The following is a 72,089-nucleotide window of genomic DNA, read 5'->3' on the forward strand; positions in this document are numbered from 1 at the left end:
CGGTCATGGGGTATTGGTGTTCCCATGAACCCAATTCAGGGACGGTCATGGGGTATTGGTGTCTCCCATTCAGGGACGGTCATGGGGTATTGGTGTTCCCATGAACCCAATTCCGGGACAGTCATGGGGTATTGGTGTTCCCATGAACCTCCCATTCAGTGTCATGCATAAGGTATCTGTGTTCCCATTTCAGGGTCAAGCTTCCGGTATTCATGTCCTACATGTAAGGTTCATTTAGGGGGCAAAGGTGTCCCCTATACCCCAAAAGGAATAGCTCGGGTAATGTTGCCCTACTGTGTACATGGATTCATTGAAAAACAACAAAACACTGATTGGTCAGCAATGGTTTAAGTGAGACTTCCTTCATTTTCATGCATCCAAATACAAAGTAACAGGAACAAACAACTGAGGATTATATATATACATCAATGCAGACAATAGGTGTAAATCTCACAGAAAGAATACAAAACACAGTAGTCTCAGAGACCATTATCAGTAAAACTTATATTCAACCATCTTTAGGGACATTAACCAAGTCATTGTAAATGCTGAAACATAATTCCAATTCTTACCCAAAGTTATAAAAAATGAAACTAGTCAAATACCGTAAAGTATAGAATCAAGTTTTATTAAATAATTTCATGTTCAGTGGAATATAAAGCTTTCAATCACCCAAGTGATGAATGCACAGAGAAACTTGTGAAACTAAGCTAAGCAGAACAGATATATATCTGGAATAAATTAAAAACAATGTACATACACTCTGAATAAAAAAAACAGGGAGTTGACATTGACAAAAATGCTGCAGATATTTCAGTTACATGATACATGTACGCCGACAATAAAGAGGGTTTCCATAATATCACAATGATGTGCAAGGAAAGCAGGAAAGTGAAGTAGGGCCAAGTTGCCACAAAGCAATCTTCACACTACACCTGTCGTGAGACCATGTCAAAGTATAGGAGTTACCATTATCTTAGTGCTAAGATTGCTTGTGGAACAGGGCCCAGGTTTTCAATGTTTACCATTTTAATGTATTGTTTAAATGAGATTACGGAAGTCGAAAATGCCCCAGTATATTTAAGAACCAAGTGAAAGAGTTTGGCCATGTTGCCTGTATGTGAGTGAGTATGGTATATGAGTGTGTAGATAGGGAAGATAATGTTACGTACATTTACAGAAAGAATATGTTTCTCTCAAGCACCTTGACAAACCATGCTAAATGAGTAACAAAGATGAATGGATGAAAGAATGAATGGATGAACGGATGAACGGATGAAAATTTATTTCATCTGTTTGCCAGGAATTTTGTCTCATGGCTGAGACTAATATAATAAAATAGCTACAGTGTGTGTGTGCTAAGTAGCCAAATTATGAAAATTTATGTTTTTAATCATTCCTCTTACACCACATACAAGTCAGTGAAATAAGTTCTACAATGAAGGAAATTAGTTCTGCCCTATTTAAACCATATATCTGTTATTTATTGAGTGACAAAATATATATAAAAAAACATGCAACATCTCAGCAAACTTTCTATTTTGTCAAAAGGGAGATAACTCAAAATAAGAGATAAATTTCAAGTCCCATCAATCGTTCATCAATTTCATCTCAACATGCTCAACAAGTACTTAATACTAACATTTCAACAGTTGCAACCATTCGAAAGATTAAAACTATGAACAGTAAAAAATTGAATCTTTTTGATAAAACTTAAGAAAATAATCCTTTCTAAATACCAAACTGTTTACAAACCTCTTCCACATGCTTTAAATCCACATTCATAATGGATTGGCACAATGTTACCTACTCAAGATTTAAGATACAAAACACTTTTACACTGATCACAATGTGTGTTTCATACAGCTCAGAGGCATTGTTTATCATGTTCATTAGTATTTATAGGGAGACATTGTTGTTATCCTGAGTATTGTGGATCCATGTATGCATTGATGTCTACGTAACAAAGAACAGCAGAGTATTTTTGTTTAAATGCTGCATTCTGCATCTAGTGGTACTATCATATCTCTCAACATGGCATAGACAGGTACTCCTTACCTTCATTATTGTATAGAACTGGTAGCCCAAACCATTTTTGGTTATATCGAGCAGGTGCCCCCTAACCTATCAGTCATTTAAAGTATAATAAAGAGTAGGTGTTCCTAACCTTATCAGTTATGGGGTAAATAGTGCAGAGGCCCCTAACCCTGTCATTTCAAGAGAGAAGGTCTCCCCTAACCTTATCAGTAACATAGAGCAGGCACCCCTAACCTTATCAGTTATTTAGAGCAGGCGTCCCTTTCATTTTGTTCTGGACACGGGTCCTTTCATCCACAATTCCATGTTTGCTAAGTCACAAAGTAATCTTAATTTTATAGCCACATGCTGCATTAAATAGGACATAAAATCGTGTGACAGAATGTTGAAGCAAAGCTATTATTGAACTGAGACATGATATACGAGCAGCATACATGATGAAGCAGGTTATTTACAAACAGAAATAACTCCTTCCTCTGCTTTTCACACCAAAGCATCTTGACATTCGGAACAGATTCAATGGGATACCTTTTTCTGGTGTGTTTCTACCATCTTCAAGAGACATAAGAGCTTGGTAAATGTTTGATAACAGGCTGTGACAATATGTCACTGCTTAGCTGGTTCATCAACTACATCACACAATACTCAGGATAGAATGAGTGATACCTGATTATGTCAACCATGATATGCAGTGTGATATTAATAACTGTTTGTTACCATGGCTACATGTGTCACAGCATTCTTGAATATGTATCCTGATGTGAGTCAGCTATTGTATCATATCCTGACTTTTCAAGTTCCTCATTCATTTAATCGAAATGGGATAACTGAAAAATAATAAATTCATATCCAAACTGCATAATGCTAACACTGGGTGTAACACCATCAAGTAGAAGCAAACAAACAATAAACAAATATAATCCCCAAGTACAAACATTATTTAGCATTATTGTTCACCTAAATGGCAGAATCTGGAAATAACTAACTGAATAAGACAACCCTTGAAATTCTGTATATTTGAATATGTAACACTCATGTCCAGCAAATCCTTGTCAACTGACGACTTCTGGCCACCATAGATTATATACTGAACAGAAAAGCTTAAGGATCACAAATATTTTGGGGGATATTTTTGGAGTGAAGAATGAGCACACAACTTCATAAAAATATCCAAAAAATGTTCATCAGTTCATGACCCCTAACCTTTTTTTGGTTCAGTATATGTGGAGTATTCCATTGTACAAGACCACCAAGTCTTAAAGGGGGACTATGCTCCATGATCGGATGCCCTTGTTTGGTCTAGGTCTAGACCTTGTAATTAGTGACTAGTGTCAAATGTGACATGGCCTCTGTAATTAGGGTAATCAACTGCAAAATTAGAGTATATAGACAAACTGTGTTTTGAATGACTTCAATCCATTTTGATGGGAGTGCCAACTGGGTTAGAGCCTTTCTCCCTTTAAGGATAAGGATTCTATTCAGCCAAAATGTTACATCACCTCAAAACATACATAGACACAACAGTCACGAATGGTACATAAACACCTGATAGCTTGACGTGTGTGATGTGTGCTTCACTGCATCTTCTTGTGTGGATGTCCTATCTGTAGTGTATCTGTAGCAGCAGTGACATGGATGTCCTATCTTCACTGTATCTCCTGGATTTCCTGCACCTCTTGAATCTCCTGTATCTCCTGAATGGATGTCTCATCATCTCCAGGGTTGACGATCTGTAAGATCACAACTGTCTGCTGACCGTCTGGCCCCTCTATAGAGTGGGGAATGGTCAGTGTCCCTCCCTCCCCTTCTGAAGCAATGATGGTGTTAGACAGATTCTGTAACGCCTCTGCTGCCACCTGCGGCAGATACCCGTCCCCGTCAGTCTGAATCTCAGCCACTGTGTACTGTTGTTCCCCGTCCGCCCCCTCGGTTGTCACGACTGTTGTCTCCACATGGTCGATTGCCTGGACAATACTGGCTATGTTTGGTTTGATGTCAACTTGCCCTTCATTGTCTGCGTGTTCTTGCTGGAGCTGGGTCAGAAAATCGGGTTGATGGTCAAACACACTACTGATTTCAGGATGCTTACGTTTATAGTGACGGACAATAGTGTGCTTGTGACTACAACGCTCGTTACAAATATCACAAACATACACAACACCACTGTGGAATGTCTGTATATGCTTCTTGAGCTGGTATGGACGACAGAATTTCTTGTCACAAAATTCACAATTAAGTTTGTTCGTCATTGTGTGTTCAAGACGATGACGATTCAGCTGATCTGGATACTTGAACATCTTGTGACAGTAGTCACACATGAATGTTTTCTCCTTTGTATGCGAGTACATGTGAGTCTTGAGGTTTCCCTTCTGTCTGAATGTCTTCTGGCACGTCCCACACTGGTACAGCTGGATCTGTCTGCTATGGAACTGTTTCAGATGAGCTGCCAGGCCAGTCTTCGAGTGGAGGATCTTGCCACAGTCAGCGCACTGGAACTGGTAGGCACGCTGATGGACTGTTTTTATGTGTTCTCGGAGATACGCTGGGTAATGAAATTTCTTTTTACAGTGAGGACACTCGTTCTGCTTCTCGCCATGAATTTTCATGTGTTTGTTCAGATTACTTGAGCTGACAAAAGTTCGCCCACAGAGATGGCATACCAGGTTCTCTTTGATGAATATCCTATCCCTTTTCCTGACGATTCTCACAGTGGTGCCATCTGGCAGCTTACAGACATGGTTATTCAGGTAATCCTTGCGGTAGAAGACCTTATTGCAATACTCGCACTCAAACTGAGGCTTTTCATGGATGGTTTGATGCCTCTGGAGATATTTCTCAGTACGGAAGGTTTTCATGCACAGGTCACAAGAGAATGGATTATCTTCATCAACCACAGTTTCCTGACAAGTGTGTGTCGTCAAGGTGCCGATTTTGATGAATCTTTTCCCACATTTTTCACACTTAAAAGGATGAGAGTGTTCATGGTGATGATCTCGATAGGCTTTTGCTTCTGTGAAAACTGTGTGACAAATGCTACACTCCACTTCTGTATTTGTCTCAAGATGATGTTGAGCGAAGCATAAGTGTTCGTGTAGCCTCTGCTCTTCTTTCCGACTGAAAGATTTATCACATCTTGAACAGGAGAAGGCACCTTTATGACTTTCTTCATGGCGACGGAGATAGTTGATGCTTGCAAAGGTCTTCCCACATTCCTGACAGGGGAACTGCACGCTAGCGCCATCATGAACAACAGTGCCTTCACAAACATGTTTTTCCAAGTGTTCGATTTTAAAGTAGGCCACTCTACATTTCTCACAGCTATAGTTGGCACAGTTGAGATAGTGGTTTTCCAGGCCAAGCTTGGTTGCGAATGTTTTCTTACAGTTTTTGCAGTCATAGATTTTATATTGATCAGCAAGGTCAGGTCGACATCGAAGAACATGTCGCTGTAGTGAGTCCTTTCTGGAAAAGGTCTTGTCACATCCCTGGCATTTGAAGATATCTGTATGCATGGCCATGTGACGATACAAATACTTCAAACTACGGAAACACTGTTTGCAGATTTCACATTCATGATTGTCAACGATTTCGTCTCCGTTCTCTGCCTGACACACATGATCAAGCAGTAGATGTCGACGTGAGAACTTTTTAGTACACTTTTCACAAGCCCAAGATGAAGAATGAACAGAATAATGGCGTTTAACATATTCCGGTTTGGAGAAGACTTTGCCACATTCTCCACAGGAGTAGCATCCATTCTTGTCTGTTGTGATGATATCATCACTTACAGGATGATGCACACAGGTGTGGTTTTGGTAGGATTCGTATCTGGCAAACTGTTTTTCACAACCATCACACTTGAATTTCGTTGTATGTTTGGGCAGATGTAACATAACATACTTCTTCTGGGAGAACTTCTTCTCACAAACACCACACTGGAACGCATTACCAACTTGGCGGATTTGTTTTTCCAGCTCTTTCATCTCTTCAGTGTTACGGACTCTGCCATGTTTAGGAGGTCGACCTCTTCTCTTCGGTATTGGCTTCACTATCTCTTCTTCAGCCTCGTCAATTTCCTCCTCCTGATTCTCCTCTGTCTTGTCCTCAGCATCATCCGGAGTGTTAGCCTTGTTCTCCTCAACCATCTCATCCTCCCCAGTTGGGGCAGCTGTTTCTACTTCTTCTGTCACTGCTTCAGATTCTGCTGGTGCTGCAGATTCCACTGGTGCTTCAGGTTCCGCTGCTGGTGCTTCAGGTTCTGCAGTCGGTGCTTCAGGTTCTGCAGTCGGTGCTTCAGGTTCTGCTGTTGGTGCTTCAGGTTCTGCTGTTGGTGCTTCAGATTCTGCTGCTGGTGCTTCACTCTTTACCACAGATGTTTCTGCTGTAATTGCTGAGTTCGCTTCATTGGGCACATTTTCATTTTTGTCCTCATCACCAGCAACCTCTTCCCTCTTCTCTTCCTCTACACCAGATTCAGTAGCATCATTAACCATGATTTCTCCAGGCTCTGCATTTTCTTCCTCTTCCTCCTCCATAGCTTCGCCTCCCCCTTGATTAACCTCTTCTGTGTCCTTCCTCGGTCTGCCTCTTCTCCGTATGGGAGATACAGTTTCAACAACTGGTTCTACCACTGGATGTTTCCTTGGCCTCCCCCTCTTCTTCTTCACTTCAGGTATGAGAGTCTTCACCGGACTTTTAGCTGGACTCTCTTCATCTTCAGACTCAGAATCATTCTTTCTTTTCTTAAACAGTGAAGTTGGATTGATTCCCTTTAGGTTTCCAGTTGTTCTGATGCCTTTGAGAGAACGTCTTGGCTGAACTCTGGTAGGGGAGAACCCTGTAGAATCATATACACTTACTGCACGAGGACTCACTGCCATGGGTGACTTCACCGGGCTTTCCACAACATCTTCCTCCATATCCTCATCTGGTTCACCAACCTCTTCTATCTCCTCTTCCTCCTCCTCTATCTCTTCCTCACTTTCAACCTTCCTCTTCTTTCCTCTCCTCCTTCTCCGACGACCTTTCCTACCCGATGAGTTTCGAGAACCTTCACCATCTCCATTGGCTGGCAGTTCACTTGACGCTGCTAGAGTCTTTGCATTCTCCAGGGTGACTCCATGTTGGCCCATGAGATGAGTCTGAAGGATGTCTGGCCTGTATGTGTAGTAGTTGCACTGGGGGCACTTAACCTTGTAGCCAACATGTCGCTTCATGTGTCGATTGTAGTTACTCACGGTTTGAAAGCCAACCTTGCAAATCTTACAGGTATACACACCCTTGAATGTTTTCTTTTCGACTGTGGGCATGATATGTTCTCGGATGTGATAGGCCAGCTGGCTTTGATCTTCAAATGACTTTGAACAGCGTTGACACTTAAATCCATATAGACCCATATAGTCCGTACCAGGAGCTTCTCCATCATCTTCTTCCTCTCGCTCATCCAGTGACTGCTTCACTTCAGAAAAGAAATTTTCGATGGCATCATTTTGACCTATATCCCCTTTCTCATTCGCGTGTGACTTGGATCGTGCTGGCAAGACCCGCGTCCTGACACTTCTGCGGGAGGTAGATGTGGGTGTGGCCAAAACTGTTTCTTCTTGCACTATCAGCTTCTGTCCTAGCATTGCTGCAAATAAATGAAGACAATCACAGATATGGTACAGTAAAAGCATTTACGGTGACTTGCTGTGATTACCAAGGTTACTTTATCCCCATATCATAACATCTTGTCCTCCAAAACCTACATGTATATTTTCCTTTTCAAATCAGGATTCATTATTCAAACTTTGATGACACAAAGTATACATATATGGAAGTGATTAATGTACATGATGTAGGGATAGGTATATAGTTTCTAAAAATAGTTAATGATTGAGAGATGTAGATGTGCTTTTTGCATGGATCATCGACGCTGTCATGTGACCTTGATGACAAGTAACATTCCTCACATCACTGCCTGTCGCCCAAGCTTAATAAAAAACTTTTTGAGGTTTCTGAAGCCAAAGTGGAAAGGCAAGTCTGCAGGGTCTGTGGGTCCTTAAATGTAGTAATGCAGGATAAGTCCACAAATGTAAAAAATATTTAGATTTTACTAAACTGCGTACTTATCCTGCATTACTCCTTAATGCATCTGTATCGGACAGTATGGAGTTAACCTTCAGAAGTCCAAAACCTCCATGATTCACACCCAAAACAACAACACGTTTGTCAATAATCGGTGAGGCGGAAAAAGCTCCGAAAAACGCCATAATGGTAGGGTTAGTTCAATCTCCTTTACAGACAGAACATAAGAATTTAAGGGTAATACCCTGTACACACTTGGTAATAAAGACAGCTAAAATCTTTACCTACTTTGTCACCAAACCAAAGTCTGGTAAAAAAGCTTGTCATGATTTCTTCCACTGGCCATGTCTCAAACGACTTGTGTGGTATGTAAGACTGGCTCTGTATAGGGTTAGTTTATTATTTGCATCTAGGTTTTGTTACCTGCTGTGCTACTACCAGAGGGCCAAAACTGTGCACGCTTTTGACATCTTCATGAGCCACATCGCGAAGATAATGACTAGCGAAAACTGTGTCGGACCTCCAAAAACATCCTTCCATGATCGTTTAAGTAGAACAGTTACTATGGAACGCCATGGTAGAGGCTAACGCCCTGACTCAGTCGGATTATTAGTTCTCGGTGGATCAAGTTGGGCGATCTCATAAGCCTGAAGGATGACTGCGTGTAACCATAGACATATGGTGTTGCTACAAACTTTGGTCGTGGACGTAGGAGATACGGGTATGAATAACCGTTTCCTCGAACCACGCCTGTTTTGGAACGGCGGATGAAAACTCGAAGTGCGTGTACCGGGCACAAGAGTGATTCACCCCCATCTTCAACTTCCACAATTGTAGAAATTGATGGGATAGTGAAGTAACAATCAGGTTGGCATGGTAGTTGATTTTTTGCTATAAAATCCCAGCACAACCCGAGATGTACTGCTCCGTGCATACCATGCTCAAAATGGACCCAGGTGGTGCCGCCATGGCTAATGCCAAGGGAAATATTGTTTTCTTGGTAGGGTCATAATAAGAGGATGTGTAGTGGGGCTCGAAGGGGGGCCCGCGCAATCCTCGAAGTACCACGTTTAAGTCCCAAGCAGGGGGACTGAATTTGGCCTTCTGATCCTCAAGCCTAAATGAGCGTAGTAGAGCCTGTAGTTCAGGGACCTTGGTCATTTTGCGATTCTCCGGAATGGCCAACACTAAGTTAAGTGCTACCAGATACATAGTAATGGTGCTACCTTCAAGTCTTTTACCAATTGGATTATCTAAGAATTGTGGTGACTCTGTCGTGGGGTCTTGGTTTTTTACTTTGCAAAAAGTTTCAAACGATCCCCACTTGTCATTGTATAATCCTCTGGTAGAGAGCCTGTGCTGAAAAACCCTTTGAACTTAACGCCTATTTAAGATGAACCAAGCGTGCAGACGAAACCTGTCTGGCATAGGGTGAGGCAATTTGCTGTGAGGGTGGATTAGTAAGTTTGACCACTGTAGGAGGGGTAGTGGATTGTCTTCTGCTAGATTTCTGAGCTTGTGAGTTGTAGCTGCTCCTGTCAATGTTTCTCTCTTGAGATGGTCAGAATGAGCGCTTCCAAAAGTGCCAAATCTATTGTGCACACGGCCACAACCCTGAGGCTGTCTGGCCCTGTAAGGGAGCACCCCTGTTTGGAACTGATTACAAACAGGTGTAAATTCGGGGCTAGCACGAATAAAGAGACATTCGACTATCAACCACCAGTTGAGAATGTCCTCAATTAAGACGGTAGATTGATAGCTGCATACAGGTCATGGCGACTAATGGGCGCAAACCCTGCAACACTTGCCACTGACAAGAGTGTATGTGGCTGTTGAAAACCGGGGTAGCAAATTGATGTCTACAAGTTTAGTAAAAAATCAACTATGAGAACTTCTAGTCTGGACAGACTTGTGAATAGTGTTCGTAAATGAATCACTGCCTGCTCCCATGTAGACTAAAAAAAAGCACTTGTCAACCGATAGCCAAGATACCAGGCCGTACAAATACTCCCATTCTTATATTGAGGTGACAACAAAGGGAAGAGCCTCGTACTCTGTGTGTGCCTCGATATTGTGCATGCTGACACTAGTCTGCTGAAGATCGTGACTCGGTCACATCACATACAGCGACAGGTATCTGACCGAAGGCTGCAGCATTACATACCAGTAAGCATGCCAACCATTCTGGAACAATGACCCTGCACCGCATCCATTAGGTTAGCTGACCTCATTCGAGTGTTCATAGTCAGAAATCTTGACCGATGATATTTAAATCAAGATGCACATTGAATCCGCAAAAAGATACGAACTCCACACAATGGACTGTCCACAGAGAACTGTGTGGCAAACCGCCAAGAAGTGTTTCTGAGTTCTGTGTTGGACATTTGACTTGGCCGGTGTAGGCGCAAAATTTGATCTCCCTGAAATTTGGGACGCCCGGTGCTGCCTGCACAAAGATCCTAACAGATTGATACCTGGCAGCATATGACGATTCTGTCCAATGTTCAACCTTGAAAGTGTGAAGTTTTTCAAGTTTGGTACAATTGTCTAATGCCTCTGCGCGAAAATTAGCCAAAGTTGAGCATACATTGCTAAACGGGAGAATGGGCAGGAAAATTTATAGATCCCTCAGCATGAGACCAGTCGCTGACGAGCGTTGAGGAAAAAAACCTCTGTTGTAAGCAGGACATTTTTACCACAGTTATAAGTGGTCAAGACAATTGTCTTTGGTTTCAATCAGATCTTGTTGCCCGCTGGGAGAAAACTCTGAGAAATGTGCTCCATGCTTTAAGCGTGGTCTCGTCCGTATCGTTATTAGATACTTTAGCTTGTGTGTCCGCAACTTGCCCGTTGATCAAGGTTGCCATAGTCTGCGCTTTAACTCGAGATCCCAGTTTGAAAGCCCTAAATACCAAAGCCTGTGTGTCACAGTAATCTCCGCTACTACGGCTCTGAGATGGTTCCCTATGTGGTCAATCTGACGTTGTTGGAAATAAACTATAGTTTGGAGATGATCTAAATGGTTAGGGTTATTTTCCGATAGATCTTGATCCACAGCTTACGACAATAGTGCTGACAAAGGTTTTAGTACACGCCTGATTTCCGTTTCAATGAACGCAAATCTTTTATTTTGGACTTAAAGTGTGGTTGGCCTTGACGAGCCGGTCATCCTTTGTATATCCTCATCCAAACTAGTAGCCTGATATACTACCGAAAAGCCTGGACAGGAAAATCATCTTTCCTGAGCTTTGGCGACTTAAATGATGGAGCAAGTATGAGTCTTGAGAAGTCCTCGTCCAGTGACCTAATCATATCTGTCAACATCGGATCCACCGGAATCGATGTGGGATGTGACCATATGGTATCCTTCTCATCAACCCCCTTACCCAGGGGACCGCCTCCGTGGTCTTGTGGTAGAGCGTCCGCCCGGAGAGCGGAAGGTCCAGGGTTCGATCCCGGGCCGCGTCATACAAAAAGACGTTAAAAGATTGTACTTGTTGTTACCCTGTCTGGCGCTCGGCATTAAGGGGCTAAAACAAGGACTGGTCGGCTCGGAGTCAGTATACTGTGTCTGAGTGGGGTATTCATGTTAAACTGCGGCATGGTATCTCAGTGAGCTAGCACTATAAATCGGCATCAGTCCGGACTAGTACAAGCAGCCACACACACACATACACGTGCATGCACGGCGATATATAAGTGCAATAATCTTGGACGCGATGTTAAACCCAATTTCACCTCACCTCACCTTACCCAGGGGAAGATGCCACTGACATGAAACGGTCTGCTACCCACTAAGGCACTTGCGCTAAGCTGAGTTGCGTATTCCATTCCACAGAGGAATCGCCCTCTTCGCCATTTGAGAAGTCTGAAGAAACAGAATGATATTGACGCACTCTCCTAGAAGGCGATCGGCTGTATCCCTGGGACTGATGTAATTGTAGAGCACTTGGGTGGTAGGCAGGTGCAGCGCTTGGTGGTAGCCCTTGAGACGCAATGCTCATCTGTGATGACTGGATCATGGCTTGCGCATGCGCTACCCCCATCAAGGCGTCGTGAGACGTACGCGCTGACATTGCAGGGATCGTAGTACCTGAGGTCCTGTGCGCCTAAAATTAGGAGCAGGTACGATACTCACAGTAGCCTCCGGCAATGTTGACATGCAGAGGAAGAACGTCTGCAATCACTATGACAGGACTGCTGCAAAAAACGTTTGTGAGTGACCTGTTTATAATGAGCCAAATTCTATCGAGAGTGAGGTGCATAAAAATTGCATTCAATGTATCTGGAGAGCAAATCTGCGTGCAAGCCAAACAACGTGGATGAGGATCTTTATAAGATTTTTTCCACGACAATTAGTACAACGCGCAAGCATAAGTTACGCAAATAAAGAATTGTTGATTGATACGGAGTTGGGAGATTGCCATATATTTACACAATATTCTATCGGCAAATATTTTAAATGTTGTAAGCGTATACAAGGATTGATAAACGCAAACTCTATGTAACGCCAAAGCTACTGGTATTTAAAAACACATGAACATGTTATACATGCGTAGCTAAGAATTGTAAACAATTTGACTACCCTTGCCGGTAAACAATTGTAACACAAATTCAAAATGGCGGGAAACAACGAGCTTTGTGGCGGGGAAAAAAAGACAAGGTCTTTTTACGCCTAAATCACCCACATAAAACTACACAAATTAGTGAAAAGAATACATCACCCATCACAGATAAAATTTAGAATTATAACCAAAGCTAAAGGTCTAAAAGTGTCCAATTTGAAGAGCTCTGCTAAGACACGTCCTTGCTGTATCGCGACAGGCAGTGATGTGAGGAAGGTGACGTGTCATCCATGCAAAAAGCAGGAGTGAAAAGTGGAAACATCTTTATTTCTTCACCAAGGACCATTGCTGAGCACTGTCTTTTTGTTGACACGAGGACTATGTTAAGACCTTTTTACTTACATCCGTTATTTCAAACACTGATTATGGCCAAAAGGTAACATTTCATCTCACGTACATTTGGTGCTGCCATCAGGCTGAGGTGACTTCCCCATCTTCTTGGCGTAGTGGGAAGCATACCACACTTTGAGGGGACTCCCTGCCTCCACAGCCTTTGTGGTGTTGAAGAAGATGTTGGTTGCCAGCTGGTATGCCATGCAGTTCTGTTCCTCCTCTGTACTGGCAACCTGAACCAGGCACATCCAGTTACACTCGTTCTCATCTGTTGCGTCCAGGCATACGGCACTGCCATCTTTGTCTTTCGAGAGGATCTACAAATAAATAATAAAAATATATAAAAAAATCCATGGATATCATGCTCAAAATGCACAGAGAATTACTACCCTGGTCCCCAATGGATCCATCTTCCCTAGGAAAGGGTGCTAACCAGTTTCCACTCTTGCCGAACTAGGCTGCAATTTCCAGGCTTGATTGTAGTGCCACCAGTGGCTATTACGAGTTATGCCCCTTCTATGTCTAACCAACCGACCAATCAGATTCCACCTCTCGAATCACTTGCATTTGCTTCAAACAAAATGGCGGCGACTTGTCAAGATGATCTGATCGATAATCAAGATCTATATTGTAATAAAACGTGTCAAATCACTTGAGCACCTTCTGAGCTCCAGATAAGCTGCGTATCTGCGTATCAGCGTAAAATACGCATCAGACATGCAGAAATATGCAGTAAAATAATATCCAAGCGTATCAAATACGCAATGAACATTACAGATAAGCTACAAAAATAAAACTTGTGCATATCATCAAAATATTGTGAAGTAACCTTGCGTATTCGATTAGCAGATCAGCAACTTATTTTGAAATTATAATCGGGCATTCCGTCAACCTTGCCAAACTCCATGATGACAGTTACATCATGATCATTTGCCATCACACTTTCTTGTGGAAGTATCGTGGTATTTTTGAGTCCTATAAAGCTCTCGAAACCACACGACACCAGTTTGCAGGGACTTGATGAATAGTGTTTTTAAATATTTAACTTATATACTCACATGTGTAAAAACTAGTGGGTAACAGAAATTTGAATACCCAGATAGAATTACTGATACCCAATGATTTAAAAATGCATGGGTAAAATACCCACAACACCAAAAGCTTATCTGGAGCTCTGACCTTGATTAAAAACATGAAAAGATTTGCAAAATAACTGTTGAAACCCATCTGGCGGTACACATGCTTTGCAAATCCTGCAGTCCACCGAAATTTGCATGCTGAAATCCATGTTACTTTTGAACCGGATGTCTAGTTCACACAATTTTGATTGGACTATGCATAGACTCGTTAGTCCAGCCAAAATGTAACTCCGGAAACTGGACTTAAATAGTCAGTTAACACCCTTGCCTGGGTAATGGATCATTCTGCACATAATTTTCATTATCAACTCCTTGGGGACAATACAACCCAAGCTGCCTGTGAGGTTCTACAAGGTTAAAAGTCACATTACCATCTCATCCTACCGGGTACCCATTCACTACTTGGTATTCTTACATTCCTACTCTGGAGTATCTGGACTCACCTTGAGTACAAACAAGTCCTCATTCCCTATCTCGTGTGTGGTTCGTCTGGCCTCAAATGGTCCAAACTGAGTTTTGGTGGGCAGTGTCTCTCTGGTGTAGATGCCGATACTGCCATCGGTGTGAGTCTGCACCAAGAAGTTGCTTGGCACAGTCAGACGGGCTCTGAAACAAAAAGAAAACACTTATTCACAAGCCCTGCCATTTAGTTTCCCTGGGTATATCTTATCAAAGGGAAAAACATATTTGAAGGGAGTGTCATGTATGGAGAATTGTGAAAATTATTTTGGCTACCTCCTTTTTGTCTTTTGCATGTTAAGTGACCCTAAACCTCCAAACTACAAGCATGAGCAGCATCAAAAGTCCAAGTTATTACTGGATTAAACTGATAAATTACCTTCAAAACCTCATAACCGAAACATAATTGGGGCGAACCGGGATTCGAACCCACAATCATAGGTTTCTGGCGTGCCCAAGGGACGCAACTCTGCACAGCGAATCGCGGCGCCTTTGACGACTAGGCCACCCGTGCCCCCTGATTTTAATGAGATTGTGAGAAGATCGGACACACTATCAACTTGGTAACCCCAGCCTATGCCATCATATGTCTGTGCAGCTTGGGATGACTGATTAACGATATTAGCTAGTCTACATTAAGAATAAGAGTACGGTATGTAACTTTTTCTATGATAGGTAATTTTATACTTTAAATTTAATTGGATGTCCAATTAAAACAAAATTTATCCAAAGACAATAAATCCCTCAGCCCCCACAAATTCGAAAGAACAAATCATCTGACGCCCAACTTGAGAGATTTCTATGTAAGCTGTCTGTCTGTATACAAAAGTAGTCATTGAGCTATAAAAACAATACAAAGGAATTGGGATTCGGAACAAACCTGAACAGAGTCAAACTTGTTACCATGGAAAGAAAAAACTAAATTTCTGTAACAATCCTGAAATAGCAAATCGTGACAGAATACCTACTAGTTTTAGAGATATAGTCCTGACAATCACATCACTATGAACAGAGTCAAAGTTAAACCTGTTGCCATGGAAATGTAATAAATATAAATTCAAAATACCTCTATATAGCAAAAGGCACCAGTTGACAACCTATTCTTTATCATGTTTATGCGTGAAAAGTGTGATAACATGAATGAATACCTATAAGTTTTAGAGATATCCAGACCAACACACCACTATCAGTCAAAGTCATTGAAAGACGAAAACAAAAATATTTCTTACAAATTCCTAAACAGCAAAAAGCACTACTTCCCCCTGATTAAGATGAATAATACATGTACCATGTTTGGATGAAAATCTTTCACAGATGCACCGGAAACGAAATATGGATGGACACGGACCAGATGATGACTATATCCCCACCCGCCCCGCATACAATGCTGTGCCAAATCACACACTACTATAAAGAAATATCATGAATATTGGGATATCACCTCAGTGTGTTGACAGTTTTACGTAACAGTCTGAACAGTATTTAACTTGTCTTAGCCACATACTGATAAAACATCCACAATGTTTTGTACCAAGTGGATAAAAATGTACACATTTATGTCAATTTTGTTTTAAGATTTTACTATTAGTCTATAATTCTCGCTTGTACAGCTTCATGTCTTCAATAGATTGACCTAAAATATGTTGTTAAGCACTCTGGCACAGAGCAGTTAGAGCTTTGCAATGAATGCAAAACCAAACCATGAGACATCCTCCAGTATCAACTCACTTTGTCTGGTTGCTTGTTTCTGTTGCTGCATCATCCAGTCCAAGCTCTGGGCAGACCTCTGTCTCATGGCCGCCGCCGCATACGTCACACTCCGCTCCTGTAACCATGGCAACTTGGTATACATGTGTCACAGGAGGATCTAGTCATTCGGCTTTTATAAAAGTTGGAGTGAGCATGATGAGTGATTGATTATTTTAGATTTCAGTCAGCAATATTTCAGCTAAGTCACAGCTGTCTGTTATTGATCAAGTTGGGGTGGTTGACAGCATGATTGATTGATGAGCAATAATTAAGGTTGGTCATCAAACCACAAGCATGTGGACATTTTTAAAAAGTTTTATAAAAAAATTAAAAACAATACAAACAAACATGAAATACTCATATCCCCTCCCAATATGACATGTCCGGTTGTATGCAGTGCATTAGCTCCTGTGAATTATGTTCACTGTGCCTTTTTGTAAATGGCCTAATCATGCTAATTGCAGCACTAAAACAAGTTATTACTGGTGTTGTTTTGCCATCTGCAGTTTATGATAGAATATGTAACTGAATTTGTAATGAGTAAGGATGAGACATATGGACGAACAACTTCTTTATTACAATTAGGAGCGATGGTTTCGGTGTAGGTTCTAACACCGTTATCAAGCAAGTGAAGTACAGAGTATGGTTGACCAGGATATATACAGGATAGGAGGCAGTGTTTATACAGTTGAGTAGGTTTAAGATCAGTTACACTGTTGTATTTGTAATGAGTTGTGTTTCTGCATGAAGTTAGTCAGTGAATGCAACAACCGTATGAGGAACATACACTCAAGCAATGCAGAACTTACCAACAAGAAAGGAAATGTATTCAATACTGTGAGATGACATTATGTGCCAAGTTTGGTGAAGAAATATGGTACGTTTTTCAAGATCTGCTCCGGAAATGAGGACTACCGCCATTTTCAGTCTAAATCAAAGTCGTTGCCATGGAAACTCGAAAAATAATTTTTTTAAAAATCCCAAACTATCAAAAGGCACCAGTTCACCACTAGACTTATCTATGTGCCAAGTTTGGTGAAGAAATATGGTACGGTTTTCAAGATCTGCTCCGGAAACAAGGACTACCGCCATTTTCAGTCTAAATCAAAGTCGTTGCCATGGAAACTCGAAAAATAATTTTTTTTAAAATCCCAAACTATCAAAAGGCACCAGTTCACCAATAGACCTATCTATGTGCCAAGTTTGGTGAAGAAATATGGTACTAAACGTGGCACATTGATAGGTCTAGATGTAAACTGGTGCCTTTTGATAGTTTGGGATTTTAAAAAAAAATTTTTTTTTAAAAATCCCAAACTATCAAAAGGCACCAGTTCACCACTAGACTTATCTATGTGCCAAGTTTGGTGAAGAAATATGGTACGGTTTTCAAGATCTGCTCCGGAAACAAGGACTACCGCCATTTTCAGTCTAAATCAAAGTCGTTGCCATGGAAACTCGAAAAATAATTTTTTTTAAAATCCCAAACTATCAAAAGGCACCAGTTCACCAATAGACCTATCTATGTGCCAAGTTTGGTGAAGAAATATGGTACTAAACATGGCACATTGATAGGTCTAGATGTTAACTGGTGCCTTTTGATAGATTGAGATTTTTTAGTTTCCATAGCAACGATTTTGAAAGACTGAAAAGGGCGGTAGTGCTCATTTCTGCTGCCTTGCACACAACCGGACATGTCATATTGGCTGGGGAAATGAGTATTTCAGGCTTGTTAATGGTTAACATGTGGCTTATGACAAGGACCCCTTGATTTTCATGCCTAATTTTGAACACTGCAGTGTATTAATACTGTTATATCTCATATAAATTATGATAAATACCCTGGACTCAGGATTGTCATGTGTTATTTCGAGATACATCATAGTATTCATTCATTGGTGAATCTTGACACCACCAGTAAATAATTGTGTTTTGGCCAGATTGAGAGAAAAATGTGGTTATAGCATGATCAACATTAATTCCACAGATACACAATTGCGTTTCTAAGCCTGACCACCGGATGCCTCTTTAGGTGGCTCATACAACAAAGCACGAGGTACTAGGGACCTATTCTGAATGCCTACAACGACACAAGGTTGAAACATTGAAATTGAATACCTTGCTGATCCATAGTAAGTTTGTGGTTAAGGAGTACAAAACATCGGGTGGTCTTTCATGTGGTGAACTGAAAAATAATAATATGCATGTCAACATGGTTACATTGAAAGAAATGCAAGAAATTAAAGCATGTGTGTGTTTATTTGTTGTTTAACACAGCCATCAGCAATATTCCAGCTATTTGATGGCTGCCTTTTGGTAATCAAGTCTAGACCAGACAATCCAGTGATTGATATTATGAGCAACAATCAACGCCATTGGTGAACGTTGACACACAATCAACCAGGTCACTGAGCCTGATGATTCATTGTGTTGCCCCTCACGACAAGCATAGGTTGTTGCTAGGGACCAATTCTACTGGAATCCCGACGTGTTAAAAAAAGCGTAAGTTGAGAAAATGGCAGAAGTAATTTGTTAATACGCCTACATACAAAGACTAAAATCTACTGAGCATCTTTTATTGTCACACGTCATATGTCACTCATATAGCAGAGATACACAATCCAGCTATCACATGACATCATGAGGCGATGTCATAAAAAGTGATGTAATCCTGTGATTCTGTCTACTTATTTGTGTTTTTTCCCCTTCATAATCTCAGGCCTTAAGCATGTTAAGCACCCAAGCCGTCCCTAGCTTTTGTTCAAGTATTGTTAGAGTTTTTGCAGATTATATTCATGCAAAGTCTTTCTTCATTATTCATTGATGTCGTAAGATTTACCATATATAGAAAATATGCAACAGATCTGAGTTTAACCTTCGTTTTACATATAATGTACAATATATACACACACTTAACAATGATATTGACATTGAGTTGCAGATAAATGTGATGTGAAAAAGATATTTAATGATATATTTTATAACCTCCAGGAGTGATGTAATCAGATAAAGATTTTAAACAAGTTAACCTGTCAAATTGTCAGACATAAATTTCAGGAATCTTGTCAAGACATTTTTAACGAATACATTATGTCCTGCATTTTACAGTTTATTGTAAAAAAAGGGTTTTAATATGTTGAGGCTAACTGTGTGGTCTAGAGAAGTGTCTAATAAGTTATTGATATAATTCATTGACATGTACATCATGCTTGAAATCCACATCAACAAATTAGCTGCCTTTTACTATACACGAATGTATTTATTTGAATACTTAACATATAGACACATATTGCCACATGTTCATTGATTCATATAGATCTCGTAACAACAAACTAAAATCTGGGTCATACAACTAACTAAACAAGCTATAGTCAGGCAATATCAATATGACAATGGTACATCAATAATGCCATTTACATTATTATAACATGAACATGAAATTAATCTGTTTCAACGTGATTAATGATCAAGAACAGTCTATGTTTTGTGTACTCAAGGTCAGAGTGACCACTGAATCAACTACATACTTTTCAAAGTGTTACTTTGTGTAGCATTAAATCTTACTGAATAGACACAATCAAGTCACACACTGTATTGGGACATTTGATGTATGATAATAATCTATTTCGTTTCCTCTCCATTTCGTTTCCTAAACATGTGACTTTTTGCGAGAGGTTAGTTAAGGAAAGGAACGGCAAACATGGTGGATGCGGATTGGCGCCAACGCCATATTGATGAGGTTAGTATTTAGCCTCTGTTATCTGTTATAGTCAAATACAGGTCATGAGTACATGACGAGCTTATGGTGGACACTCTAAACAATACATATACATGTGTAGCATTTACCTGCTGGGTGGAAATGCAAGAATTCACGAATAAATAATATTTCAAAGTCCGTTTTCAGTTGAACAAAAAAAGCAATGACGCCAAGTTGGAAGAAACCGTAGCGCATGCGCAATTGGTTGAATGTTTATGAAAGCCTACTTGTCGTCAACTACTGTTACTCTTTGTTATTGATAATAATAACATTTACTGTAGGTTGGTTACATATTTTTATTTTTCATATTCGTTAACTATCGTGTATTTGCAGAGTATTAATGAATCATCTTTTGTGAAAAGCAACAAGTTATACGATGGTTTACTTCATTAATGTTGGAAAGTAAAGGTAAGTCTTTCGACAAGCATACTCTTGGGCAGTGCAGACAGTGACTTCCGGTTTGGTATCAATAACAAGAATTTTGTTAAAATGTCAACTGTAGTTGTTATTTGTGCTTTCCTGAACAATGAATAAGGATTTTTGGCTAAATTTACAGCAGAGTAAGCACTGATTGACTCAGACCGAAAAATGAGTAAGTTCAGGTATTAAAGTTACAAATGAGTGTTTTGTGCATTTTCGCAGTAGCGGCAGTGAGTGACTAGTTACGGCTTTACGCTGCTTTTAGCATATATTCCAGCAATATCACAGTGGGAGACATCGGAAATGGACTTCACACAAGTCCAAGTCTACGATAATACCAAATCATCCAAATCACACCTTCATGACCAGAGGAACTCGTTATTGGTCTCTCCACCCCCCCCCCCACACACACATATAAGTACGCTTATATATAGGGGGTACATGTATTTTAACGGCCATTTTAACCTACTCACCAATAACGAGTTACTTTGATTTCATGAAGTTGTGATTTGGCTTTGTTTCAAAGCAGCCGCATATGTCAAGTTCAAAACAATGAACTGTGCACCATTCTTATTCAGCAAATTTGTTGCTTTTTTTTGATTGAATAGCGTATCATATATTTTCTTCAAGTGTCTTAGAAGAAAATAGTTATGCCATGGTTACATTTGATCACCAAATACAAGAAATAATGAAACCAGTGGAAATTACTTATTGTGATATCTGTTGTTTTAGCATTACAGAAAACAGTCAAAGCAGGGACAACATTGAGCTGAATAACTGAACGGAATCCACATATCTTCAAGATGAACAATCACTATGAATCAGTTCGTGTCATGGACATAGACACTTCAGGGGGCCTGTACCCCTCCTGCCAGGGAATTCATGGTTTAAAACGCAGCAGCTGGAAATGGAAGCTGCAGCTTCTTAACCTGTGTGGGATGATCTACTTTTTTCTGTACTCTGTCACAGCTCTAGTAGTAGGAGTCACTGTTGCTCTGCCTGAGCTCTACAAAAATAACCCAGATGTGCTGTTTTACCGAGTTTTAGCAGGCTGGTATATATTTTCCATGCTTGTAGTCAATCATATTTGCATAGTCCGTAATTACAAGAGGTCTGTGGTGGACTCGTCAACATGCACAGCCCTTTTAAACCAGACTGAAACAAGTGCAGAGGAGAAGCGTTGGAAACAATGCTTCACATGTAACCAGCTGGTCCCTCCTCGAGCCAAGCACTGCCCACTCTGTGACAGATGCGTCCTCAAAAGGGATCATCACTGCTTTTTTGCTGGATGCTGTATCGGCTTCCATAACCAGCGATACTTCATTGTGTTCTGTTTTTATGGAACCCTTGGTGCTCTGTACAGTTTGTGCATTGCCATTGGGTACCTGGAAGTACACTATGCCAAGCTATCGTCCCAGGAATTTTACAATTATTTGGTACCATGGTTGTTATGGAGATGGTTTACTAGTGATATCACCATAGGAACAGTAACAATGGTTGTTTACAGCTACTGCTGTGTTGTTACAATGGCAGCATGTGCACATTACTTTCTTTGGCAGTGCATGCTGTTGTACACAGGTCAAAGTTCATATGAATATGTAAAAGGTATCAGGCTTTATAAAAGATCGCTCTTTGACAACATGTCCTCAGTGTTTGGACCCATGTGGTTGCTAAATTTCATATTTCCAATGCCTTTCCATAACTCTGGCAATGGAATAGAATGGAATGTAAGCTTGGATATGAAAGAGAGGTAATTATTGTACATTTCCATGATTATAATATGTGTTACGAGCATAATCATGATTTTTGACATGATTGATTGTAAGGTTGTATGTGTTCACTTTTTCATGGTTAACCATATTGATATTGTGTTCAATATTAAGGAAGGGTTCTAGGGGTCCTTTGCTGCAGCAGCATATTAATCTGAAGGCCCCCCTTAACATGCTTTACTTAAGTTTGTAACAAGAGGGTTATGAAGGACCCTATAGTTTCATGCATAATTTCAAAAACTGTTCGATGATTGTTTACTGGTGTTTGTTAATTATTTGGATTTTGATGATTTTTGGTCATCATGTACACGTACGTATATCATGCTGATCTATGAAGTAAAATTGTTGTTGATTTATTTTGGTTGCTATACTTGCAGGATTTGTCAATTATCAATCATACAGTACTGTCACAAAACACAACATCAACATGATATACCGTATTTGACGTAATAAGCGCCCATGACGATATTTGCTAATATATTGGCTGGTGAACAATCCCAATTAGCTTCCGATTGATTAATGTACACAAGACATATTTATTCGCGTATAATACGCACTCTTGCTTTATATGCACCCTCAATTATTGACGTCGAATACGGTATATAATATATATATATATATATATATGGTCTATTTTTCGAGTAAACATTTGGGCTATTCTCTCAATTGTTTTCCAATTCTCTCATTTAGTAGTTGCCATTTAAACATGACATACTTATCAGTAAATCTCTCTTTGTTGGATTTAAATTGTTAATCATGGACTGTCCTGAGAGGAAGGTCAGAGGTTAGATTCGACATAATACATTAAAAGATAGTACTTTTTGTTACTCTGGCTGGCACTGGAAATTAAGGGAGTGAAACAAGAACTGGTCAGCTTGGAGTCATATCCATGTTAAAATCTCAGTTGGCTAGACCTATAAAGCCAACGTCAGAAGCAGCCACAGATACACACATGCATACACATGGTCATATATGTGCAATCATCTTGAATGTGATGTTAAACTGCATTTTAACTTCACCTCATCTCAGTGGGTTGTCTCCCTTTGGCCATTTGTCAGCTGTAGTATTCTCGGGTCTCAGGAAATAAATCATGACTGACTGATTTTTCCAAGCTAATTGTTTTGACATTTTTACTGACATGCATAAGGAACTAGGAACGACACAATGTAGCATTGTATCTCTTAGTTTCTGACAGATTGTTTCTCGCTATAATGATGCATTTAATTTTTTAACAATTAATATATTATAAACCATGTTCATTTTTCTGTGAAAATCCCAGTTTGTCTTTGAAAGTTTTTCACAGTGTGGTACTTAGAGCATTCTATGCATGTAACTTGTATCTGTTGTCTGTTGCATTGCACAAAGTCTTCCCTTATGTGATAATCATGAAAATATGTATGAATGCTGGTGTACACCAGGAATAACACTCATTCACCAGCCTAACATAATCCCCTCTGAGGTCCGCATACATCTGCCAATGATGCTGGAGTGCATGGACCCCCTGGTGGAGTGAAAGTCCTCCACAGTGAAAAGGACGTCATCATCATGTGTGTAATACTTGTCAGACAGTTCTTTTTTCAATTTTGCGAAGTGTAATATTTTGTATTATAGCTAAAATGGATAGAATTATCATAAAAACGCCCGCATGTTATCAGAAATGAGCGGGCCACTGTAACTTGATAATGCCCTCATATTACTTGACGACGGGCCATTATCACGCCCATTGTTAGGTGACGTCATAGGATAGGGATAGGTGACGTAACGTTCAATAGTGACGTCATCTGGTTTGTTCTATGACGTTTCCATATTTGTAAAAGTGGGTCAGTGACATTCGTGTTGATTGCAGTTAATGTTTCAAAATCGACATTGTTGTTTCTTTTTATTTGATAACAAATTCCATCCATTTTAGCTATAATAACGGTAATGCTATTTTTCAGGGCATTATCATTTGCAGAAGCCCTCGGTCTTTTCAACTGCCCTCCTTCATCGGGCAGTTAATGGAAGACCTCGGGCTTCTGCAAATGATAATGCCCTGAAAAATAGCGTTACCCTTATATTATTTGGCATCTACTGTACATGCTGTAGGTCCCACACATGTCCAGTCTACACATGAAGAATGTGCATGGGGCTCGAACTCTGAAACAAGACAAAGCTGCACCTTGTCTGCTCTCCTATTTAAGCTGTTCATGATAAGTAGAGGTGTTGCCATACACCTACCTCAATTACTGATTCATATCACCATACTTTAGTCATAATATGATACGTATCAATATACTTAATTTTAGCATTTTATGTGAAATTCTCCCTGTTCCATGTGACTGGAGGTTGTTGGCATCAACCAGTGTTTGACAGGTTAAAATGTGCTTACATTGTTTAATCATGCTAATAGAGTACATGATCAGGATCTCAAATACAATGTGGAGACAACAGTGCTGTTAGCCACATGTGTAAGTACTATCATATGTTTTAAGGACATTTTGTGATAAGTTTATTTATTGTGTTGTGTTGTTTTGTTTGATTACTTTTGATCATATTTTGGTTGCAATCTCATTAAAATCAGACCTTAGTTCTTGCTACCGCTAAAAAAAGATTTGAAGACATCCCATTAGGGGTCACGTCAGAACGGCCTTTCATCCGACCAATCAGAGTGTTGCTTACCAGATCATGAAAGTGACAGTCGGAATGTGATTTCTAATCATACAACCTCGAAAACGTTAACATGTGGTATTCCGAACGATAGTTACGGGTTTTACGACTGAATCCATACAATCTAGACCATCCCTTAGCCATTCCAGAATGTTCTTTTGTTTAGGTTTCAAATTTGTAATCGAGAATTTGTCAAAATATGTTTAGAAACGTAGTCGCCAATTTGAAATTAGTGCCATAAAGCACAAGAAAGCTGCCTTTTGATTGTTCATTCAACTGGTCAGTCAAAGTACGCGCAATGTCTGTCTGACGTGACCCGTAATGGGATGTCCTCAGATCTTTGTTTAGCGGTAGCGAGAACTAAGATCTGATTTTAATGAGATTGATTTTTTGTTACTTTTAAAAAAAATATCATTGTCAAATATATGTATTTATTGTAGAGATGAGTTGATTTTGCTTTAATGACTTTTACTAACTTTGTATTATGTATGGAATTAATTAAATATTTTAACAATTAGTATCACACAAGGACTTTTGTCATGTTTCTGTGTTGCTGTTAACATACCAGGTACATCTGGGAGACTAAGCATGCTGTTGGGCTTGTGTTTCAATTGTATTTTGCAAAAGTTATTCAGTGTGTTTCACACGTCATTTGTATTATGTTCAATCTAAACACGCTTAAGGTGTTTGATAAGAAGATTAATAAAATAATTATGATGGTAATTGGTTTATTTGGTTATAAATGTATTGGAATAGAGTTTTTCACCCAGTTTACTGTTCCATATAAGCAGGGGTTCTGTATAGTTTGCCTGTTCCAAAAAGCCTTCTTTGGCAAGAAGAGACATAACACAGTACCTCAGCACCCACTACTGTAGTGAGGAAATACAGGACAGTACTGTAGCATCCACTACTGTAGTGAGGAAATAAAGGACAGTACTGAAGCATCCACTACTGTAGTGAGAAAATACAGGACAGTACTGTAGCACCCCTGCTGTAGTGAGGAAATACAGGACAGTGCTGAGGAATCCACTACTGTAGTGAGGAAATACAGGACAGTACTGTAGCAACAATTACTGTAGTGAGGAAATACACATTACTGAAACACCTGCTGCTGTAGTGAGGAAATACAGGACAGTACTGTAGCACTCACTACTATAGTAAGGATATATATGACAGTACTGTAGCACTCACTAATGTAGTGACGAAATACAGGACAGTACATTTGTACCCACCGCTGTAGTGAGATGACACAGAGCAGTACTGTAGCACCCACTAATTTGCCCCTGTAACGGCAGACAGGTAATAATTGGTTATGTTTTAACATGACCGAAAATAGCCACATCATTTTCAAGAACCAATAGAGCAGGAATGTTAAGGTCTGGTGCCTGACATTATTCCAAATGTTGGATAGGTTTACCAATACCAGATTTTTGTCTACCAAATGGAAATTTTAAATTTTAAAACTTCCTTTGGGTAGAGTTTCATTAATTGATGGCAGCATATCTAAATCGTTCTGCTTTCACCATACATATATAAATGTACATTTCTTACGTTTATAGCTACGCTTTCAAAGAGAAAGAGCGGTGGGGTAGCCATGTGGTTAAATGTTGGCTCTTTTACTCGTCCCACTGGATATCCGGGATCGAATACCCAGATCGGTCGGTCGGTCACTGAAAGAAAACGTTTTGATAGCTTGGTCTGTTTCATGAAAAAGACAGAGTTATACACAATACGCCATTGCTTCCAACTATATCTAGTTTGTCATTACAGACACATGAGGATTCTGGGGTAGAAATGGTCTTTACTGCAGTAGCATAGGGTCATCGTCAGAGTGTACTGTAGTGAATCGCGTGGTCAGGCTTTGTGACTTGCTTGTCATCGTGTCCTGATGGTGTGGATCGTTGTTCGTGATGTCAATCACTGGATTGTCTGGCCCAAGCTCGACTATTGCTGAGTCCGGCGTTAAACAACAAAGAAGAGAGAAAGAACAAACATACAGGCTTTCAGTTACTGAGCCAATGAGCCAAGTCAGAAACCCTGCCGATCCCATACACCCTTTTCAGCCAGTTCCTGAGGCAAACATGGAGTACTGGGGGTCTATATTCTAACCCGGAGTCCCTACCTGTCCCTTCATAACAAATGACTACAATAATAAAGATGTAATATTGAATCCTATACAAACAGGTCGAATTGAACAACCGTTTATAGAGTTATTCCGATATTCAATATCCAGTACCGGTGTCTTCATACCCTGAAATCGATGACCATCTCACATTACACATTGGCATCAATACAAGTCACACACAACCCCGATGACTGAAACAAGTCGTAATATAACCCACGAGTGTTAGAGGCGATGTTGAGTTCCGTATACAACCGAGACTATTGAAATGTGAAAAGGAAACACGGAGAAATGAGTCTATCAATTTGATGGAAGACTTAACACCCGATCGCTTCCATAAATATATATCCTCATTCAGTCGATGGTTCTTACAATGATTGATAACGGAACTGTTTGTCTTGTTCGAAACTCCTCTAATATTTCCTATTATTTACTTTGGACTTATGTGTTATTTGTTTAAAGGGTCATCTAAGGCGATTCCTAAGAAAAAAACAGACCAACATCTGAAATATATATAATCACTACTTGAAGAAACATTTTAGTTAATTTAATCCTTTTTTTAACGATTCAGCATAGAGAGTGAATTTTGAGAGCTTATGGACATTATCTGTATGTTTATATGTGGCTATCAAAACACAAAACAACTGAATTAATTTCGTATATCTTTATGTGAATAAAGTCATATATTTTAGAGGCGTGGTGTAGTCGAATGGTTAAAGCTTTCGCTCGTCACGCCGAAAGCCAGGGTTCAATGTGTAAAGCCCATTGCTGGTGTCCCCCGCAGTGATATTGCTGGAATATTAATAAAAGCGGCGTAAAGCCATACTCACTCACTCACTCACTCATATAATTTTGGTTAAGTGTATCGTCTTAGTCTTCCCTTCCACAATTCCCAAATACCTGCCTGTGGCGTAATGAAACATTATCAATCATCATCAATTCATGCCCAAGTGTAGTCGATGTTTATACATCCCCCATGTTTCATCCAACTGCTGGTCACACCTTTTATCCACAAGCGCACATTGTCTGCTTTATATTATTGAATGTGAACTCTGAATTTGAATTCAGATCGAAAACAAATCCTGTACGAGTTTCCGAAAACAAGATGGCGGCCTCTCGAAAACACCACCTGGTACGGTCTTTCTCGATGTAGGATCCTTATTCACAATTCACATTCAATGAAATAAACCAAACGTATTTGGAGGTAAGGGATAAGGGAAGAGACTGCACCGGTATTAGCCACGCGATAAATCGCAAGGAACAATAGAGAACGAAGAGTGGTTAATTTCACAATAAAAAAATATTTCTGGAGATTCGAACATGCGCTCAGTAAATATATAGAGGATTCATCACGAGTGTTTTTTAATATGGGAAATATCAACCGAGTCTTAGTTAATCGGTATTTGCCGAGACATGTTTTTATGTCATAATCTTATGTCATGGATAAATGCTTAAGTTAAATGATAAAGGTAAATATTTTTTAAAGCTTGTACATTTTATCGTCATCAAGAGGCTGTACATAATGTTGATATCTCAAATAAAAAAAAAAACGACTCGTGGTCGTTGTGTATCGTACAATAAAACACTGCAGGGAGAATAATTATTTCTTAAATACAACATATTTTGTGATTTATAGCCAATCGTAGATGTATAACTGCACTGTAAATCTAACAGCACAAATCCGCTTAACTGTCTCCCTTCGTAGCCCCCAGTTGTGACATTTAGGCAATATATCTAATATGAAGCGAGGGAGGGATGAGGGGATACTGTAACCGCAACTGGCATTAACTGAGAGTCCAGTATAAGTTGAATCATGGCATCCACAACCACGAGAGGGATTATAATACCATATTAATCACACAATAATTCACACGAGATAAGATATGTTTTCAGCTAAAGGTACATTACCAGGCGTTTTTTTTTTTTTTTTAAACTATGAACCTGAATGCTTCTTTATAGAAAAATACCTTGCAAGAATGTAATTTTTGTGGCAGGCAATGTTTTTTTCAACAGTCCCTATTTAGTATTATGAATGTAGATCGAGTTGTTGACTATGTTTCACAGTTCATGCTATTTTCCCCTGCTATGTACAGTTGAAACTCGCCTAGTTCATCTACCTAAAACTTTGTCGTAGGTGTTTCCTGATCCGCCGACAAGAAATCAAATTCAAATTAAAAAACTTTTTCTTCTCTTCCCATCCACTCTCATTTTAGTTATGAAAATACCAGTCCGATTAGGAAAAGGAACTAACCCTTTGTCTTGTCGGTCCCTATAATATAGTTCACTCATGTTTGTTATATAATATTTTCTTTCCCCAGAAAAAACAATTTGTTAAATGTATTTCTTTAGGAAAAAACAGTCAACACCTCCTGATAACATTTTAAAGTTTTATCGACGAGTGTTGATATGTTTGATATCAAAAGAAACGAAATTCTATTTATCATACCAGATCATTCACCCAACTTCCAACAGTAATAACCAATGCCATGAGTAAAAAGAGTAGAGTTAACCAGCTTCAGTGGCAGAAAGATATGTGATGCCATTTGGTTGTGACGGCATGGAAACCGTTGTCATCAAAATGATCTGAAAAGCATTGTGATGCGATTTCAGCCAAGCAATATATGAGGTACAGGATATCACATGTATCCAGAGAAATATCATGTTTCCCTCTTCGAGTGACGGGTGAAAGGAGAGACATTTTGCTTTTGTTACCGATTGAGTTACTCCGTTAAACAGATCATAAGGTATAAAGACCTTATAAGTATATATTACAGTGTATATTCAACAGGAGTCCAATATAAACTAGTGTGAAATTCGTTGGTCTCATAACTTGTCACATGTGTTAACTGTCAAACGTGTTCGCTATGCTTTCTATACTGGTAGTGAGCATCTGCTTAAGTAGTATTTTATGTACGTGTCGTGTGGTGAGACAGAAACATGCTTTCAATGGGGATGGACCTCTTTGACAGAGACCAGGGTGTTTTAGTGTAAAATCGCACAGTATAACGTGAAGACCAACGTTATCTTCATCGCGGCGGGTTTGTTCCAGATGCAAACAAACATGTGTCGAACGACGTGGCATTTCTGAGCCATGGCTACTGTATGAATATATTCCGATTTATGAATCATTAATAATTGTCAGCAGTTTCTACAGGGAGAAACATATTACAAGGTGTTGAATCTCATCACGTTGAGACCGCCTCCGTGGTCCGGGGTTCGATCCCAGGCCGCGTCAATCCAAAAGACGTTAAAATATGGTACTTGTTGTTACCCTGTCTGGCGCTCGGCATTAAGGGGCTAAAACAAGGACTGGTCGGCTCGGAGTCAGTATACTTTGTCTGAGTGGGGTATTCATGTTAAACTGCAGTATGATAGCTCAGTGTGCTAGCACTATAAATCGACATCAGTCCGGACTAGTACAAGCAGCCGCGCGCGCGCGCACGCACGCACGTACGCACGCACGCACGCACGCACACACACACACACACACACACGTGCATGCACATCGCTATATAAGTGCAATAATCTTGGACGCGACGTTTAAACCCCATTTCACCTCACACCACCTCATCCCGTTGAACATCTAGGATAAAGTATGGTCGAAGTAACATCGACTTCTGTATAGGATCCTGTACGTTTTTTCTGAAGAGATATTTACCTAGGGTCCCACTCGCAGCCCTAGTTTTTTTGTGCTAGCAAGACCATTCAGGTTTCAATTTAGGTATTTATCTGAATTTTTGTGTTGCCAAGAGCTCTCCGTATTCATAAGCAATATATGTTTTAATATTTAAACACAAATAGAATGACTTCTCGTGTGCATGGCCCGTTGTGTTACCAGGGTAGTCTTATGGTCACAGTCTTTGACGCTATGCGGGACACATCGGGTTCGATTCCCATGGGTGAAATGTGTAACCCCAATATTCTGGATATTCCTTCCCCGCCGAGACATGCTAGGAATAAAATCGGCGTAGAACCTCACTCACTCACTCACTCACTCACTAGACACTCCTCCTTAGAGAGATGTGTAAACCGTATTAGTGACAACAGGAGCTCGATCTATGTTCAAAATGAAACCTCGTTTGTCCGGAACTCGTTACTTCGGAAAACCAGAATCTCGATGATTAATTCATAACCAATTACTGGAACATTCGTTAATCAGGGCGATTACAAGAGCGACGATATTTACCAGATTAACGAGGTTTCAGTTTAGAATACACGCACGGCATTAAAATAGGGACTGTGTTATGGAATGACAGTCTGTTGGTCAGACCGGGCCACGAGCTGTGCAGACTCATGTGTTATGGCTATGAACTGCCGGGCGAAAGTCCACACTTAAAAACTGGATTTATCCTTTTGTTTTTCGGGTTTGCAATATTCCAGCAATATCATTGCAGGGGACACTAGAAATGGGCTTCACACACTGTACCCATGTAGGGAATCGAACCCGGGTCTTCGGCGAGACGAGCGAACTCTTTAACCACTAGGCTACCGCACCGCCCTGTCAGAAAGAAAAACGATGAACGCTTGTTACGGGAGGCAAGTGTTTGACATGCCAACCGCACCGACCCGAAGGTGATTGGATGTTCTTGGGTAGTGGTTCCTATCATTTCAACTTGGACCGCCTCCGTGGTGTAGTGGATAGAGCGTCTGCACGGAGAGCGGAAGATCGATGGTTTGGTAAGTATACTGTGTCTCATGGGTCACCCATTGTAAACTGCGGTATGTCAGTTGGCGAGCTATAAACCGACATACATCCGGACTTGTACAAGCAGAAACCTACATACGTGAATGCACGTCGCTATATAAGTGAGGTTATCTTGAGCACAACTTAAAAAACCCATTTCACCTATTTCAATCTGTGTTATTATGCTGAAGGCGGTAAACTCGCTGCAACTTCTGTTTTTTGTATTTCTTAATATCAGGCAAGGGGGTATAGCCTAGCGTAAGCCATTCCCGCTGATGGTCTGGGTTCGAATCCCGACATTGGTACAATGTGTGAAACCCTTTCTTGACATGGAACATAGTTTTACTGTTGGCGAGGTCTACATATATAACGAGGGCATTGTTCCGTAACCATTGCCACTTATATCCGAACATTTGTCAATCCGGATAATCCAACATGGAACAGGACCGTTCAGTGGATTTAACTGTATTACTAAAATCGTCCCAAACCAATCCTCGCTTCATCAGTATTAGCAGGTCGAAAAGTACATCCTCTGTAATCCCGTGCATTATATGTCTAGTCTATTGTGATAAATACCTTGGGCCAATCGCCACCATAGCTTCGTTTTCGAGCCCGATGAGAAGGACACGGCGCTAAAAATAACCGTCCATTCAAATTACTTAGAGAGAGAAGAGATGTTTTAGGTATGATGGCGAATTGATCCAAGTATTTATCGTAATAGAACAACGATCATACGATATTATTCACTCGATAACCGAGGGTGATTCAGTGATCCAGTTGCAATCGAGTCTCAATCAATGACCTCTGCATAGATATGATTAATTTCACCTAAAATCGCAAATTAATGATTGAAATCGCCTGTCAACCGCTAGAGGTAAGTGGTCAAATTAAGTGGGTATGACAGACATGGGAACGTCCTACAGCTCGCAGCCGACAGATGCAGGTAGTCACGCAAGAACTTCCACATGTTTTCCCACAGATTGTGTGATGTCACTGGTAGATTCCCTTAATGTATAACGTGTCCGCGAAGTAATCAATTATCTGTAAATATCTTTCTACATTTGTGAAATGTAAATTTCTTCCGAACTGTTAAAACTGCCAGTGGTTGTATTTGTATAGAACATATTTAACGTTGGCTCACAATAATATTGTAATAAGATTACTCTGGTTTTAGCAGGCTTTCTTATGATTTCCAACAGGTCTTTGACGGTTACCATTTAAGTGGGATTCGAACCCACGATCGGCACTACGTGCAGCGCGTAAACAACTCGGCCACCCGTGCCCGCTTTTCATGCTGGTGCCATGACCATTTTGGTAAATGGGTAACCAAGCGAAAAGTTGAATAGCTAAATAAAAATAGGAGACCGTTTCCACTTCATCAGATATTTATTCAACCATAGTGCAACTTTAAAATATATGCATTTGTTTCCTCAGCCCGCGAAACGCTTTGCCGAACCTGCATTGACAGCAGTTTTATTTCTTTTCGTATTTATCTATGCTGAACTTCATTAACCATCTGTATTGATAGACAAAATAAGTTCCAAACTTCACCCCAGAAACTAAAATCGTGCCAGCGAAAAGGGGAGTGTGCGATGAAGGAAAAGAGTTTTTTGTTCAATGTTCAGCAGTTTATGCAGATGGCGGAAATTATTGTTGACTTTCATAAGCGACTAGGGGATCGTGTTGATAGGATCCAATGAAAGATGGAAGAATTGTCACGTGATCATGCACACAGAAAGTGATGACGTTTTTCACAAGAAGTAGGGGTCTTCCTGGTTGAACATTGGGTTGAACTGAGAGTCGTCGTACCTCTTGTTCCAGCTTCCTCGTTTGCCGATATTGCATCTGAAATACACACAGAATTATGAAATACTGTTAACGGTACATACTTTGGTGTTCTGGTGTTCACGTGTAAAAAATATAATAATCTAATAAGAGACAATGAAGACTATGTCTGGATGTGCACGTTACGTGTGCATTTAAAGCGTATAGAAATATCAGTTTGAAATTTAAAATATTAGCGTACTGCCAACATGGTCAGCCTTTTGTCTGAGGTTCGGCCATAACAGTCGCATCATCATAACTGATTCAGGCAACCCATCAACTTCCCGAGTCAAGGGAGTTAACTGACTGTGAAGGTCCAGTTTGCACCCTTGCCGAACTAGGCTGGAATTTCTGGACTCGATCGTAGCGCCACCAGTGGCTATTACGACTTATGTCCCTTCTATGTCCCCTCCAACTAACCAATCAGATTCCGCTCTGATATCACTTGCATTTGCTTCAAACAAAATGGCGGCGCCCAGTGAAGATGATCTTATCGATAATCGACATCTATATTGTAATAAAACGGGTCTTACTTCGCACCTTGATTAGGAACATGAAAAGATTAAAAAAATATCTGTTGATGCCAAGTTGACGGTACACATGCATTGCAAATTCTGCACGGAAATTTACGAACCGGATGTTGATTTTAATAACGACTATGCATAGACTCGTTCGTCCAGACAAAATATAACTCCATAATTCTATAGTCAGTTAACTTCCTTGCCTCGGGAGGGTCCAACTATTTAACGCCCGGGAACGTCTGACGGGGGTCCGGGGTTGTCCGGGAGCCCCCGGACTGTATTTAATAGGACCCCCCTCGGGAAGATGTAAAGTAATCGGCGACAACATTTCTGTATCGCTTGCCACGTTCCCTCCATATTGTTGTCAATGTTTATACCTCGTTTGTTGCTATTTTGTCAGGCATATTAGTACAAGCTGTCTTTGGTAAACGCAGACTGCATGAAACTGGTATTCCTTACACGCTACACCCCCCATACAGTACAAGGATTCCGGGCACAAATACTGGGCGTAAAGAGGCGACCCAGTAGGTGGGTGGTCAGGCTCAGTGACTTGACTGATTCCATGTCATCGTTTGCCGTGGATCGATGCTCATAATGTCAACCACTGGATTCTTTGGTCCAGACTTGAACACGGTTAGAATTGGTCTTCAATAACAGATGCTTTTCGTAAGAGGCGACTCATGGGGATCGTGTGGTCAGACTTGCGGATAAAGTAGATCGATGCTCATGCTAAATACAGCTGGCATATTGCTGGGTGCGGCCCTCATCTGAAACAACACGAACGCACGCACAAACGCACGCACGCACGCACGCACGCACAAACAAACAAACAAACAAACAAACAAACAAACAAACAAACAAACAAACAAATGGTTTGCTTACGGTATGTACTTCTTGCCCGGTTTACATTCGGAATAACACTTCTTGTAGTTGTCGCAGCAGTAGGCGGGGTCTTTATCTTCCAGCTGGCCGTTCTGGAGCTGCCGCTTACAAACAAACAACCCACGCATGCAGCCAACGACACAGCCCTCGCCGCGGCCTACCGTCAGCACGGCTACCAACAGGAACACCAACAACGCTTGTATGTACAGCTTCATTTCTGAAACATAGAACAGGTAGAAATACAGGGGAGTGTTTCAGGATCACAAACAGCGCTTGTATGTACAGCTTCATTTCTGGAACATAGAACAGGTATAAATACAGGGGAGTGTTTCAGGATCACAAACAGCGCTTGTATGTACAGCTTCATTTCTGAAACATAGAACAGGTAGAAATACAGGAGAGTGTTTCAGGATCACAAACAGCGCTTGTATGTACAGCTTCATTTCTGAAACATAGAACAGGTAGAAATACAGGAGAGTGTTTCAGGATCACAAACAGCGCTTGTATGTACAGCTTCATTTCTGAAACATAGAACAGGTATAAATACAGGTGAGTGTTTCAGGATCACAAACAGCGCTTGTATGTACAGCTTCATTTCTGAAACATAGAACAGGTATAAATACAGGTGAGTGTTTCAGGATCACAAACAGCGCTTGTATGTACAGCTTCATTTCTGAAACATAGAACAGGTAGAAATACAGGGGAGTGTTTCAGGATCACAAACAGCGCTTGTATGTACAGCTTCATTTCTGAAACATAGAACAGGTATAAATACAGGGGAGTGTTTCAGGATCACAAACAGCGCTTGTATGTACAGCTTCATTTCTGAAACATAGAACAGGCAGAAATACAGGGGAGTGTTTCAGGATCACAAACAGCGCTTGTATGTACAGCTTCATTTCTGAAACATAGAACAGGTAGAAATACAGGGGAGTGTTTCAGGATCACAAACAGCGCTTGTATGTACAGCTTCATTTCTGAAACATAGAACAGGTATAAATACAGGGGAGTGTTTCAGGATCACAAACAGCGCTTGTATGTACAGCTTCATTACTGAAACGGGTAGAAAGACATGATGGTTGATAATCAGAAACAGATACGGGAAGGGTTAAGCTTCGGAGAAGAAACGCTTTGTCTGAAAGTCTGAAATGTTTATAACACCGGGCGAGACAGTAAAGAGCCAGCGGAAAGGATGTGTTGCAGAAAGCCTGCCTGTGTTTAGTGAAAGGGAGTGAATATTGTTGACGCCGTAACATAAAGGTGTATCTTTGGAAATCAGTACTATTGAGCTATGGCTTATCATATTCATAGAAATAAAGACGCAATGATGAAATATATATGCGACGTTTCATTTTTCATGACACACGTTGAAATAATTTATTCGTTCACCGTCAAATAAATTATATTATTGGTAAAAGCAAGTTCGTTCCTGACCCGCGCTCTGTGTAGGCTGTAGTTCTGTTCAGCTTTGTTATTGGTGCTAGAGCATGTCATTTGCCGGCTCTGTCTTAATGTGTGGTCAATGTAGGTTTCACACAGTCCTAAATGTATGGGGACCAACATAGCCTATACCTTATGAACAACAATGAAATAGATTTCTAACACTGTTCCATTCTGCTTTGGTATGCATTAGTAGTACCTCATTCTAGTTCCGCTGAGCTCCGTTGAATTTATTCTCCTATTTAGATATTTTACAGTTGGAAGAAGTAAATATAATTGAATAGTTCACTCTAACAATAACTTTAAACGGTGTCATTTTACAGAGCCTGAAGAAACCATTTTGTCTATTTTCGAAAAGTCATACCGTTTAAAAGGTAAATTTATGATACCAACAGAAACCGTTAAGTAGCGTATTCGGGCGCTGATCAATATTCATTTCGTTACACTGGTGTGCGTACACTGTGTGTTTCACCGTAGCATTTACACATTCAGAGGTAGAGCAGTGCTTCCGACCAACACCGTGGACGTGCGGAGTCTTGTATTGTATTGTCTGAACAAAGTAACAGTTGATTGGGTTCAGGGTGGAAGATGTTGTCCCTAACAATAGCCCTAAGTTTGAACAGACACATCACTAGTAAACATTTACAACCGAGAGACAGGTGAAACACAAGAACTTTTATTTCAAGCGATATTATTAATGACCTTAATGTCATTTAGAACATTTCACTTAAGCAGCACTTGGAAGTTGGCATAAACAACACATGCGGGAAGAATCCCTCAAACAAACGATTCCATTATCACTCAGAAGAAGAGTTTCGCAGAATCACCTCGAGATTTCATCGCTATTGTCTGACATATAACCGCTCAGATTGTCCAATCAAGTGGAGCAAGACATTCTCCCGACGGAATTCCCTTCATTTTGCGTTAGGTCTGGTTGAAGCAAATGACAATTAATGGTATCTTTATTTGTCACTTGTTCTCATATTGATTTGCGACATGAAAGCGTGTACAGTATTTTCGTAAACAATTCATACTTACTAATGTAAGTAGCATGCTTGTTGCATGATCTTAGACAAGACCAAGTTCAAGTGGGACAGGTACCGCGACAACAACCATTGTCTTAGTGCTTGCGTGCTCAACTGCTAAAGAGGTCTGGTTGTCCCGACATATTTTCTCATTCGAAGGTTTTTCATGTTTGTCGTTTTATGTTACAAGATGGTATCTAACCTCATGTTAAATATGGTGTCGACTTTTTGGTTTATTCGGTAACTCACAAACTCAGGTGTACATCATACCGTCGTATTAACCGATCATTATTTGTATCTACGTCAGACTCCTGGTTGTGTCGATTTATATATTTATTCGAAGGGGAATCACAGCCTATCTGTATGGTACAAGATTTTATCCCCTTTTACGTGGCATCTCCTGTTAGCTTAGATATGGTTATTATCGACATGTTGCTGTACTCGAGAGTAACCCACAGCCCCATCTGAATGTAACAAGGACGTATGAAGGCCGAAAAAACCCAAGGAAATGCCTACTACTATGTAACGTACCTACAATACATGCACAATATTATCATAAATTTATTTCGAGCAATATTCCAGCAGCTCCAGCCTTTGGTGTGTACATTTCACAACTTTTGAGGCAGAATCGAGCGTGCTCTTTCCACGAAGATTTTAGCGAGCGTTGCATGACTCGGCCTTAGTAAAACTTTCTACACTGTTGAATGTAGACATGTGGAGGCCATTTGCAAATTTCAGGCACCAGTGGCCAAAATGATGTCATGTGCAATTCCCTGTTTTGACTTGTACCAAATGTTCCCGTTTTTTCAGACGAGCAGTTAACTTGCCTTTGCATGTATTCGTGATGGGTGCCACCGGTTGGGCAGAAAAAGCTCACCTGGTATCATCACTTCTTCGTAATGATTCATAAACACATGCTAATGATAAAGTCGAAATCCTTTCATTGACTTTCAAGCAGAGATTGATTCAATCTCATTAAAATCAGACCTTAGTTCTCGCTACCGCTAAAAAAAGATCTGAAGACATCCCATTGGGGGTCACGCCAGAACGACCTTTCATCCGACCAATCAGAGCTACGCTTACCAGATCATGAAAGTGACAGTCGGAATGTGATTTCTAATCATACAACCTCGAAAACTTTAACACGGGGTATTCCGAACGATAGTTACGGGTTTAACGACTGAATCCATACAATCTAGACAATCTCTTAGCTATTCCAGAATGTTCTTTTGTTTAGGTTTCAAATTTGTAATCGAGAATTTGTCAAAATATATTGCGAAGCGTAGTCGCCAATTAGAAATTAGTGCCGTAAAGCACGAGAAAGCTGCCTTCTGATTGGTCATTCCATTGGTCAGTCACAGTTCGCGCAAGGTCGGTCTGACGTGACCTGTCAGATTGTGCTGGAGGTGAGGTAGGTTGAGATTGATGATAATTATGGACATTGTTTAGCCTCTTTTTTTTCTTTACTCTCTGATACAGTAATACAAACATACTCTTCTTTATGTCGTTATTTTATTCACGTTGTGGTAAAAATAGCAATTTGAAACGTGATTTTTTAAATGTTACTTTTGTATTAAAGGGCCCCCACTTATACTAAGTACTTATGATATTTATGTATGCACATACTAAGTACTCTACTGTCCACTTCTACAAGGTGTTTTATTATGTTTTGGGATATCTAGTAGATATGGGCGTTATTTCTATGGTTGTATAAATGATTAACATGTAGGTCGTACGTTACAATAGAAGGTCAAATTGTGGTATCGGAAGGTTAAAGTGGAAAAAGAAAATATCCTTTCTATCGTTAATAATAATATTTATGTATTTTGTGGTTTGTTTAAGGTTTGTATACAGCCGAGAGATAGTGAATACGGACGGTATTTGTTTTATATCTAGTGGAATCACTTCCTCATGAAACATTGAACAGTCTCTGTGTTCAAAACAGTTGGTGTGGAACTTGCTAAAGCTGTTAACAAAGAACTTGTCTTGAATGAGTTCTATCAGGATGGTTTTGGAGAAATGGCCATAATTTCACCGTAAGAAAACAAAATCACATATTCTCTATTAACGATATTAATGAATACAACACACACAAAAATAAATATGTAACATTTTACAACTAAACTGTCCAATTCGTCAGTCAGCGCTAAACCGAAGCGCAAACATTGTCGGGTGTTTCCGTGTTTATTCGGCCTCACTCGCAAATGCCACGGGTGAGAAGAAAAGGTCAAATTTATGATAGGGTATTGTTACCAATAATCCAGTAATATGATCAACATGAGAGTAATAAAATACCCATTAACCAATCAGAGTACTGTATTGTCCTCTTGTTCATAGGGAGCGCTATGCTATTCTTACGCGTTTTGAAAGACAATCAATATGTACGCACTGACTATAGAAGGAAAAAAACAATTACCGGTGTCTAGAGAAACAAGAGCTACATGAGTTTTGAGACTGTGGGAAAATAGACCGGTTCATAATGAGAAGGAGGATGGTGTTTTAGACTTTGCATACAAGCGCACGAAACAGCGTCTTTATGATTCAAAATAACCAGATAATTTCGCATGTAGCCTCAACCTTTAGGTATTTAACCTGGTTATGTAGTCGATCATTTATGTATTGAGAAGAATTTTACAAGGAGACCTTTAATACTAAGATTAAATTGATAGAGAAATGAGTAGACGTCAGCCGTAAGGAAGGCTGTCCCATACAATTAACAGTGCGAATGTGTATGTGAAAAATCTGTGAAAAATTTAAAAAAGGGAGTTTTATAACATGTTTACGCCAAGGCTTATCTTGAAACTGACGCTGATAATATTTTGGGCGCCTTTACTTCGTGTTTGTTAAGTTTTAACTATAACAGGACACTTTTATGTTTGTATTTATAGTAACATCAGTAGAAGTATTCAGAAACATAACTAAATAATATATTTTAGGCCCAAATGAGTGAAAAATCCAGGATAAAAATCGTATACTAAAGTTCTTCATATTTTTTATTCTTCATAAACTATCGTTATATTTTCTCCAGATAATATATACTTATATACTTTCTACATAAACGACTTATGTAAGAGTGAGTGAGTATGGGTTTACGCCGCTTTTAGCAATATTCTAGCAATATCACGGCGGGGGACACCAGAAATGGGCTTCACACATTGTGGGTAATGGAACCCGGCGTGACGAACGATCGCTTTAACCACTAGGCTACCCGACTATGTACGAACACATCTATTTTGTACATCAACTGCAGTTCTTTCAGTTACTTGGTTCAAGTTTGTATGTAATATCCTTTCGTTTCTCGACTTGAGTTCAGTAAAACGCTAATGGACAACGCATTCATTTGGATTTAAGCTACGATGGTAGAATTGAATTAATGTGCTCAATGACGTCTAAAGGTATAAAGACAACATTGGTCCGTCATTGGATTTCATTGGAATCCAGCTTGTATTGTTTGCGTGCATAAAGGACACATTCAATTTACTCACAGACGTATTGTCAGCTTCCGGTATGGCTACAGCAGTACTTCCGGTCAATGTCCTGTCCTCAAAGTATCTAAGGTCATGCTAGTATTCAGCCAGTAATTTTCAATACGTTACAAACATGTTATTCACATTTTGTACTATGGGTGACGGATATTTCAATCAACAACGTTTATACACCGGGGGCTAAAAGGTAAATGTCGCATACTTCGTAAATATGTTTAAAAGCATGTACGTTCGTGAACTGGAGGTTTGTGTTGGACATAATGTAGAAAGGATCCCAGTCTGTTTGCGTAGTCTGCCACCGTTAGATGTAATATTGACTTGTTTATAATGTATATGCATGGATACAGGGGAACACACTACTTAGAACTAAACAGAAACAATTTAACCGTTAGGAAACCTTACAGTTAACATAATAAGTTTGTGTATGAAACTTTTATTGTTATATTAGTTTCAAACCTAACACTGACTACGATTGGCGACAAATATGCTGCAACAAATTATTAAATTAACAATAAGAATTTATTGAATATACAAATATGAAAATAAACATGATACTTTAAATATAGAAAATTACTACCTCTAAGCTTTGTCTCCTGCTTTGATAATGCAAGTGAACTTTTTATCTTTGAGAATGTCGAAACTGTGCGAGCGAGTGAGTTCGGGTTAACGTGGTTTTGAGCAGTATTTCAGTTATATCACTCTCAGCTTGATGCAGGAGTAAAGCCAGGAGAGATGTAGGTCTCAGACGTTTACCACTTTAGTGAAACCCACGAGCACGGTATTGTGCTGACAAACTTAGAAACATAATCAGGGCGAACCGGGATTCAAACCCACAATCATAGGTTTCTTACATACACAATGGACACAACTCTTCACAACAAACTAAGTATATACCAAGAGGTATTTGTCCACGATTCACTACACGTGAAATGTATTTCTCTGTTACGGATTACAGATTACGGGGTTTCCCTGCATATGTTGTTCGAGTAAGGTTCGACTATAATTTCGTAACTCTCCTCCGATGTAATAGGTGAGGTAAGGTGAAATGGGGTTTAGGTGAAGTGAAATTGGGTTTAACGTCGCGTCCAAGATTATTGCACTTATATAGCGACGTAGATGCATGTGCGTGTGTGTGTGAGGCTGCTTGCACTTGTCCGGACTGATGCCGATTTATAGTGCTAGCCCACTGAGATTCCATGCCGCAGTTTAACATGAATACCCCACTAGGACACAGCATACTACTCCGAGCCGACCAGTCCTTGTTTTAACCCTTACTGCTGAGCGCCAGACAGGGTAACAACAAGTACGATCTTTTAACGTTTTTGGTATGACGCGGCTGGGGATCGAACCCCGGACTTTCCGTTCTCCGGGCGGACGCTCTACCACTAGTCCACGGAGGCGGTCCCTCAGATATAATACACAGGGGTATAAAAATAGAAGTTCGTATAGACGAAGGACGTGAAGGTATTGCTATATGTACAACTTCTACTATTAAGTGCATTTCTAATACTCTGGATTCCATTCACCAAGTGAATGCTCACTGCGCTACACTTTCATTGATCCGGTCTTTTGCATCAGTGTGCACCAAACAATCATTCTCAGTCCCCTGTCTTGCCATTTCATACTATCGGGTACCCATTCATTGCTGGGTAAACAGAAGAATGTTTCGTACAAGGTGTTTTTGTCTAAGGAGAGCCCGCATGTAACCGGGCAGGACCGTAGCCCTAGAAACCCTGAGGTGTCAAGCTGCTGGCAAGTGGCACCCATCCAGATACTCTCCGCGACCAAAGCTGCTTTAGCTTCTCCTGATTTCTGCTACTGGAAATACGCATCAAGACGGTGTAAGATGTGAGCTTTTTAACACAGTGAAATAGAATCCTGCACTGAACAAGACAACGCCACCATCAGCTGTATACTTGACAACTAACGGCGTCATGTATATTGGTAGTACCGCGTTGTGCCATGTTCAAAGAGATATATACGAATCAACTGAATTAATGTCTGCATCTACCACATGGCCGTTTTGAAGGAAATGTATACGAAATTATGGAGTCGTTAAATTCGTCTCTATGAATTATGAATAGACGTTCATATTGAATTGCAGTTCGTGAATTAAAGCTATCGTAGATATGCCAACAATGGTTAGTTTTGTAGAAGGTTCATGACACCTCGGTATCAACACGTGAGGCATCAGATATTCCGTTCTCCTGTGCCGTCTGTGAAGAATTCTAATCCATATTTCATTTTGGCATCTGTCCGCATTACGCAAATGCTAGTGACAAGATGACGTTATTTCGGTTTGACCTGAAGTTATTCCTTGACCCAACAATATTTTGTATGAGAAAAACTCGAGTCAGGTCGGTGTGATTTTTCTGTAAGGAAACTAAAAAATCCGATTATTTGTATATTCGATTGCTTCTGTGAGACAACAATATTTGTTATTCTCTGGTTTGACTTCTTCTGTTAGGAAACAAAGTCTGAGTCTGATTATATTTGTCTGGCGCAGGAAAACCCACCACTGCTGTCTAAGATTTACGTCATCGGAAATCGAACTCACACGCGAGCATTCGACCTCAGAAGATATAACCCTCGATGTTTCCACATCGGCCGTCTCGAAATAATGGAAACACAGAACGACTGTTACCGAAGAGAGCAAGCCATGTACAATCATCTTCCCGGGGAAAGTAAAAGTCCAGTTTCCTCCATTGCTGAACTGGGCTGGATAGAGATATTTTCCAAACCTTGTCGTGTTTTTAATGAAGGTGCTTACGTTATTTGATGCACTTCGAGAAGAAAGACCCGTTTTATTACAATATAGGTTGTGATTATCGATCAGATCGTTTTCACCAGGCGTCGCCTACTTTTTTTATAAGCAAATGCAAGTGATATCAGAGGTGGAATTTGATTGGTCCATAGGAGGGACATAGAAGGGACATAACTCGTAATAGGCACTAGTGGCGCTACGATGGAACCCAGAAATTCCGGCCTAGTTCGGCAAGGGTGGAAACTGTCCTCGGGAAGATGTGCGCGATTTTCTGGGTATATCTCTTCGGTTCTTTGATGGGTAGCCCTGTGGTTTATGCGTTGGCTCGTCATACTGGATACCCAAGTTTGATTTCCCACAACAATACAATGTTTGAAACCCAGTTCTGTCCCCTGCCATGATGACCTAAGGGTGGAATATTTCCAAAAGAGTTAAAATCCTTCTCACTCAGGTGAATGTGGAAGGAAAGCCCGAAGTGATGCAGGTCTCAGACGTTTACCACTTGGGAGAAACCCACGAGCACGGGCATAGTGCTGACAAACCTAGAAACATAATCTGGGTGAACCGGGATTCGAATCCACAATCATAGGTTTCTGGCGTTTCCAAGGGGCGCAACTCTGCACAGCGAATCGCGGCACTTTATACGACTGGGCCACCCGTGCCCCCTTGACCTTCAAGAAGTATTCAAGATATTAACCTGACATTCTCTGATTTTTCCAAATTTCTTCTTGTTGCTTGACATACAGACCCCATCAAATATTCGGTCACAGTGAAAACCCACTTATCACTGTTAGGAACTACAAACTATGAGCTACGACAACCTAAGCTAGGCTGGGAAACCCCACTTGTCACCGAAGGAGAACTTCAAGCGATGAGCTACGAAAACCTGAGCTAAGGTTGAAACGTAGACATGACTTGGGAAAGGCGAACCCGAGGTGGAACAGACCGTGGCATGCAACAGTTTCGTTTGTTTCTAGGATCAATCTTCCCTCTTAGATTAAGTGTACGTAGGTTTAACCTTCAGGTCGCCTTAAAGTGCATGGCGTGGAGGAAACCCCAATATACTGGTAATGATACTTTCGGTACAAAGAAACTGCAATGGTGTTCCTCTCACACTTGGAAGGAAACAAAGCATCCTCGAATACGCGCTAATGAACACGTTAGACGCCAGTGTGTTGCAGACAATATTGGTTCTTGTTAAAGTCACGTGACGTCAAAGTAACCTCGAGGTTCGGGCATTAAATTTAGGACGTTGTTGTAACTTTGAAAATTGCTTTGGCTGAGACTATTTCTTTTGCGATCTAAACCTCAAGCAAAATCTTTCAAACTATGCCTGACATGGCTCTTGACGCTCTGTCTTAACTACTACTTCAAATAGTTCAGATCAGTTCTCAGACACACACTCAGATCAGTGTGTGGCTGCTTGTACTTGTCCGGAGTAATGCCGATTTATAGTGCTAGCCCACTGAGATACCATGCCGCAGTTTAACATGAATACCCCTCAGACACAGTATACTGACTCCGAGCCGACCAGTCCTTGTTTTAGCCCCTTAATGCCGAGCGCCAGACAGGGTACCAACAAGTACCCTCTTTTAACGTCTTTTCGTATGACGCGGCTGGGGATCGAACCCCGGACCTTCCGCTGTCCGGGCGGACGACCTACCTCTAGACCACGGATATATACATGGACACGTTCTTAATGTGTTTAGGGAGAACATTGCCAAGTTAGTCACATCCGTGACAAAAATGTAGTCCGATGCAATTCCTTATTTTGACTAGTATCATATGTTTATTCAGGTGAGCAATTGACTTGCCTTTGCATGTGTTTGTGATGGGTGTCACCGACTGGGCAGGATACGTTCATCTTTTCGTGAACACATGGTATCATCAGTGTTTTAAAGTGATTAATTAATTGATGCTTATGATATCGTCGGATTCGTACAAAAGAAAGGGTTTGTCGCTTTAATTTTATCAATACGGAGAACTCGTGAGCTACATTTGATCGGGACTGCGTGCTGAACGTGCATTTCATGCAAAACGTGATATTGAGCTGTGTCTCAAGTTATATAAAGAACACCTGACATTAATATGATCGGAATGAAAGAGTGCGAGATGCACATGCAAAACATGTTAATCGTTTTTTTTATGTAATTTAGGGAGCACGTGACATTAATATGATCGCGATTAAAGAGTGCGTACTGCCAATGTATTTCACGCAAAACGTTGTACATTTTCGGGATATGATGGTACTGTTTGGATCACATTGTGTTCAGAGGCAGTAACTGTATATTTCCATCATGTACTGTCATGAACCCTCTATTTATTACTGAATAACTCATCAGTAGGTCTTATCCAAGGGCCTATAACTACAGTCTGTAGTGTGATGGATCGTTTTTGAAATTTGAAACGGGGTTTTGACTGATATCGTCGTGTAGGATTTGAGAACATTATACTCAATCGAATGGGACAGCCACATACAGAAAGAATGATTCCATTGTAATTTATTTATTTAATTTATAATGCTATATTTTTTAGAAAATTAATTGATTAGTTTCGGAAAGCAAATGTCACAAACACTGATTAGGTACATTAGAAAAAGATTCCCACGAGGCTTACGTTTAATGGGCTACATTATAATACGGCGCTAGCTGGAAATTTGTAAAAATCAGTTCTATCCGCATTTGGGTAAAATACTGTTTTCATGGTTTTACGTAAATTTCGAAGTTGTACTGTTTCATAATCGCCATGATAAGGTACGCTTTACATTGCTACATTTTCGTGTCAAGTCTAACTCAACTTTCATGTTTGTTCTTTAACACTTCACTCTGCAATATTCACTCCCACGCCGTCTGGCTACGATGAACACCCACCTCCGTGGTCTCGTGGTTGAACGTCTGCTCGGAGAGCGGAAGGTCGGTGGTTGGATCCCCGGCCGCGTCTTACCAAAAGACATTAAAATATGGTACTTGTTGTTACCCTGCCTGGCTTTCAGCATAAAGAGGTTAAACAAGGACTGGTCGGCCCGGAGTCAGTATATACTGTGTCTGAGTGCGGTATTCATGTTAAACTGCAGTATGATATCTCAGTGGGCCAGTACTATAAAATCGGTCCGGTCCAGTACAAGCAGGCACAGACAGGTTCATACCATGGTTGTGGTAATACCCCATTTCCATGAGGTTCATACCATGGTTGTGGTAATAACCCCATTTCCATAAGGTTCATACCATGGTTGTGGTAATACCCTATTACCATAAGGTTCATACCATGGTTGTGGTAATACCCCATTTCCATGAGGTTCATACCATGGTTGTGGTAAAACCCCATTTCAATGAGATTCATACCATGGTTGTGGTAATACCCCATTTCAATGAGGTTCATACCATGGTTGTGGTAGTACCCCATTTCCATGAGGTTCATACCATGGTTGTGGTAATAACCCCATTTCCATAAGGTTCATACCATGGTTGTGGTAATACCCTATTACCATAAGGTTCATACCATGGTTGTGGTAATACCCCATTTCCATGAGGTTCATACCATGGTTGTGGTAATACCCCATTTCAATGAGGTTCATACCATGGTTGTGGTAATACCCCATTTCCATGAGGTTCATACCATGGTTGTGGTAATACCCCATTTCCATGAGGTTCATACCATGGTTGTGGTAATACCCCATTTCCATGAGGTTCATACCATGGTTGTGGTAATACCCCATTTCCATGAGGTTCATACCATGGTTGTGGTAAAACCCAATTTTCATGAGAATAAAATATGTTGAAACTATATTCCTCCCTCATTGTACGTAACATCCTTCCATGCCTCCACCCTCACCCCGCCCCAAATATATGTGACATTTGTTTTAGTTTGTATAGCAAACATATTTCAAACATCGTTTATGTTCATCTAGGTATTGAGGCTCAACAACACAACACATAAATTCTGAGGTTCATAAAAACTTGAACAAAGTCTAGCCAGGAACATGAGGACACTGCATTTTATTTATTAATAATTAAAACATATTTTATTCTCATGAAATGGATTGGGCACCTTAAAACCCCACTGTTTCTCTGTTAATGTTATATGATACAGATATATCCACTGATATTACGAATATTGATTTTAACCTTTTGAAATCAACTCTAGCTCTTCATTTCACTTTTTATTTTGTTAATTTGTGGTTTTTTTATTTTACAGTGGTCGATTGCACAATCGGTTGTAAATGTTTGAATGTTGCTATAACACACAGCCCTATTCTATACACGGGGGCGAGTTTGGGTTCAAGAGCGTCAGTTTTAGGCGACTGGTTTGATAATAGGAAAATATGTGAAGAAGACATTTTGAAAGCACCGCACACAACCTCCCCAGTGAATTCAGTGAACATGTCTATCACATACAGAGAACATTCGCGAAACAGTTTCAGCTGAAAACAGATATTAATCTTTAAAAACTTATCCTCATGACAGTGGCACTTGACGATAGGCGCTACATTAAGTCAATTGAAAACAATGAATATTAATAAAATATGAAAACAGAAGTATGCGCGTGTGTATGAAAATTAGAAAGGATGCATAATTAGTGTTATTTTTTACTTTTAAATAATGAATCTGGCTACTGGCTACTGGCTCAGTCATCACAACGCTGTTGTGCAGACGTCCCACTCCCGGCCCTATTTCTGTATGATGAACATATATACCCTCTAGAGTCAGAACATCACCCACCCTCACTCCACCCCTCATCCCGGCCCTATTTCTGTATGATGAACATATATACCCGCTAGAGTTAGAACATCACCCACCCTCACTCCTCCCCTCATCCCGGCCTATTCCTTTATGATGAAAATATATACCCGCTAGAGTTAGAACATCACCCTCCCTCACTCCTCCCCTCATCCCGGCCTTTTCCTTTATGATGAAAATATATACCCGCTAGAGTTAGAACATCACCCTCCCTCACTCCTCCCCTCATCCCGGCCCTATTCCTGTACGATGAACATATATACCCGCCAGAGTGAGATTTCACAACTTAAAAAGTCCTTTGTTAGAGTTTATCCGCGGCTGTTGTTTATTCCAGTAGATATGAATAATGCGTGCTATGTGCAATGTAGATTAGAGACGCATGGTGCATATCCTTGTCAGTGTGCTGGAAGAAACACGTTTTTCCTGGCCTACTGAAGTTGTATTGACGATATGTCAACAGTGTGCTATCCTACCGTAATGAAGAGCTGCCTGTGTGTCTATCTGATGGTTATATCTTCACGCTTAATGCCTGTCAGACACTCTCAGCTGTTTAGTCAGTTTGAATATGTCTATACGTGTTTGCTTATAGTTTTATTACGAGCGTCTTCGTCGAAGAGGGTGAAAACCAGTATGTTCAGTATTAAGACGGTGCAGCTGATGTATTGGTGCTGGCGCGGATTTTGTTGCAGCTGTCGATACCGATATAAATTCACAACGTCAACGTCCGACAATACTCACTGTCGAAACAGACTCCATAGTGCGTAAAAGGCAAAACAGTGATGGAAATTCTATACATTGATCACTGAAAAACAGTGGTGACACCAGGTTCCGCTGAAAGGGCAAGCACATTCTGTTCCCGGTAGACCTCACCACTCACAGAATGTTCAATAAAAGTGTAAATAAATATCAGTGAGTGAGGAGGCGTGTGGGTGGTGCTGAAGTGATGTTTGTCTTAAGGAAACGACATCCTTAATAATTCTGGGTACATGGCACACTTGATAGAGACATATGGAAACACGTAATGTGTGCTTTACCCTGAATGGTGAAAGTTGGGCCCACATGACAAAACGTAATGTACCCCACCCTGATTAATTTAGTACACTGCCCTGACAGGATGAAGATGGGGAGTTCAAACGGACAAAATCCCAGCCAGTCGGACTATATAACTTCCCTTGTCAACACTGCCAAGTTACGCAAAGGCCACGTTTTAGGATATCAGATTGTTCCCGTCGTGTTTTCCGATGACACTAGTATAATGGGAAATCTATATATTTAGTTGAATAATGTATTTTAGGTTCAAGTTCTACTCGCTGGTGAGAAACAGAAGGGATGTGAAAATGAGAAAGTTCAAGCAAATTATCGCTGAACATAAAGGGTGTGATATGATTCTTAGACAGTGCTCTTATAAATAAATAGGCAAATAAAATAGAAAAAGACAATTAACGAATCTGGAATAGGAATTATTACTGAATTAGATTACTACATTAGTCGTTACAACGATCTTGAAACTAAGACATGAACCATAAACACACGTCGAAGACATTAAAACGAGTGTTTGTTCTTTATTTCGTCACTGATCTCAGCGACTGTTTCTAGACTTTAAAAGGTCAAACATGATATTGATCATTGCTACGGTGTAACTTTAAATAAGTAATACCAAAGACTAGACCGGGACACCTTACCAGTTTTCCTGATGTCAATCTAAAAGTAGACTTTCCTGTAGTTTTTAATTTCGCCGACTTGGCCTGGCCCATTTTCGAACTTGATTCTCTTTAGTTGAATACAAATACATTTCAGCTGTAATTTGTGTCTGTTAAATAACCTACGTGAATACCACTCGCGGAACATTCAACTCCCTCCCGCTATATACGATAACGTTTTCAGAACGCGGAGAAATTTTCAAAGTTGGACTTAGAAGTCTTTAGAAGAACTTAATATAACCGATTGATTATTGCCTCAAGCCAATTTTATTTCATCAATAAATAATTGTTTTAATTTCACCTGTGTTTTAGAATATATCCCGCTCATAATTCAGATATGCTCATTTTATTTTGCGCTCGTGCAACGCAAAGTTTTGGACTTTAAACAAATTAGACAGATGTGAAAAGCTTAACGTGAACGTCTAGAACTCACACAATGTTTTGACACTTGTGGACGACAGGTCTAAAATCCGGAATCTAACTCTGCCAGTGCTGGTGTTTCAGAAATGTTGAAGGCAAATTTCTCAAGTGACTTTGTACAGTCTTGAGGCGCGACAAATGACTTGAGTAATATTTATTAGGTTTCGGTGAATATGTTTTCATGGTTTTTTTCACCTTGAGCTGTATTCGTAACATGTCATATAACAATATCTTGAATGTATAGGTAGAACATTGCGCATGTCGGAGGGTATACAGTTATATGCCATTTATGCAAGCGATATATACTAAACATTTTATGCAAATATACAGAAAGATAAAAACTGAATTAAGAAATTTTTCCGTAGAACTAGTCAGTGTCTATGCAAATTTCAGTGGTATTTTGATTTAATATCCGGTGTAAAGGGATACTCTGTTACCAATTACCATGCTGTGGTCGAATTAATGTGGAAGATAATGATAACATAATCTTTATGATTGCATTTCACATTTCACAATATTAAATACGGCACCTCTTTTGAAAATAATTTAATTTAATTCGAATTCTTCCCCAACGACTTTGAAAATAACAATTTAACTTACAGGACAAAATATAGTCTATAGTTAAATGTGTTTCTTTGATTTTGAATGCAACATCTGAAGACACTAACGAATTCAAGGATTGATGGTGGAAGTTCTAACTCAAGAACACTAAACTGTTTACAAAATTGATAAAACTCGCACTTACCAGATGTTGGTATTTTACACGAAACGAAACAAAAGTAGAGTTGTCTCAATTTCACAGATGGTTCGAAGGGCTTGGGTACTTGAGTTCTTGTTCGCCCGTACGGTTCCCTACTCCTCGTGCAGCACTCTCGGTTCTCACCAGTCTTATGCAACATTGGTGGCGCGTTCTCTTTATATACGGGCCTCGAAAGGAGAGGCGAGGACTAGATCCCACTCATTTACAGCGGCAGCGAGTATCGGCGAATCAGAGCCGTCTACGCTGGGTTAATTCTCGCGCGGAGACGAAAGGTTCTTTAAGAGTCCTTTCAAGACAGTTAATGCATCACTAATCAGTTTATTCATGCAAATGTGTGGCAATTTCTCAAATGAAAAGATGACAGCGTATTTAGACATACACAGCACCATAGAAACCGTTTATTTCTTCGATCTTGAAAGCCCCCGGGGTCACAGATTCACCGAATGGTGAGAAATATCCGTGCTACAGAGCATTTGTATGCAAATGGCATATGCCTAAAACGGGAAGGTTCGGTGAAGATTCACCGCAACGGAATATGATTGGCGGGTACCGCAGCTTATTTGGCTGGGGCTTCGCGTCATCAAATGGGTGGCTGATATTCAGTGAGAGCAGGGTTATGTGGGATGGTCCCAAATTGGACGTGAGACTGATGTACATGTGATGTGACGTGACCGAGGGGGCACATAACGCATGTGGCGACCCCCCCCCCCCCCCCCCCCCACACACACACACACACAAACGTGCAAATACTGACATTAAGATTAGTGTACACAGAAATACACCCTGACTTCCAAACACTTTCAGATTTGTTGATACGGAACTATTTCTTTAACACACACACAAGCGGAAATTTAACACACAGATATTGACACAATTAAGTGTGATTTATAGAATTTGAATTTAGCGTTCAATGTGCGTTGACAATGACTTGTGACAATATGCCACAGGGCTGCATTAGTGAGTACAATACACAATGAACTAGCCACGTGACAACCACCTATATCTGCAGATGGAGGCAAGTAATGACGTGATTCAGTAACCACGACGTCGGAGTCAGCACGCCCACAGCAATGACGACGGTGTTTTGTTGATACGTTGACGACATTGATAATGTATTACGTAAAATCCGGTATTGGTATTGTGAGTCTTTTAAGCGTAACAGTGGTGGTAATTATTTCATTGACTCAGAGTTACTGTTAAGCCTGTAGTTCGGGAAAAGCAGAGATTGAATAATCAAGATGATGTTGTTGAAATATATCAGAGAAGGATGATATAGATGGACGATAGAAAAGTATATCAGAGGAGAATGCTATATATGCATGGTAGAAAAGTATATTAGAGGAGAATGTTATATGTGCATGATAGAAAAGTATATTAGAGGAGAATGCTATATATGCATGGTAGAAAAGCATATTGGAGGAGAATGTTATATGTACAAGATAGAAAAGTATATTAGAGGAGAATGCTATATATGCATGGTAGAAAAGCATATTGGAGGAGAATGTTATATGTACAAGATAGAAAAGTATATTAGAGGAGAATGCTTATATGTGCATGGGAGAAAAGCATATTAGAGGAGAATGTTATATGTACAAGATAAAAAAGTATATTAGAGGAGAATGCTATATATGCATGCATGATAGAAAAGTATATTAGAGGATAAAGCTATATATGCATGATAGAAAAGTATATTAGAGAAGGATCATATAGGTGGATGTTAGAAAAGTATATTAGAGAAGGATAATACAGATGGATGATAGAGAAGTATATTTGAGGAGAATGCTATGTATGCATGACAGAAAAGTATATTAGACGAGAATGTTATATATGCATGATAGTGAAGTATATTAGAGGAGAATGATATAGATGGATGGTGGAGAAGTATACTAGAAGAATGATAAAGAAGTATATTAGAGAAGACTGATATAGATAGTGATAGAGAAGTATATTAAATCAAAATGGTTAGATACGACAAACCTGTGACGTATATTGGGTAATGATGTTAAAAAAAGGTTGACAAGGAGGTTAGAGAAGTTAAATCTCCTATAATTGAACGATTTTAGAGAAGGGTTATATAAAGAAAAATGTTAGAGAAGGATGTTCATGTTATGACGAAAAGTGATTTTGTGAATGGATATTTTTCCACACATTGCTTTGTCAAGTAACCGTTGATTACCCCTGATGATGCGATGGCACGCCCTCACACGTGTTGACAGCAGTGTGGCGCACTGACACAGTCGCTGTCAGCCGTCCAGTAATGTGCCACCTCTGCAGGCACATATTCTCTCAGTTGACAACCCACCGGGGATTCAGGGGAAAATATCCTTTCCCCGCTTGTCACACGATTCTTCTAAAATTACAAGTAGGTAGTACAATGCATAATTGCGTTTCATGTACTCCGATTGCCTGGACAGTTGCCCTACGTTGCCCTGGTTAAGTATAAATTGCTTGTTGATTGGCATCACGTTAAATTTGGTACCAGGCTGCTAATTCGTTCTTATTTAGCGACAAAGGTGATTATATGAATAAATATAACCCTTTTCTGTCCACGCAAACATGTTTTCATAAACACGTGCACCACGTCCTCACTCTCTCCTTATCCTTATTCTCAACGCTATCTTACTGCGGAAAATCGTTCCAACATTTGAGGTTAGACACATACAGTTGAGTTCAATTATGTCTGTTTCAGTTTGATATAATTCTTAGATATTTTTAATTCCTAATATTTTAGTTGTCAGATATCAATTTAAAATGTCTTAAATTGTATGAATGCTTGATTCTGATTGGTTTGCTACGGAAACCCCTTTCAAATATATTAAGCCTTTTCACAAAAAACGTGCGTATGAATTCATAGATAGCCTACATATCGATTCATAGAAAATGGCTGCCGACCGATCACCCCCATATGAACTGTAAAACATATCTATATTTCCTCTAATACACGCTGGGTCTCTAATACCAGCCAGGTCTCTAATACACGCCGAGTCAAGGGCTCTCGCGAAATTAATAGACGGCGTAGTGTCAAATAGAGGAAATACGGTAGGTTGATATCGGATGTTTGTGTTAACGACGACTAGTGACTATTGGTGACATGTTAACTTGGAGGGTCCAAGATCAGGTGTAGAAAAAAAATCACCGCTTTCAGTATTGGCTCAGCATTATCAAGGCGGGTTTTTATAAAATGTACCCATGTGTTCCCATCACACCTGGGTCTTCAACTTGACGAGCAACAATCAAACAACATCTTGCAACATATTCTATTTTACAATAAAGACCATCTTGCAAAGAAAAGCGACATTTGATGAGACTATTTCATAAGCATTTGATTATGAATCACTATCAAATAGTGATGATGCCAGGTGTTCGAAAAAGTTGAGCGTCTCCTGCCCAAAAGGGTGTCACCTTCACAAACACATGCAAAGGCAAGCCAATTGTTCACCTGAACACACACGGAAACATATGGAACAAGTCAAAATAATCAATTGCATTAGACATAAATTTGATTACCGATTCGTCAAACTTGGACATTGTCCACATTGTCCAGATAGATTTATCTACCATAAACTTTAATGAAGGCTTTACTAACACTTGTGTAACCCGTATCAAACAAAACTAGAGCAAAAGTTGTGTGACGCTCTTGTCATACAGCCTTCAGCATACTTCATTGTCACTCGGAATCGTTAAGGCTTAGATATAAATATGAAACAGGTGAGGCGGTATCACTGGTATTTCAAATTCAGGTGGGTAAATCAGTGGAAGGGGAAAGTCCAAATGACCATTACTGAATGATATAAGATCAAACATATATCTGAAGCTAAGTTAACGACAAAATGTTTTTGTTTTTCTTTAAACAAAGGTTAAGTGATGTGGCACAACAAAATGTGTTATACGGGATGTCTTCTAGTAACAGATTTTACTGCCATTTCAAAAGTCTTTCAGAATGTTAAAAGTGACCCGAATTGTGATATCCGAAGTGAACTAAAAATGTATTTTGCAAAGTTTAGATGTAGTAATTTTAAATTGATGACAGAAATTGGTAGATGAAGAGGCATTCCACCGGAGTTCTTGTTTACATTGTTTGCAGGAATATTTATGTTTGATATTAGATGATCTCCATATATTTGCAGTCTGTCCATTGTATACTGACCTCAGATTAAAGTATCTTCAGGAAGGGGAATACCAAAATTTGAATATGTTTAAATTAACTCTGACATTGAACAATGGCAATGTTAACCATGTTCCAAGAAGTGCTACATGTTTATTACACCTGTTTAAGGTACATGCAACATTTATGTCGACTCAATCTATAACTTAATACCATACATTATGGGATTATTGCGCAAGCTAGTGTATCTCTGTGATTTTTGACATCATGTAATCTCTCACCGTGCCAAGAAGAATTGTACTATTGTACTATGGGCCACTAGCCGAAATAAAGCCTCATGTCTCTCCCATGTCTCATGTCATGTTAAACGTCTTGAGCAAATTCTATTTTGACTTTTGATGGCCATTCCGAGCAGAAATACCGATTCATGAGCATAAATAGACAAACCCGTGAGGAGGGAAGCACAAATGGTGCCCATGGAGATGCTTACTTCTTGCCTAAATTTTCTTAACAGCTTTATAGTAACATAACATAATTTATTCCTGACATATTTATCTGAATCTCTGTTTCCTGAATATTGATTCATTTGTACTTAAGGTGGAGTAACAGTATTTATTTCCGTTGGTTACCTTGCCAGATGTTTTTCGATCCCTTATTGAAACAAATCATGACAGTGTGCATTTTAAAATTGGTTTTATTTCTATGAATATTGCTGTACAACCCGTAGGATTATCAGCTTTTTGAAACCTTCATCGTAGTCTGCTCGGTGCACATGAAACGCCCCTCGTTGCTATTAAATATTCAAACGGCTTGTCGAAACAAACAGGCACGCACAGCCATGATCGATAACACGTCTTCCTGATCATTAATGTCGATCTTAAGTGGCATGGTAAAATTTCGTTTATTTATAATGGCGTAAGATACAACATTTGATAGTACTTCTGTGGAGTCCCGAAGGAATACATTGTACACACATAAACATCTTGTACACAACACTTTTGCTTTTTTTGATTATATCACAATTCTGCAAGTAGGGTTAATGGATGTATGGGTGGGTGAAGTTAACGTAATAGAAGTGAACTAGAAGTGATAAAGCTGCAAGCATGTGTACTGGAACGTAGCACTGAAAGAATAAAGAAACTGAAATCAATAAATTAAAGGGACAAAAAACGTACGTCTAAAACCATAAAAAAGAACGTTAACGCCCTAGAATATATAATCTCGATGACACGCCGTTACAGATTCCTTTGGGGTAAAAGGTAAAATAGCAGTTTAAATATGAATGGGTCACAAAAAAATCACCGATGGCAGCAGTTGTTCGGGGAAAAAATTCTAAAAGTAGAGTCCAAATGGATTCTAACCAAATATTAGCATGTGCGTGTGAATCACGGACACATAGTGACGATACCAAGTGTTCACGAAAAGGTCAGCCTATCCTACCGCATGGGCACCGTTCACAAACACATGCAAAGGCAAACTCATCCCCGCCATCGTTGATACTGCAGCTTCTGAACATAAAGATAAGACAGTCGCAACTTTAAGATGGAGCTGTGGGCCTAGGCTCATCATCAAAAGATTTAACACAGTGTGTCCATACATGAACTGAAGTAGGGACAATCTGTTGGCGTTGAAGGCGTTGGGAAACACTCTGGGACAGCGAGCACCTTTCTTACAGAAGAATATGGACTTTATGCCATTGTGATACGGTTGCCACACCTCATGCAACTCCGCTCGTGGTATTTCCCCACTAATCGTGTTTTCCTCTCGCATTTCACCATGTTTAGAGGAAGCCCAAAGCCACCCACATGCCATCAAAAGCTATGTCAGCTTAAAACCGTGTTACCTTCTCAGCTCGGTCTGTGTGTGTATAGATGTGGGCAACGGCGAGTATCAGATGTCCTATATTATATCATGCCATTCGATATATGTGCTACCTTCACAATGCAACGCTACAGGTTTATTGATATGAATACCCATATAATTTTGGAATTTTAGAAACTGCCTTGTGTGCGGGATACTGCAATATTGAGATCTGTAATAAAGCGGCAGACGTTATGTTGAAATTTATTGATAATTCTTTTAGCGATATAACCTGGTTATTATATTATGGGTTTTTTCTATTTGTTTATTTGTTGTTGCTGTTGTTTTTAAAAGACGCAGTCAGTAGAATTCCAGATATATGACAGCGGCATGTAAAACTGAATTTACCATCTGGGGAATCGAACGCTTTAAGCTTTAAGCACTGGGCTATCCCGAAGGTGTGGATGGAGTAGATCTGGTAATTAAGTACGGGACACATACTGAAAGCACCATTACAGAAGTACGTATCAGCGGCAGGATGGTGATACATGTTATCAGCAGTGGGGGAGATCAGCAGTTTGTTCTCGTCTTCGGAATGGAGAAGAAAGTCTTCCCCGTTGTTCAGATGTCAGGCAGGTCGATGTCGGGTTGGTGATGGAGTGGTGGTGGCAGATTCTTTGATCTAGATCAGTACAGACAGGAATCAACGTTGTACAGGATCGGTTTGAAGTGGACAGGATTTATTTAGTACAACACATAGATTACTGATATGTGATCACTCAATGATGATATAGTGGGCAGGTGGACACAGTTCACTTACTGGTAATACATGGCTGGATCAGACTCTCACCCTCGTTTAGCTCACCACTCAAGAGTGGAGCAGACTACAGCAGTGAAATCACCGGACCGCTTGTTTTAACACCCGCTGACCTTCCCCTCCGGAATAATGCGAACAAATCCCAGTGACTGATATCATGAGCAACGTCCCAGCCGTCGGGGTACAGTACCACGCAATCAAGCAAGTTACCGAGCCTGACCGAGCAACGTCCCATGCCGTCGGGGTACAGTACCACGCAATCAAGCAAGTTACCGAGCCTGACTGAGCAACGCCCCACGCCGTCGGGGTAAGTACCACGCAATCAAGCAAGTCACCTAGCCTGACCGAGCAACGTCCCACGCCGTCGGGGTACAGTACCACGCAATCAAGCAAGTCACCGAGCCTGACCAACCGATCCACTCAGGTGCCTCTTACAAGAAGAATATGCTACTGGGGAATCTTCACTGTGGTTATGTATTCAGCAGTGGAAGCACACCTACTGATGTGAACAGATCTGCATAATTGCAGGGTGCATCTATTCTGGGTGTCCCAGTAACCCCAGTGTATTGCGTTCCTTTGCCGTGCACGGATCCACTGGGCGTGGGTTCGAATCATAGATTCATACCGGTTATACACCCGTGAAGCAAACATGCTATGGCAACTGAAGTACTGCTCCACGTGGTGTGTTTAATCCGTATACTGAGTCTACTACAAGACAGGGAACCTCATTTGCTCGGACGTTTAGTACGATGTATATTTACAGCGACTATGCTTGTCGTAAAAGGCGACTAACGGGATCGGGTGGTCAGGCTCGGATCGATGCTCATGATATTAATCACTGGATTGTCTGGTCCAGACTCGATTATTTACAGACCGCCGTCATATAGCTTGAATATTGCTGAGTGCGGCGTAAAACAACAAACCAACCAACCAACCAACCTGGCGATATACGTTAGGATAACATTACGGTCTCAGCGTTACGACGTTCCAGTACATTAAAGAGTTAAACGTAATGTTACTCCCAAGACTCCACAGTCACGGCGCTACTATCTGTTTTTGGAAAGACGTTCTGATTTGCCTGTCTGTCGGTACGTTCATGCTCCAGTGCGCTAAAGAGAGTCAGGGGTCGATTTGCATAAAACAACGTTCTTAGTAAGACTGTTTTCATAAATATACAATGCTTCTCTCAACATCATTAGGGAGTCTTTTTGATGCTTTGTTCACGTGAACATGGAATATGTATAAGTACTCAATTTAAAAAAAAAGAACATTGGGCCGACGTTAGTGGTTTAACGTTTGCTTAATAATACGCATCTTGTCAACGCTTATTTACGCTGCAGTTCTGCAAGAACGAAAGAACGAACATCTTATTTCACTATCTATTTCAGAGATGTGCTTGTGTGTGTTACAACATTCAAGGCCTCATTAAAGCTTGGATGCCTTTTCAAAATTCGACGTATCAGCGACAAAAATATGTCCAATGCTATTCTAAAATTTGACTTGTACCATATGTTCGCGTGTGTTTTCAGGTGTATACTTGGCTTGCCTTTGCATGTGTTTGTGACCGGTGCCATCGGTGCCGAAAACTTATAATATTATGCATATGCATAAACCATAAGGAAACGTGATAATGTATTCTAGGAAGCTGAATAAATATGGTTTAATAGCTTACTAGATATATTGACGAAATATTTACGTTAATGTATTTAATGTATATGACTACAGAGTTTGCCTACATCTTCTCTTGCGTTGCCTACCCTGTAAGAAAGGCGGTTCTACAACAGAAGGCTATGTATTTGCTTTCCTTTCACCCGAAAGGACTAGAGAGAGAGAGAGAGAGAGAGAGAGAGAGGGAGAGAGAGAGAGAGAAAGAGAGAGAGAGAGAGAGAGAGAGAGAGAGAGAGAGAGAGGGAGAGACGAATGGCATTTGGTATTCTATGTCAGTAACAAAGGTCGCCATTTACTGATCGACAGTGGCAGTGTGCCATGATCACCCTTCCTGAAAACTGTATTTTCTTTAACAACGTTAAAATTTTACATGATTGCCTATTTATACGTGTTCTTTGGCATAAACACGTTTGTTATTCTAAACTCATTCCTTAGAGCTTGCCTTCATCTGTCAAATACCTTTCAGGGTCGTTTTTAGAGTCTGAAAGCGTTTGTTCGGCTGCTAGCCTGCTCTAAGTTATTTGAATAAACCGCAATTTAAAACTCATACAACTAAAATGTCATGTGGGTTTAGTATGGCCAACTGACATTGTCAGACTTGGGGAGATTTTATATGCAAAACGAGGGTTGTTAAACTTGTTCCTGTGTTCCTATAGTATACTGTGCTCTACCATCTATGACAAACCAAAGAAACAGCTTTTGAGATTGAATCTCTGTAATGTGCTATGCATTTACTATAGTACTTCGGCGAGATTTCGTTGTGGCCCGGTGTCATATTCCATTGAGATGTCCGATTGACCCTTGTATTGTATAGAATCCCAGTGAGATGTCCTATTGACCCTTGTATTGTATGGAATCCAAGTGAGATGTCCTATTGACCCTTTTATTGTATGGAATCCCAATGAGATGTCCTATTGACCCTTGTATTGTATGGAATCCCAATGAGATGTCCCATTGACCCTTGTATTGTATAGAATCCCAGTGAGATGTCCGATTGACCCTTGTATTGTATGGAATCCCAATGAGATGTCCTATTGACCCTTGTATTGTATGGAATCCCAGTGAGATGCCCTATTAACCCTTGTATTGTATGGAATCCCAGTGAGATGCCCTATTAACCCTTGTATAGTATGGAATCCCAGTGAGATGCCCTATTAACCCTTGTATTGTATGGAATCCCAGTGAGATGCCCTATTGACCCTTGTATTGTATGGAATCCCAGTGAGATGCCCTATTGACCCTTGTATTGTATGGAATCCCAGTGAGATGCCCTATTAACCCCTGTATTGTATGGAATCCCAATGAGATGTCCTATTGACCCTTGTATTGTATGGAATCCCAATGAAATGCCCTATTAACCCTTGTATTGTATGGAATCCCAATGAGATGTCCTATTGACCCTTGTATTGTATAGAATCCCAATAAGATGTCCTATTGACCCTTGTATTGTATGGAATCCCAGTGTGATGCCCTATTAACCCTTGTATTGTATTGAATCCCAATAAGATGTCCTATTGACCTTTGTATTGTATAGAATCCGAATGAGATGTCCTATTGACCCTTGCATTGTATGGAATCCCAATGAGATGTCCTATTGACCCTTGTATTGTATGGAATCCCAGTGAGATGTCCCATTGACCCTGGTATTGTATGGAATCCCAATGAGATGTCCCATTGACCCTTGTATTGTATGGAATCCCAATGAGATGTCCCATTGACCCTTGTATTGTATAGAATCCCAGTGAGATGTCCGATTAACCCTTGTATTGTATGGAATCCCAATGAGATGTCCTATTGACCCTTGTATTGTATGGAATCCCAGTGAGATGCCCTATTAACCCTTGTATTGTATGGAATCCCAGTGAGATGCCCTATTAACCCTTGTATAGTATGGAATCCCAGTGAGATGCCCTATTAACCCTTGTATTGTATGGAATCCCAGTGAGATGCCCTATTGACCCTTGTATTGTATGGAATCCCAGTGAGATGCCCTATTGACCCTTGTATTGTATGGAATCCCAGTGAGATGCCCTATTAACCCTTGTATTGTATGGAATCCCAATGAGATGTCCTATTGACCCTTGTATTGTATGGAATCCCAATGAAATGCCCTATTAACCCTTGTATTGTATGGAATCCCAATGAGATGTCCTATTGACCCTTGTATTGTATAGAATCCCAATAAGATGTCCTATTGACCCTTGTATTGTATGGAATCCCAGTGTGATGCCCTATTAACCCTTGTATTGTATTGAATCCCAATAAGATGTCCTATTGACCTTTGTATTGTATAGAATCCGAATGAGATGTCCTATTGACCCTTGCATTGTATGGAATCCCAATGAGATGTCCTATTGACCCTTGTATTGTATGGAATCCCAGTGAGATGTCCCATTGACCCTGGTATTGTATGGAATCCCAATGAGATGTCCCATTGACCCTTGTATTGTATGGAATCCCAATGAGATGTCCCATTGACCCTTGTATTGTATGGAATCCCAATGAGATGTCCGATTTACCCTTGTGCCCCTATCTTTTATCCCTATTTTATCTTCATGATATGTCATATTGGACTTTGTATTTTACTGTATCTCGTATTTCGTACGGGCCCTTGTGCATACAATCCCAAGAACACAGTTAAACCACCTTCACGTTTCTTCTTCCCAAGTACGAGACTTTACAATTGAAAGAACCATGTCCAAGATCATTAACGTCATCGACCGCGACTGGTCACAACTCGAGATTTTCTAGAATTAAAACGGGTTTTGTAATAAATATTAATAAAGACCCACTTCGAATACCAACATATAGATATAAACACAACCGATGGATGCCTACAATGTCTTTGCCAATATTTAAAACGATTAAGGTTTATTTAATATAGCCCTTTGTTCTAGGAGGTGGGGTGAGGTGAAATTGGGTTTAACTTATTATTGCACTTATATAGCGACGTGCATGCACATGTGTGTGTGTCTGCTTGTACTAGTCCAGACTGATGTCGATTTATAGTGCTAGCTCACTGAGATACCATGCATTAGTTTAACATGAATACCCAACTCAGACACAGTATACTGACTCCGAACCGACCAGTCCTTGTTTTAGCCCTTTGATGCCGAGCACCAGACAGGGTAACAACAAGTACCATCTTTAAACGTCTTTTGGTATGACGCGACCGGGGATCGAACCCCGGACCTTCCGCTCTCCGGGCGGACGCTCTACCACTAAGACCACGGAGGCGGTCTTTGTTCTAGGAAGAGAACTGTAGTGTTATGCCGGGTGGCTGTTTGTTAACAGGTTTATAAGAGTGTTTGAGTGAGTTAGTGAGTGAGTGAACTAGGTTTAACTCTGCTTAAGGCCGTTTTTAAAATGGTCTTGCGCTCATATTATATATCAAAATCCACAACGTATTTGTATTCCTTACACATCTGGATTCAGTACAAGGTTTGCCTGGTTGGTCGTATGGAGGGCACTTAATGACACAATGCCAGCCAATAGCTGTAGAGTACATGCCCGCAGGTAAAGTATACACCAGCTTGTCGCCCACATGTGACAACAACTTATCCGGCACCACCTGTCCAAGTAGCGTCCCAGACCAATTATTTCAAATACTGAGGCAATAAGGTTGTAACTTATGATTGAACTATGGATATAATTCAAACTGTTGATAATCGGATCGATAAATCGACGACACGTTGATACACGATCACTATAGTGTTCGCTTTGAACAGTATTCCAGCTATATCACGGCGTGTCAGCTTGATGTGCGAGGTACGTGAAGTGGTGCAGGTCTTAGACGTTTAACACTTTGGTAAAACCCACGAGCAGGGGGACGGTGCTGACAAACCTAGAAACATAATCGGGCCAAACAGGGTCTGGAATCCCCGATCATAGGTTTCTGGCGTGCCCATGGGAAGCATCTCTGCACAACAAATTGCGGCGCCTCACACGACAGGGTCACCCGTGCCCACAATCGCTATAGGATATCGATAGTGATAGAAAAGAACAAATTATACCATACAAATTAATAGTTTTAAGAAAATACTCGCTTATCACATTTTGAAGGCATTTTCTCTAGTTAATGTCAGGTAACAAGCTACTTCGTCCTCTACACCTGTAACAGCACCGCTGGCACTGTACTGGGTGTGGAGGTCTTGACATTGTGGTAGAGCTAGTGCTGAAGCATCGCAATAGCGTATTTACTATTGTAATACTTACATGCCAACAATAACCACTCCAAGAGCCAATATGCAAGAGCATAAACACATTATTAGTTGATTTTGGACTTTGAATATCAACTATAGCTGCTTTGACAATATATCATAAGATCTTGGTAAAATAACCCACATCGCCATATCGCCAATATCTTTGTAAATCAAAGCGGCGCGAAATATTTTGCCCTAGAACTGCGCTTGACATTGTTGAAACAAAATAAGATTTCACATTGTTTATTTCAGCATACGGTTACCAAGTTGATTGTACATTACATTGATAGTAAAGGGCTGGTCAAAATGTTGTAAGTCTAAAACAAAACCAACAATTGTCAAAGTGTTTTTTAATTTTATTTTTCAACATAATCTCCCTGCTTTTCAATACACTTCTCATATCGACAGTGAAGCTTTTCAATTCAAGTCAGAAAGAAGTTTTCTGAAGCCATCTTGAAAACCCCATTCAAGGCAGCTTTGAGGTTATCATTGTCGTCATAGCGCTTTCCACGAAGGTGTTTTTTCAGTTTAAGAAACATGTGGAAATCACTTGGTGTGAGGTCTGGCGAGGATGAGGAAGCTCTTCGAACCCACATTGTCGCAGAGCAGCCTCAGCTAGTCGAGAGGTGTGTAGTCGGAGTCCAGCAGTCAGCATTCCTCGCCGCTTTTCTTTGATAGAATCTCTCAGGCAATGAAGCAAATCAGTATCGTAGGCACCGGTCATCGTCTTTTGACATTCTAATTAATCAACAGGGATAACAACCTTTGCATCACAGAATACAGTGGCCATAACTTTCTTCACAGATCTTGAAGACTTGAATTTCTTTGGTGCTGGAGAAGTGGAATGGTGCCATTCCATTGATTGACGTTTTGACTCGGGTTCATAGTGGTTGACCCATGTTTCATCACCTGTTACTAATCTCTTTTTGAATTTGACGAAATCCTCTTCAATCAGCTCTAAATTTTCTCTGGCAACTCCTTTTTCCTCAGAATTTAGAAACTTTGGCACCCTACGAACAAATATCTTATTCATCTGTAAATGTTCATGAAATAAGGTTTCAATGGATCCATGGCTTAGAGCTGTGTCTTTCTCAAGTTCAGTAATGGTAATACATCTACATCTCACAGTATATGTTTTTCTATCTCCTTTATTGAATCTTCATTGATAGAAGTTGAGGGACATCCAGACCTAGGGTCATCATCAAGGCTTGTTCTCCGCACCTTTAACAAAGTTGCCCAACGTTTAACAGTGGAATAGTGGCACTGGCACTAGTAGTCGTGAATTTCTTGGGGAGTACTTTTCTCTAAAGTAAATAACTTGATGACTGCTCGGTACTCGTTCTTGTCCATTTTTGTGCCCTATCACGTTCAACTGGCCGTCACTAATATACAAACGGCCTCAACGGACCAAAGCACTTGCAATGAACTACTCGAACAATGTACTACATTGACTAGTTCACTTTGTTATGGCCCATAGTTGAAGGTTAGTCAGACAAAGAACATTTGGCCAGCCATCGTCTGTGTAACCTTCCTCACACATACAAAATCAACAATGAAAACCAAAACAAAGTGACCGGAAGTGATCATCACTGCCGTGTGTACTCTCCTAACCAGAGTTCCTTGTGGTCAACTTCGTACCTCTGCCACAGGCCAGAAAGATGTGACGATTCCTCACATCTTACTCAGTTCATTCAACAAGTTACATATGTTTTACATCTATTTCCATTTTGAAGAATCTACACGTCTAGTAAGACATGTGTCATGAAAGCGTTAATTGTCATTGGGAAATATCCTAAACCGTGAACAACTATTTCCATTTGTGTTTGTATACTGTGTATGGCTGTGTATGTGTTATGTCTGTACAGTTCCATGTGTAGACATCGGAGCCTTGCAATCATTTTAATGTGTTTAGATATATTTTCATACTTCTCACTGTCGGAGTTGTAATACATATCTTAATAATGATGCAAACAATCTCGCACCGAAAGGCTTCCACTAGGTCGGACTCGAATTATTTCTAAATAAACGCGTTTCTTTACAAACATGAGAAAGGTCCGAGCACGTGATATGCAAATGAGTTTGTAGCAGTGATGTAATGCTGAGTCATCATTGCGCCTGAGTGTGTGTCGTGTGAGGTGTTTTCCAAGAAAGTAGTTCCATGCTACTATCTGGGCCCAGCTCATGATGCGTAAAAGCGATGCGTACTGGATACACACGATATGTACCTTATCGTTCAACAGACACGGTTTTGTACGTATCCTTTCTGTAACAACAAACAAAATCAGTCATTCGCCATATTGGATTTTTTCAAGAGTATAAAAAAAATCTACCATGGCATGGAACAATTGTCAGTCCTTGATTAAATATCTGTCAAAGCTCACTCTGTTTTTCATCTCAAATTATAACTCATTTTTTTCATGTTTTTCAATACATCAGTTAACGATTGCCTAAGTTACATGGATACAATGGTGTAGTCTCCAACGTGGCACTAATATCTACATGTTTGCTGTTGATGATCTGCACCTCGGAGGTTTAGGTAAACGTTTTGTCAATTCTCAATGTGAATGTTTATGATTAAAAAATTAATAATGATTTTGTTCCCAGATCTCGTAAACAGTCGCTTGTTTGTGATGCATTCACTTTTTTTATGAAGCAGACCATTAAACGATTACTCTCCGCGTATGTTAGAATCCTTTTGCGCGAATCAGCTGCTGACAGGGCCATCAAAGGCACGTGGTAAATCTCCTAACACTAAAACTCCGGTGATTCAAGCCATGTTTATTGCAAGCTCTGCGAGTGAATCAGTTCAAGTAGGTGACGATCAGTTCAAATTATTTATGACCTATTTTTTGGGCGAGTGGTGAGTGTACTCCTAAATAGTTCTTAAACACTGGAGATGAGAACAATTCACGCAGTCAGCGACACCTCCACGTCACTGTGTGGACTAGCACACTAAAATGGCGTTGTACAAAATGTCGTATTGCGACGTAAACTCGGAGCAAATTGAGTGGAAGACGCATGAATGATTAAAACACATGTACGAAAGAAATTGTCTTCTCCCTGTCTAACATAATGGTATTATTGGAAAAGGTTTAATAGATATAGCACATCGTATCTGACGTCTATGTGTATATATCCATAATAAATAATAGCGTCTAAAGTTGTATGTTGACAGACGTACGATGGGTGACATGTTTTTAGAACAAACAGGGGAAGAACATAGTTAATATATTGGGTTATATTTGGTGTTTTGTTCAAGATGATATTTGGAGGACCATATATGTATGTATGTATGTATGTATGTATGTATGTATGTATGTATGTATGTATGTATGTATGTATGTATGTATGTATGTATGTATGTATGTATGTATGTATGTATGTATGTATGTATGTATGTATGTATGTATGTATGTATGTATGTATATGGTCCTTTTGCCGGTAAAAATACTACTTAAGAAACGTTTTATTTACCCGACAGCATCTTAGCAACGACAACCGGATGTTGATGGGGTCCTATTTTGGTCATTAACGTAATGGTAACGACCTTTTTGTTTGTTGTTTAACGCCCCACTCAGCAATACTCTAGCCATATGGTGGTGGCATTAAACTATGAGAGAGAAATGTTGAAGATCGATTTGATGAAGAGAAAGAACCCCTTCAATTCAAATCTAGTTTAGGTATCACTTCAATCCAAATGTAGTTAAGCACCTTATAGGATGTCAAAGTAAAATCATTGGATTCGACTGTTATGTACAGCAATGTCATACGGATATTATGACAAAATAGAAGACGTTGGAACTCTTTCTAACGAACTGCCAATTTCAATATGTTCAGTCTCTTTCAAGCATCCCAAAGAGGTCGACACAGCCAGGGTCAAAAGAAAGGACGAAGGCCATATGATACAATTCATTTGGATTCTCCTTCAGGAATCATTGGAAAAGGATGAAACACAAGTTGTTCCCACTGACAAGTCCTCAAATGGCGTAACTATTACATCGCTACATTAATTGTTTGATCAACAATTAGTATAACTTGGTATAAGTGACACATCAAATAATGCCACATATAAGGCTGGTACACGTATGTTAAGCGAGGAAGAACACTGTCAAAACACGCATCAGTACTATCGACTTTTAACTTTACTCTAAAACTTGAAGACATTCCTCTTTTGTACTGGATTCCAAAGCACCATAAAATCCGCACAATGAAAGATATATTGCTGGATCAAACACATGTACCACCAAATCCCTGTCTCACAATGAACCATAATCCTTTATACAACCAAGGAAGGGCTCTCTTTATATTCACAGAGAGTATTTGAAACAAGTGGAATTAATACCTTGAGGATTCTCAACTACTCCAAGGATTTGCATGAATTTGGCAATCCCAAATTTTGTTAAAACATTTGATTTTCAACTTTGTACACCACTATCCCACATAAAAAAAACCAATTTTTTTTAGGAAAAACGTCATCCCTTGACCCATGTGGCGTTTGTTTCTTAACTTGATGACAATAGATATAAATATATTTCTATCTTCAGAGTTTCAGGGAAGTTTATCAAAAATGAAAGCAAAAGCGATCTGAATTTTCTTGAGAAAACAAAATGTGAAATGCAAGACTTCCACATTGATAAGACCTATGTACAATCTGGAGGTCAGACACTAAGGCAAGAAGTAGGCAGCCCTGTAGGCACCAATTGTGCTCCCCGTCCTGCTGATTTGTTTCTTTATGCATACGAATAGGAATTTCTGCTAGGATTGGAAAAACAGGAAAAAAAGGAAATTAGGTCAAGACGTTTTAGGTCTTTGAAATGCATTTAGAAGTGATATATATGCTTTTTGCCTCATGCATTTAGAAGTGATATATATGCTTTCTGCCTCTTGCATTTAGAAGTGATATATATGCTTTCTGCCTAATGCATTTAGAAGTGATATATATGCTCTCTGCCTCATGCATTTAGAAGTGATATATATGCTCTCTGCCTCATGCATTTAGAAGTGATATATATGCTTTCTGCCTCATGCATTTAGAAGTGATATATATGCTTTCTGCCTCATGCACTTAGAAGTGATATATATGCTTTCTGCCTCATGCATTTAGAAGTGATATATATGCTTTCTGCCTCATGGCATTCATTCACCTGATGAAGGAGTAAGCATATACTCCGAAACGTTGTGTTTCAAATAATAAAGAGGTTGACATCCATATATTCTCTTCCTTAAGACGTTTTAACTTAAGCCTAGGTATATCGGTGATCTGACATCGGTCAATAACCATCAAAATAACCAGTTCCCTTCCACTGATTTACCCATCTGAGCTAGAAATAAAGGAGACCCGTGAGACCACCTCATATGTCTCATATGCATAATCTAAGCATAAAGATTTAGTGTGACAAAAAAACTGCCCACAAGACTGTATGGCAAGAGGGATGCCTTCAACTTAATGATAGTCCAATGATATGCATTTCTTAGAAGTTGACGGAAGACAGAGAAGACACAATTTATGGATAACAACGTCTTTATTTTACTGCAATGCCTGTAATAAAAGCCATTACATTAAAATAAAGAAGTTCGTTATCCATTAATTGTGCCTACTTTGTTTCCCTTTATGTCGAACAATATTCCAGCAGTTCCAGCCTTTGGTGTCTACATTCCACTTTGGAGGTACAATCGAGCATGCTTTTCTACGAAGATTTCAAAAAGCGTCAAACAAGTCTTGCTCATTTGTTGTTATTACAATATTCAAGAACCCAGTAAATACTAAAACGTTTCATGGTAGACATTTGCAAATGCGACGTGTCAGTGATAAAAATGTTGTCCGAGGCAATTCCCTATTTTGACCTGTAACGTATGTTCGCGTGTTTTTTTCAGTTAAAAAAATTGACTTTTTTTTGCATGTGTTTGTGACGAGTGCCACCTGGGGAGCAGGATACGTTCACCTTTTCGTGAACACCTGGTATCATCACTATTGGATAGTAATTCATAAACACATGCTCCTGATATATTCGGAAATGTACAATCGTCTCTGCTTTTGGCAGAGAGATTCTTATGAATGTCGCTTGGATTTACATTACATTGCTGTGTATATTACATTAAACAATGAAAACAGTGAAGGTTTTCATGTTGCTTTCAAAGCTACCAGAATATTCTTTTCAGTATGGTATTGCTGTGTATATTACTCTCAACAGTGAATAATGTGTATGTTTCCTCATGAAGAGTTTACATTTGGTTGCGATATAATCTACAGGTTACACACAACCAAATGTTTTCCCATAGACTTCTATAGTAACGTTATGATTTTTTTTAAATAACTAAGCATTCAACAGCTAATACCTGTATGTGTGTGCACAGTTTGGCCTTAGAGCAGCAATAAAAAAAAATAAAAATGACTAGCTTAGTCAGCTCCTTTTCCGAGTACCGGAAGCTAAACACACCACCCCCAGTTTCGCACCAAATGTCACCTACTTCAAAATAGCTGTGGTCACATTCAGCATAAGTCATCATGTTGAAAAAGACAGTCCTAATAGAGAAAAACATGGTCAGTTTTAATAACTGGATGGATGTACATTTGAAAGACATAAAAATCTTACAGAATATCCTCCAATCACAGCCTGCAGATATCTCTCGATCTACACTGAAGGCTCCCTACGAAAACCGCACTGTCCAAACTGGTTCTGATTTGGTGTAGTAGAACCTGTAAAGTCGCTCGTTAAGGGTGTGTTTGGGCGTGTTTAAAATACTAACAAGTCATTTCACAGTGCAAACGTTGAATGATCCCATCAAGACATCTGTGACAACCTTTATGTATCGTGTGTCGAGGACAGGGTACTCATTGACCAGTGACAACAAGAGGAACGTCAGGTAGGTCTTGTGATTTATTGACTCTCCATCTGTTGTTAACGAATGTTTATATTGTCTGTGTTGTAGCTATCAAACTTATAACTCGCTGATGTATTTATGGTTTCCGACAAAAATAATGATACATACGAATTTGCTATCAAGGTTTATGAACACCCCGTGTTAATCTTATAGAACATGCGTCGTGTCGTGAGTTGATTCCCTCAGCGAATATAATTGTTCGATGTCGCAGTGAAGTTTATTAAAGGACCATCGCAGGGGAATATACGCCATACCAGAGCGTGTTTGATTAACGCAATATCTCGCGGTACCAGAAAATATGGGTCAACAATAAAAATACCGCTGGGATTTGTATCTCTACCGGCTGTTCTTCAACATCATTCTCAAAAACCTTGCTTTCTGGTCCAGGCATGTGTGTTTTATAAAATTATTGGATTGGATTGTGGATTGTAACAAAGTTAGGTAAACGGTTTATATGGTTCTACATACTTTTGTTGTGTGACTATTGCTAGTATTTGAGTTACCTCGATCTCACATGAAGGACATTGGTTCTGAAAATTACCATATTAAGCTGACACGCTGTGATATAACGGAAATGCCCTTCAAAGCGAAGCTATATAAACAAACATACCTAGTTCAAGCTGTATATTTGATCGTCATCTACACACGCGCACACATTTCGTGGGGTGAAATACTTAGGTATGAGAGTACTGGCTAAGATTTGTGATTAACTGGATAGATGGAGGCAATAGCACTGGATATATTCGGCGGAATAGTGTAAATATGTTGTCATGATAACTCGGACAATATAAGGACTAGTGTAGAAATGTCATCGTGAAGACACGGACAATATAAGGACTAGTGTAGGAATGTCGTTGTAAAGACTCGGACAATATAAGGACTTGTGTAGGAATGTCGTTGTAAAGACTCGGACAATATAAGGACTAGTGTAGGAATGTCATCGTGAAGACACGGACAATATAATGACTAGTGTAGGAATGTCATCGTGAAGACACGGACAATATAAGGACTATTGTAGGAATGTCATTGTAAAGACTCGGACAATATAAGGACTTGTGTAGGAATGTCGTTGTAAAGACTCGGACAATATAAGGACTTGTGTAAGGATGTCATCGTGAAGACTCGGACAATATAAGGACTATTGTAGGAATGTCCTTGTAAAGACTCGGATAATATGAGGACTTGTGTAGGAATGTCATCGTGAAGACACGGACAATATAATGACTTGTGTGGGAATGTCATCGTGAAGACACGG

General features: G+C 40.0%; 3 protein-coding genes across 8 annotated transcripts; 1 reads left to right on the top strand and 2 right to left on the bottom strand.

The window, feature by feature from the left end:
* Positions 1-332: 332 nt before the first annotated feature.
* On the bottom strand, positions 333-20,366 carry LOC124139468. Of its 4 annotated transcripts, none has more exons than XM_046506536.2 (6): positions 20,252-20,366; positions 18,524-18,590; positions 16,388-16,484; positions 14,644-14,806; positions 13,126-13,378; positions 333-7,666 (listed from the first exon to the last, which is right to left on the bottom strand). In XM_046506536.2, the coding sequence occupies exons 2-6, from the start codon at positions 18,534-18,536 to the stop codon at positions 3,684-3,686; spliced, it is 4,509 nt and encodes a 1,502-aa protein (XP_046362492.2). In that variant the 5' UTR covers positions 18,537-18,590; positions 20,252-20,366; the 3' UTR covers positions 333-3,683. The 4 variants fall into 4 exon arrangements, with proteins under 4 accessions (XP_046362492.2, XP_046362494.2, XP_046362493.2 ...); XM_046506538.2 differs by lacking the exon at positions 20,252-20,366 and adding an exon at positions 19,970-20,073; XM_046506537.2 differs by lacking the exon at positions 20,252-20,366 and adding an exon at positions 19,933-20,064.
* LOC124139470 (palmitoyltransferase ZDHHC22-like) lies at positions 20,070-24,046 on the top strand. Of its 3 annotated transcripts, none has more exons than XM_046506543.2 (2): positions 20,070-20,144; positions 21,315-24,046. In XM_046506543.2, exon 2 carries the CDS (start codon positions 21,386-21,388, stop codon positions 22,334-22,336), a length of 951 nt encoding a protein of 316 aa, XP_046362499.1. In that variant the 5' UTR covers positions 20,070-20,144; positions 21,315-21,385; the 3' UTR covers positions 22,337-24,046. The 3 variants fall into 3 exon arrangements, with proteins under 3 accessions (XP_046362499.1, XP_046362498.1, XP_046362496.1); XM_046506542.2 differs by lacking the exon at positions 20,070-20,144 and adding an exon at positions 20,341-20,764; XM_046506540.2 differs by lacking the exon at positions 20,070-20,144 and adding an exon at positions 20,341-20,754.
* Positions 24,047-33,170: 9,124 nt separating this feature from the next.
* LOC124139471 lies at positions 33,171-51,537 on the bottom strand. The gene is made up of 3 exons (XM_046506544.2): positions 51,346-51,537; positions 35,031-35,247; positions 33,171-33,648 (listed from the first exon to the last, which is right to left on the bottom strand). The coding sequence occupies exons 1-3, from the start codon at positions 51,497-51,499 to the stop codon at positions 33,555-33,557; spliced, it is 465 nt and encodes a 154-aa protein (XP_046362500.1). The 5' UTR covers positions 51,500-51,537; the 3' UTR covers positions 33,171-33,554.
* Between the last annotated feature and the right edge of the window lie 20,552 nt (positions 51,538-72,089).

The sequence above is a fragment of the Haliotis rufescens genome, unplaced genomic scaffold (genome assembly GCF_023055435.1).
Source record: "Haliotis rufescens isolate VD_foot unplaced genomic scaffold, xgHalRufe1.0.p SCAF_1, whole genome shotgun sequence".
In the NCBI taxonomy this organism is placed as follows: domain Eukaryota; kingdom Metazoa; phylum Mollusca; class Gastropoda; order Lepetellida; family Haliotidae; genus Haliotis; species Haliotis rufescens.

What these genes read in the sequence shown, in the direction of transcription:
- LOC124139468 (XM_046506536.2), bottom strand. An exon ending in AGGACTTGTTTGTACTCAAG is followed by an intron (nt 13,379 to 14,643) that starts GTGAGTCCAGAT and finishes ATTTATTTGTAG; the next exon opens with ATCCTCTCGAAAGACAAAGA. An exon ending in GCCTGATGGCAGCACCAAAT is followed by an intron (nt 7,667 to 13,125) that starts GTACGTGAGATG and finishes ATTTATTTGCAG; the next exon opens with CAATGCTAGGACAGAAGCTG.
- LOC124139470 (XM_046506543.2), top strand. Translation starts at nt 21,386, where the DNA reads ATGAACAATCACTATGAATCAGTTCGTGTCATGGACATAGACACTTCA.
- LOC124139471 (XM_046506544.2), bottom strand. Translation starts at nt 51,499, where the DNA reads ATGTTGCATAAGACTGGTGAGAACCGAGAGTGCTGCACGAGGAGTAGG. An exon ending in GTGTAAAATACCAACATCTG is followed by an intron (nt 35,248 to 51,345) that starts GTAAGTGCGAGT and finishes TCTATGTTTCAG; the next exon opens with AAATGAAGCTGTACATACAA. An exon ending in CCGGGCAAGAAGTACATACC is followed by an intron (nt 33,649 to 35,030) that starts GTAAGCAAACCA and finishes TGTGTATTTCAG; the next exon opens with ATGCAATATCGGCAAACGAG.